The 69,926-nt window shown below is 31.1% G+C and overlaps 8 protein-coding genes across 17 annotated transcripts; 2 read left to right on the top strand and 6 right to left on the bottom strand.

Annotated features, from left to right (window-relative positions):
• Positions 1–27,542: 27,542 nt before the first annotated feature.
• On the top strand, positions 27,543–37,105 carry LOC134837681 (uncharacterized). Its single transcript, XM_063853067.1, has 9 exons — positions 27,543–27,559; positions 34,359–35,311; positions 35,582–35,710; positions 35,770–35,945; positions 36,008–36,281; positions 36,339–36,420; positions 36,476–36,688; positions 36,758–36,894; positions 36,954–37,105. Exons 1-9 carry the CDS (start codon positions 27,543–27,545, stop codon positions 37,103–37,105), a joined length of 2,133 nt encoding a protein of 710 aa, XP_063709137.1.
• Positions 37,106–37,492: 387 nt separating this feature from the next.
• On the bottom strand, positions 37,493–40,013 carry LOC134837680 (leucine-rich repeat-containing protein 70-like). Its single transcript, XM_063853065.1, has 2 exons — positions 39,173–40,013; positions 37,493–37,530 (listed from the first exon to the last, which is right to left on the bottom strand). The coding sequence occupies exons 1-2, from the start codon at positions 40,011–40,013 to the stop codon at positions 37,493–37,495; spliced, it is 879 nt and encodes a 292-aa protein (XP_063709135.1).
• A 174-nt stretch (positions 40,014–40,187) lies between these two features.
• Positions 40,188–50,090, bottom strand: LOC134827735 (CD109 antigen-like). Of its 8 annotated transcripts, none has more exons than XM_063840522.1 (8): positions 49,824–50,090; positions 48,546–48,738; positions 46,997–48,482; positions 46,746–46,931; positions 46,195–46,336; positions 42,698–43,005; positions 40,510–42,273; positions 40,188–40,451 (listed from the first exon to the last, which is right to left on the bottom strand). In XM_063840522.1, exons 1-8 carry the CDS (start codon positions 49,886–49,888, stop codon positions 40,219–40,221), a joined length of 4,377 nt encoding a protein of 1,458 aa, XP_063696592.1. In that variant the 5' UTR covers positions 49,889–50,090; the 3' UTR covers positions 40,188–40,218. The 8 variants fall into 8 exon arrangements, with proteins under 8 accessions (XP_063696592.1, XP_063696586.1, XP_063696588.1 ...); XM_063840516.1 differs by lacking the exon at positions 46,195–46,336 and adding an exon at positions 45,875–46,064; XM_063840518.1 differs by lacking the exon at positions 46,195–46,336 and adding an exon at positions 45,563–45,746.
• Positions 50,091–52,068: 1,978 nt separating this feature from the next.
• On the bottom strand, positions 52,069–57,138 carry LOC134833056 (histone-lysine N-methyltransferase EHMT2). The gene is made up of 8 exons (XM_063847227.1): positions 54,695–57,138; positions 54,240–54,454; positions 53,943–54,181; positions 53,539–53,888; positions 53,278–53,478; positions 52,699–53,218; positions 52,478–52,641; positions 52,069–52,421 (listed from the first exon to the last, which is right to left on the bottom strand). The coding sequence occupies exons 1-8, from the start codon at positions 56,983–56,985 to the stop codon at positions 52,283–52,285; spliced, it is 4,119 nt and encodes a 1,372-aa protein (XP_063703297.1). The 5' UTR covers positions 56,986–57,138; the 3' UTR covers positions 52,069–52,282.
• A 136-nt stretch (positions 57,139–57,274) lies between these two features.
• LOC134838147 (uncharacterized) lies at positions 57,275–58,896 on the bottom strand. The gene is made up of 3 exons (XM_063853617.1): positions 58,749–58,896; positions 57,972–58,682; positions 57,275–57,918 (listed from the first exon to the last, which is right to left on the bottom strand). Exons 2-3 carry the CDS (start codon positions 58,646–58,648, stop codon positions 57,375–57,377), a joined length of 1,221 nt encoding a protein of 406 aa, XP_063709687.1. The 5' UTR covers positions 58,649–58,682; positions 58,749–58,896; the 3' UTR covers positions 57,275–57,374.
• Positions 58,897–59,180: 284 nt separating this feature from the next.
• LOC134837033 (oocyte zinc finger protein XlCOF6-like) lies at positions 59,181–62,373 on the top strand. Its single transcript, XM_063852345.1, has 3 exons — positions 59,181–59,476; positions 59,544–60,918; positions 61,889–62,373. The coding sequence occupies exons 1-3, from the start codon at positions 59,471–59,473 to the stop codon at positions 62,224–62,226; spliced, it is 1,719 nt and encodes a 572-aa protein (XP_063708415.1). The 5' UTR covers positions 59,181–59,470; the 3' UTR covers positions 62,227–62,373.
• Positions 62,374–62,434: 61 nt separating this feature from the next.
• LOC134837679 (pyridoxal phosphate phosphatase PHOSPHO2-like) lies at positions 62,435–63,438 on the bottom strand. Its single transcript, XM_063853064.1, has 2 exons — positions 63,265–63,438; positions 62,435–63,139 (listed from the first exon to the last, which is right to left on the bottom strand). Exons 1-2 carry the CDS (start codon positions 63,319–63,321, stop codon positions 62,435–62,437), a joined length of 762 nt encoding a protein of 253 aa, XP_063709134.1. The 5' UTR covers positions 63,322–63,438.
• Positions 63,439–64,177: 739 nt separating this feature from the next.
• Positions 64,178–66,991, bottom strand: LOC134836771 (transcription initiation factor TFIID subunit 11-like). Of its 3 annotated transcripts, XM_063851988.1 has the most exons (5): positions 66,780–66,991; positions 66,247–66,699; positions 65,308–65,900; positions 64,734–65,243; positions 64,178–64,673 (listed from the first exon to the last, which is right to left on the bottom strand). In XM_063851988.1, exons 2-5 carry the CDS (start codon positions 66,483–66,485, stop codon positions 64,279–64,281), a joined length of 1,737 nt encoding a protein of 578 aa, XP_063708058.1. In that variant the 5' UTR covers positions 66,486–66,699; positions 66,780–66,991; the 3' UTR covers positions 64,178–64,278. The 3 variants fall into 3 exon arrangements, with proteins under 3 accessions (XP_063708058.1, XP_063708056.1, XP_063708057.1); XM_063851986.1 differs by having other exon boundaries at positions 64,178–65,243; XM_063851987.1 differs by lacking the exon at positions 66,780–66,991 and having other exon boundaries at positions 64,178–65,243; positions 66,247–66,724.
• Between the last annotated feature and the right edge of the window lie 2,935 nt (positions 66,992–69,926).

Below are 69,926 nucleotides of genomic sequence, written 5' to 3'. Positions count from 1 at the left end.
GATGAACTAAATGTTTATGATGTCAAAGATAATTATGATTATTTACCATTCATTATTGCTTGTAGTCGAGTTTATCACCCAGAAAATGTGAAGCACTTGTAGTTGCTTTTTCTTGTGTGTGAGGTGTTTATTAATTCGTCGTTTATGTCATTCTTTGCGTACATTCGTTCTTTTTCAGTTGTTCGTTTATTTAATGGTGACTGCGTTTCTGATTACCGTGCATTTTTATTTTATTTTACGACTTGAGTGTCATTTTTATGAAGCCATAGGCAGAGATGTTCCCTTAATGTTGCTTGAAAGATCTATTTGTTCATTCTGAGCGCTTTTTGTTAAAAATTCCTGAAAAAAAATTAAATTTTTTAATGAAAATGTTCTAAAATGAGAATTTTTGTTCTAAGAAATTAAAAAAATTATCGAAGTTAGGATGAAAAATTTAATAAATTTGAATATTTTTTTAAAAAATTTTTAAAAATTAGCTTTGAGATAATTTTGGTACAAAAATTTCAAAATTTTTAGAAAAAAAATTAATTTTGTAATGGATCAAATTTAAATGTAAAAATTTTTAAAACTAATGAGTGAATTTGAACAAAAAATTATTTTTTATTTTATTTTTAAAGGAATTAAATTTTAAATTAAGGATTTCATTAAAAAAGTAAAAAAAAAATGAATAATTTTTCAAATAAAAAATTCTGAAAATAAATTAAATATTTAACAATTAATGAAAAATTAAAAAAAAAAAATTGACCAAATGGCTCATCTTTTAATGAAAATAAAAAAAAATCTAAAAAAATTAAAAAATGTAAATTTTATAAAAATTTCCTTCATTAATTCACAGACAGACCCTTAAAACTCGTTTTTCCTTCTCCGAAAACTTTAATTTTCTAAAAACAATAATTATCTGTCTCTTTCTTTACGTTTATCATTACTTCGTCGTAATCAAGTGCCATAACCATCAGATCACATCGCGTTATATCATGCCAGCACCGAGCAAAATTCTTTATATTTACCATCAAATCCGAAAAATGATGCAGCAACTCTTTGTTCCATGGACCATGATAACTTGTCTCTCTTTTCTATCACTTCTCGACTAATTTCCAACCTGATAAGGACTCGATGCGTAAACTTTGTCATGAATTACTCGCAAAAAAAAGCGTTATTTTAATGACAATTACTGTAGTTGGAGTAACTTTGCTGCTAATTACATAACATATCGTGCCTGTAAGAAGACGATATGCGATGATGATGGTGTTACGTTACAATTAGAAGCCCGTTACGACTATTGTTATAATTACCATTGTTCTTAAAAAACGTAAATTGGTTCAGCCTAAATTGTGTTTTTTTTGCTCGTTCCAATAAATTCATCTGAAAACATTCATGAGAAGGGCACCAGCAGGATCGATGAGAATCATGACATTGATAATCTTCTACATCTCGTTGTTCGTTCGCCGTTTTGTAAAATTAGCGGGCAATTTTCAGATAAAATCAGCAAAACATGTTGTCGTAACCTACTTTACACGGAAAGTAGCGAACAAGAAATTTTTGGTTAAATATGGTTTGGTTCAACATCAACGATCATTAGCCATATCCCATACAATAGATCTCTAACATATGTACACCTGGCTTATAAATAAATGCACATTGTTAAATCAGTGCGCGGAGGAGCTTCTGTGTTTGTTTACGTGCTGCATTACTTGCTTCCATCATGATTTGCAACGAAAAATTGTTAATCGGGACTAACGTGTAGTTCAATGGCGAAATAAATTATCTCTAAATTGAAATCTGGAAGTACATTTTTTCGTTACCATTGACCATTTAAAGGGAGAAACGTGAACGGGAGGTCATATTGAACTTGTTTGTTTATTTTCTACGCGAAACACGAGAAAATATTCGATAAATAAGCAGGCAATTTATTTATTGCTCAAAAGTGATAAGAGATAACCGTTAATGTCATTAACGAGCATCATTAAGTCAACTTCCATAAATTTGTAATGCGCATCATCAATCATTGAAAGAAGGAAAAAGAAGAGTTAGATGCGAGTTATGACGGCTTATTGGCACCAAAAAGCACCGCGAGCGAACGCATTGCATTGATTGCGAAGGGAAAAAGTGTTAAAGAGTGTCTCCATTGAAAGGGTAGGTCATTCAAATGTTTAACGAGTCGTATTAGACTTTGAATCTGCATTTCAATTTAGAGTTAGCTTATTATGAGGGCTTACGTACTGATTTTTGAAAATTGAGCTAGATCACGGTTCTCCAGCTCAAATTGAAGGTTTTGGCATTAGAAACAACTTTTGTTTTGGACTTTTTCTAAATTTTGCGTTTCCGATGTACAGGAGCCATTTAAAGATGTTAGCAAAAAAAAATTGATGAAAAAAAATTTAAGTCAAAATCCTCTTATTATGAGGGCTCACATACCGATTTTTCAAAATTTTTTCAACTTTTGTAGATCACGGTTCTCCAGCTCAAATTGAAGGTTTTGGCATTAGAAACAACTTTTGTTTTGGACTTTTTCTAAATTTTGCGTTTTCCATGTACAGGAGCCATTTAAAGATGTTAGCAAAAAAAATTGATGAAAAAAAATTTAAGTCAAAATCCTCTTATTATGAGGGCTCACATACCGATTTTTCAAAATTTTTTCAACTTTTGTAGATCACGGTTCTCCAGCTCAAATTGAAGGTTCTGGCACTAGAAACAACTTTTGTTTTGGACTTTTTCTAAATTTTGCGTTTTCCATGTACAGGAGCCATTTAAAGATGTTAGCAAAAAAAATTGATAAAAAAAATTTAAGTCAAAATCCTCTTATTATGAGGGCTCACATACCGATTTTTCAAAATTTTTTCAACTTTTGTAGATCACGGTTCTCCATCTCAAATTGAAGGTTTTGGCATTAGAAACAACTTTTGTTTTGGACTTTTTCTAAATTTTGCGTTTCCGATGTACAGGAGCTATTTAAAGATGTTAGCGAAAAAAATTGATTAAAAAAAATTTAAGTCAAAATCCTCTTATTATGAGGGCTCACATACCGATTTTTCAAAAATTTTTCAACTTTTGTAGATCACGGTTCTCCAGCTCAAATTGAAGGTTTTGGCATTAGAAACAACTTTTGTTTTGGATTTTTTCTAAATTTTGCGTTTCCAATGTACAGGAGCCATTTAAAGATGTTGGCAAAAAAAATTGTTTTCATCAAAAATCGACGAGATTTGAATGAAAATCATCTTTAAAATGAATATTTATTCAATTTTAGCTTTTTTACAAAGGATTGAGTGAATACAACAAAATGAAGCGAGTACTAAAACCATCGACTGACCCAAGAGAATTTTTAGAGAACTTGAAAATGTATGTGAAATCCAATTTTTCATCGCATTAAGTATCACAACAAAGAACATAGAGCACCAAAACGAAAAGAAGCCTTATCGGTCAACATCATCTGTAAAAATAAGAAAAATTATTTTGTAATAATTTAACGAGTTGTCATCTAAAAAACGTGACCTACCCCTTTTAAAAATCTGAAGCAAAAGGGAAAATTCCTTAGAAATTAGAAAAAGAGAACAATGAAAGCCCTTGCACACTCGCACTTAACTTACGCCACACAATATCAATTGAAATTATTATTATTTCTATCGCTTTAGGCTACCGAATGCTTGAGCTTCCGCATAATTTGCTGCTGCTCTTGTCCCATTTTAAACATATTCGCAGCGATTTCGCGCATGTGAAATGTGAATGAATGCAAAACAATGAATATTGATGACATGCTTCTCTTCACATTATTCTCTCTTTCTATTTATTTATGTCGTGTGCGTACACATGTGGACACTGATGATGAAGACAGCCAGCGACTCGCAGAAAAGTTTTAAACTTAAAAACCCATTTAAAACGTCAAAGTTAATTACTTTTCTTCCACTAACGACCATCTCTCTTCTCTTTCTACGATTCTAAGAATCACAATAATTGAAGAATAGCAAATTTTCTTCTCTTTCATCAACTCGCAATTCCATTGAAAGTCCATTCAAAAATTATTTTTTTCCCGCTTATTACTCATATTTGTTTATTTTATCTTTATTCATGTGTTCGCGAAATAAAAATCCATCAGATATTCTAATTATTTTATGAATACTCGTTACGTTGTTGTGCGTTTCAAGAAAATTTCTTCTTTGGCCTAACTGTAAGACGACGACGTAACGACGAGAAAACTTGATTATCATACACATTAAATATAAAAAATAATAAATATTTATTAGTTTTGAATGAAAAAAAAAATATGAGTATAAAAATAGAAACATATAAGAACACTCGAGCAAGTAATAAAGGAAGTATATTCCACTAATAATAATGAAATATTGTTTGGCTGAAGGAACGGAACAAAACGAGATTTTCTGGAATGGAATCAATATTGCGAGGAATTTTGTTGCTACTGGATACCAGTTAACGAGCATCATTGCTTAGTCAAGTCAGCCATTGTATTATCTCGCATTTTGTTTGTTTGTTTATATTTTTTTTTTATCGAACGAGAAAGAAAATAATAATGTTGCAGTTCGCAGTTATGAAATATGACAAGTTTGAACCATGTTAACCTGTCATTTTTCGAGAAATTCTATTTTTCTGATGGTCGTGCTAAAAGTCCGATAAATAAATAGGCAAAAAAGAAATGTTAGAAAAGTAATTGCTTTTAAGTAACCTTCGACCAGTGTGTGATGCGATGATGATCTGGCAACATCTTACGTTCGTCGCTTCTAAAGCAAATAGAAATATCTCTCTCCAATAAAATGATTATTATTATTTTATTATATTTTTCACTATATCCATGCGAAAAAAGCAACGTGAATGCTAATAATGTCTTCGTTTCGTGCTATCTACCGATTTTTCGCGATGGTTCGCGCGTCGTGCGATGAAATTCAATTTTTATCAAAAACGTGTAAATAAAGTAATTTTTTTTCGAATGTCATTGAGGTCTTTCTAAGCATCTAGCAGTTATTATAATGAACGAAGAAGAGGAAGATTATGTTGTAAGTACATTTGTTTATTGAGACATGACAAAAGAACAAGCGCTTGACAGTGTGTTACGACGACGACAACGACGACGAGTGGCAAGTGGATAAATAAAGAAAAAAGTGTTAGAAAATTGATTTTTGTATTTATGAAAAGAATTAAATGAAGATGCTGCAAGTCGTGGAATAAGAATTTGTCTGTCAGTGATTTTGCTGAAGATATTGAAAAAGTTCATATGATAACCTCTGAAGTCTACAAAAATTTATCATGGGCTTAAAGTCTCCAAAGATTTCTAAGTCTACAAAACAAATAAAAAAAAATCAAAAAAATTTACAATATATTTTCAGAGAAGAAAGAATTTTTTTTAAAACTCATTAAATTAAAAAAGTCTACAAATATTTTTTGAAATAGTTTAAAAGTCTCCAAACAAAATTAAAAATTTTAAAAGTCTCCAAACAAAATTTTAATTTTTGTAAGTCTCTAAAGAAAAAATAAAATGTTTAAAGTCTCTAAAAGTTAATAAAATAAACAAAAAAGTCTACAAAAAATTATTTGAAGTTGCTTATGTGAAGTCTACAGTTAAAATTTTAAATTAACTAAAATTTCTACAAATTTTTATAAATAAATTTGAAAGGCTTTTGAATTAATTTAATGAATGCAAATATATTTAATATAAAAATTAATCAGAAAAAAATCTAAAGTCTCCAAAAGATGAATAAAAAATTCTAAAATCTCAAAAAAAAAATTTCAGAAATTTGAAAGTCTACAAAATTTGAAAGATGAAACCAAAAGTCTACAAAAATAATTTAAGTAACTCAATTGCAAAAAGTTTCCAAATGAAGCTTAAATTTTAAAATAATCAAAAAAAATTCTCCAGTTTTTGAATGAACGAAAAAGTCTCCAAAAAATTATCAGATGACTTGAATGTCTACAAAAATTTATTAAATAAAAAATCTACAAAAATTTTCAAAGTCTACAAAATTTAAAAAATTAATGGAAATACACTCAAATCCTTCACACGAACTCACCAATTTCCAATTTATTAACTTTTCTCGCTGAATTGATTGAATAATTATTTTCAATAAGAAACTCAACCTACACGACTGGCATATAAAAATTGGTGTCAAATCTCCCTTGTTTTTTTTACGGTTTCATTGACATTCTTTATAAATCAACTGCATTCCTGCCACACTGCCATGCCATTTAGAGGCAGAAAAACAACTGACAGAAATCTCTAAGCTAAAAATGATCCACAATAAAAAGCAACGATTGTTAATCTGACTTCCATTGTTTTGAGACTTTGTGCTTTTTTTTCTACGTCTCGAGAACAACACTGACGACGACGATGATGATGATGATGAAAAAACAATGAAAATAAAATAAAATAGCTGCTTAGCTAATCATAATATTCTCCTTCATTCCATGCTAAGCCTTACCGAGCAACTATTCCGATACATTATCATATTGTACTTCTACATTCTTCATGTTTGATTAAGTCAAGAGAGAGAAAAAAAGAGCTTCAAGCATGAATGTCTGATTATTATTAAACACAAAAAATGTATTATTGTTAACATTAACAACAGAAGCAGAAAAAAGTACGTCATTTTTTATGAAATTTCTATACAAAAAAAAAAAGCGAAGAAGATGAAGATTCTACTTTGAACTTATTGTTCTTCGTTGTGCCAATGTACAGCTAGGTCTCGCTCTCGCTAATGCAATTGATGATCATAAACTGCAGATAAGACCAGAGAATTGCAGATATGAAACAAGGAGATTGACTAAAAAAAATAAAAATAACGAGAATGTGAAACTTTGTTGCTAATTTGCCTTCGTTACGATTTAACTTTTATTGGACACACAGAACAAAACAAGGTTGAACTAGTTTTTTTTTCAGAAGTTACGAATCCGTTTGTTAGAATCCGCGAGCAGTAATTAACTGACGACCGTTTAAAATAGCATAAAGCGATCGTAAAGAGAGGAGAATCCAATCTAACATGCCATTAAAGATCATTTTTTATGCATTATTGTCGTAATAACTGCAATTTATAAGCAAATAGAGTTAAAAAGGAGTTAAAAAAACGCACAATGGCAATTATGATAACAATAGTTCATCAAAAAATTGATAGACTGACGATAATAAAAAATGACTTGTGTGTGAAAAATTTGCAGTTTGAGATGAAATAATAAGAATAAAGTTCTGTTATATTAATAAATAGACAGGGATGCAAAAACTTTTGAATTGAACTTAAGTTTAAAATTTTTTGAAACTTAAACTTAAGATCAACATCAACAGAATTTTTTGACTTTTTTTTTTTTTTTTTTTTTAATTTTTATTAAATTTTTAATTTTTATAAATTTAGGCTAATTTTAAGAATGAACGCGAATAAGTCAAAAAATATCATTTTCAGACAAAATATTAAAATTTAATTTTTTTTTCCAACTTATTATTTTTTTAATTTTTAGGAGGAATAATTAAAGAAATGAATTAAGATAAATATAAGAAAACTTTTAAAATTTGGTAAATTTTTTAATTATTTCTCGAAAATCATAAAAAAATCTATTGAAGTAAGTTTCTATTTCAATTTTTTGAAAGAAAAAAAAAATTAAAAATCAATTAAAATTTAAATTTTGTGGTACATTAAAAAAAAGTTAATTAAAAATTATTTAATTTAAAAAATAATCCTAATTAAAAAATTAAAAAAAAAAAAATTTAAAAAAGTTATTAGAATAGAATAAATAATTTTTTTTAATGACCAATATTTTTTTTAATTTTAAAAATTTTACTGAATATCGATTAGAATATTTTCGAAAAAAAAAAACTTTTATATATTCGACATTCTAAATATTTTTTTAAAATTTTAATACCAAACTTTTTTAAATATTTTCTAAAATTTTTGTAAATTCAGTCAATTGACTTGACTTTTAACTTAATAATTTTTTTCAGCCCTGCAAATAAATAACAATAAAACTACGAGAAAAATAGAACTCTTCGTCATCATTTGAATCGACAGTTCAATAGAAACCTCACACGATTTATTTATTTGTTGCATTCGCCATGGTTAGCAGGATTACGGAAATTAATTGCGAAACTGTTACTCAAACGTCCTTCAAAGAGACTTGCAAGAGATGGAATTTATTGGTGAAATCATCGTACATGCACTTTAGCTAATGATAGTGTAAAAATAGAAATGATCTTGAAGCCGAATGAACATTTTGCCACAATTTTAAGTGCTCTCTGTGGTTCATTATTTTTCCCGTGCAAGCAACATATACGGGATTCTTGCCAAAGAATTGTTGATTAGAAAGCACGTACGTCGCTCGTAGCTGAAAAACCGTACACTATGTACAACGACAAACAGTAAGCAAGTGGTTTTTTAATCAACCATCCATGTCTTTCTTCTATTTTTCTCCTCTTTCTACAGGCAACTCCATCGATGCAGCACCGTACCACACACATATTTACATGAATGTTGGACGACGACGCGCGTTCATGTAAAAGAGTGAATGAATCTCTCGCGCGTTCCGTCGACATCGTAGAAATAGAGTAAGTCCTATTCTACAGCGCGCTGCCTATATGGACAAAGCATAAAAAGACGAACGTACATTATTTCAAAGTCATTGCCCATGATGCAACCGAGGTGTTAACATCGTCATTTATAACATACATATTTTTTCAAACTCTTTTTTTTTTCATTGTTTTGTGTGTACGCGGAGAAAGAAATTTTTAAATATTTATTTTTTTTACATGTGAGCCATTCCAAGTGCATTACTGTGCGTACGAAGCAACAAAAAACAAATAAAAACGGTAAAAACGTGAAAGAATAAGAATAAAAATTATTATTCTAAAGAAATTAAAAAAAAAGAGAGAAAAAGATACAAAAAGAAATTTCTATTCTATTGTGGAAGATAACATTAAAAAAAAGTGCAGCTGAAGTGAAAGAATGATAAAATTATCATAAAATATTCTTTGCTGTGGAAATCTTGAACTCACAACTCACAAAATAGAAGAAAAAATTAATTTCCTGTTTTTTCTTCGTTAATCAGAACCACAACCAGGAGGATTTATTAGCTGTTTTTTACTGCAATTCTACAGAGGTACGTTAAAATTATTATTTTATTATTATTGCAGACTAGATTCTGTAAAAAATTCACGTAATTATTCTTGGCTCGTCGTCATTTACTGTCACACTTTACGGATTCCGCAATTATTCTAAAGCTCAAAAATTCTTTTTTAAAAAATTAATTTTTATTACACACAAAAGTACTTCAGATAATTACCTAAGTCCGTTATTAAAAGCATTTCTTTGCTAATATTTGCTGTAATTTGTTCGCAAAAGTAAAGTAAATGTTGATATAATTTTTTTTTTCTTCAAATCTAAAGTTCAAACAACATTAGAAATAATTTATTTTTTACCTTTCTACAACTTTGATTTCGCACGTACATTTTTAATCATATTTAAACTAAAATGTTTACAGACCATTTATAATTCTAGATTTGTACGAAAAAAAAAATGTTGAAAAAAAAAATACTTTCATGTTCCATTAAGTTTATTTACTATTTGAGTATTTGGGTTACGGTAAAATAAAAATTATTTTGTGTAAAAATGTTCAGATATTCCGTTCTGATATTTTTTTTATTAATAAATAAATACTAATAAAAAAGTTTGAAAAAATATTATTATTAAAAATGAACAAAAAATAACAGTATGTCACAATTTTTGTTGATTCTCTTTCGTTTTTATAGTTCTTTAAATGATACTTTTTTTCGGGAAATAATCAAAAGTAATGAGAGTAATAAATTTTATGAGGAACCGTTGGGTTTTATGGAGTTAGAAGGTTGGTCAATGATAATAATGGCAAAAGTATAAAGCTTCTGTCGTGTTTTTGTGTTTTGACGAATGTATGTTCATTAATCAAAAGAATATTTTTCAATTATTTGCCATTTTTTAGAAGTAGAGTTTTTAAATTAATTTATAAAGTGCGTGAAATTGAATTAAATTTCATACATTTTATTTTTATAAATTGATTTAATTTAAAGGTTTTTAAAAATATTATTTTAATTAATGCCAAAAATTGTCTAAATATTAAAAATTATTTTTTTTTTATAATTAAAAAGTTAATTCTGTAATTTAAAAATATATTAGAACAACTAAATAATTAAAAAAAAATCAGAAATTTTTAAATATTTTAATAATTTTCAGATGTAGAATTAAAAAAATGTTAATGATGATTTTTGAATATTCTTTGTTATCTGTGACCTGAATCAAATTAAAATATTAATAAAAAAAAATAAATATTTTGATTTTCAAACTAAAATTAAATGAAATTACAAAATATATTTTAAAACATACAAAAATGTATATTTAAGAATTTTTCAACAATTAATTAATTTTTTTTTAAATTTTCCAATTTTTTTATTATATTGAATTTTGGAAAATTTTAAAAGATTAAAAATAATTGTTAAAAAATCATTTGTATATTTAATGAAATTATCTTTTTATTTTTTTTTTAATTTTTGAGAATAAAAAAACAAATAAAATAAAATTTTTATTCTTTTTTAATAAAAAGTCAACAATCGAATAAATATGAAAATCTCTTAAAGAGCAAAAATCTCATATAATGACTTAAAATCCCAACATCACTTAACGTTTCTGAGAAATAAAATTACTCAATAAATAATAATGTTTCCTTATCAGAAGAACATCATCAAAAAACAATTAAGATATTACTGTTTTCCCGATAAAAAAATATCAGGTTCGTCACTTATCGTGGAGAGAAATCTTTCGATCACACAATGAAGTAACTGCATACTAAATAACGAACAACTTGGAACGAACGAACGATGAAAAGGTGTCTGGAATGATAATAATAAAGACATGTTTTATTTGCATTCGACCATAATATAATTTAATGTTAGAGATTACTCGACCATCAATCAGATTTTTATTTCGTTTTCTATTCTTTCACTATCAATTGAATTGATCAGCGAACAAACAACACTTGAATGACCATTTGGGAAACTTGGCTTGTTTGTTTCAATTATAATGTTTTCTGCATTCATTTTAATGATGCTTTTTTCACCCAACACTGTGGTGTCCTAACATTAATGCAGCACATGTATAATGAACTTCTTCTATTTACGTAACTCTAACTCTCTTAACAAAGCGCAGCAACGCGAAGCAGAAGAAGGAGGCGAGATGTGTGTGTGAAGATAATAACAATAATAAGAGACGGAGCTCTGTGCAGATGCGAGAATATAACGAAAGAATAGCGAAAAAAGTATATTTCCTCAATTAAATACACTTTTATTAGAATTTCTTTGGCTCGATCTGGGCATGTTGGGTGAAATGAAGAGAAAAATTGCGGGGAACACACACACATCTGGTTCCTTGATGGATAGCCAAGAACAAGGGTATCATTATTTTTATCATTCTTCGTTCACTCTCTCTGTGTAATTTTGCTTTTTTTTTCTATTTTTAATTAAATTTGCATTTCCACGCGAACAAAATGTCAGCCGACCAGTTTTGTAATAATGCACAGTAATCAGCTACCGTAATAAGAAGAGGGCTTTGACGAACGGGATTGCATATCATGCAAGTCGATCAAAATCATCGTGCAAGAGATAAACAGTTTAGCAGAATTAATTTTCATGTATTTTCTATTTCATGGTTAACCATGCCAGAAAATTTTTACCTGAATGTAATCAGATGAAATTCTTTTCTTAAGCATTTTTGCTGTAAAAATTGCTTCATTTCTTGCTTTTGTTAATAGAATTAAAATAGAGAAGATAATCAGTGCGAAGTCGACTTACCCGAAGACACGAAGAACTTTACAACAACGAAAAAAAAAGAACAAAATTAATTAATTATCTGCCGTAACGAATGGAACACGATTGAGACTTCGTTATGTTACTACTCTATCATTTACTAATAATACGCCTTTAGAACATTTTCCTCCATTTTTTTTTATTACGTGTGCGATATTTTATTCAAATTGCGAGTCATGCGGGTCGTTTTCGCAGATAAAACGCTGAACTCTCTCTGAAAAAAAAATTTTTTTTTTAGTGTCTCGGTCTTTTACGACGACTCATCAGCATGACGCGCATTTGTCCCTCGACACACAAAACGGGAATTTTTCGCGGGCGTTCACTAAAATCCCAAATTTTGACACTGACGAGCCAACGGAAGCCATCCAACGGCAGATCTGAGATCGTATTGAGATCAAGAGTGCCATTTTTGAGATGATAATTGCCGGCTTTCACGGGACATTGCATCCGGGGATGAAAGTGGGAGTAAAAGTGCTTTGCTATCGTTGACGGAGACGACCATTGCTCGCAAAAATCTTTGAAAATTAATTGGGTCCAGTTTTCGCATTGGGCACGATTTGTCTCGCAACGATCCACAATCAGCTCGAACTAAAAAAAAAATATTTTTTTTATTAAAAAAATGTTTGGAAATAAATTTTTAACTTACATGAAGTTGATCACTTAAGTTTTTAAGGACAGTTAAAATTGTGTCGATCGTAAAAACGTTCTCACTGAAGCTAAGTGACAAATTTTTAAGTTCAACTGCTTGAGTTTCATTCAAATTTTCACACAAATTGTAGTTTTCGAGCTTGAAATATCTTGCTTTTCGCCACTAAAATGAATTTCAAATAAGTTAAAATTATAAAAATTGAAGAAATATTTTACTTACCGCAGCATTTTGAGCTCGAACAGCAATCATCAAGACCGAAATTATCGAGAAAGTTACAAATAATCGCCCAAAAATAACCATCGAAAGTACTTATTGACAGTTTCTAGCAGAATTAATAATAAAATAAGTTGATTTACAAACAAAAAAAAAAGTTGAATGCTAAACAGGAAATGACTTACTTTTGCTGGATATTGGTCGCAATAAAATCTAATGACCATCCGTTGCTCGTTTGTTTATAATTTTTATTATCATGAGAGCGATTCTCTCCATCGTCGTGTGCGTCTCACATTTTTTTCCATCTCAACAACTAAATTGATTGTGTGTCGAATCGAAAATTCCTCAAAAAAAAAATTTTGTGTGTCACAATTTTCCCAATAATTTCTATCAATTACGCTTTCTTTCTCACTCGCTGCATGAAGTGTCACACGCAAGTCTTAATTACACACCGTTTACTGAAAAATATAAAACAAAATAATGATAAAAATAAATCTTTGGTTAAAATCAAAAAGAACAGACCGACAAGAAAATAATTTGAGGGGGCATTATAACAAATGAGCATTTAATTGTACGGATTAGTGACTTAATATTAATTGAGCGATCTTTGATACTTTCCCTTTGCTTTTAGGTTCTCATGTTCTTCATTAAAAGAAAAGAATGTTAGAAGGCTTAAAGCACTCAAGTGATATCTTAATAATGTTGGAAACATATGTTAAGATGATAAATTATTTTAATTTATACAAATGAAGTTAATGTTAACGCCTAGTAGAAGATTTGGAGTCATTAATTTTGTGATAGTAGAGTTCATTAAAGTGAAAGATTTTATGTTTTTATGACACGGTGGCCTGAAATTAGATAAAATATTGTGAGAATTATTCAAATTTTTAATTAATTAAAATATTATGAAAATTTATATTTTATTTATTTGTCCAATAAAAAATTTTAAAATTTATTAACTTAAAAATAATAAAATAAAATAATTATAAATTAATTAAGAAAAGTGTGAAAAACAATATTTTTAATATAAATAATTAAAATTCTTATAAATTATTTGAGATTCATAAAGAAATTGAAAAATATAAAAAAATATATATTTTTATTTGTCCAATAAAAAAAATATTTTAAAAAATTGACTTAAAAAAAAATTAAAAAAAAATTAAATCAAAATTTAATAAAAAATTTTTAAAAAAATAATAATATAATTAAAATAAATAAAATAAATAATCAAATTAAAAAAATTCAATTAATTTAGAAAAAATATTAGAAATAAAAAAATATTATTATTAATTTAGAAAAAAATTATAAATAATCATGAATAATAATAATTTTAATATTTCATTAAAAATTAATTAAAATTTTTATTTTGATAAAAATAATTAAATTTTTTATGAATTATTTAAGATACATAAAAAATTGAAAATTAAAAAAAATTGACTAAAAATTGAATTATTGAATAAAAATATTTTATTTTTTTAAATTATTAAATAAACGAAAATTATTAAATAATTAATTATTATGATACGTAAAAATAAAAAAAATGAAAGACATTATTCAAACAAATTTTTATAATAAAAATTCCAGAAAATAAAATAACAGTAAAACAGAAGCTCACATTAAAGAAATAAAACGAAAACCATTACAGAAGAAAGTTAAATATGTATAAACTCAGAATTGCGGAAGTTAAGTGACCCATGCATGCATCCATAAGAACCTCATCTACTCCACACGCGAATGGAGAAAAAGGAAGTGAACACACGCAAAAAATACAAAAAAAAATATATAGAAGAACGTTTCACATTGTTTTCTTGTAAATAATTTAAATAATATTGTTAATATTGTTACATAACAACATGCATTTTTCGTATTCTAAGCATGAAGCCGAGCAACAGTAAAAAAACACACAAAACGCATATATCTTCGTAGAAATTCTTTCTACACATTTAAATAAAATAAGTTTAATTTTTTGTTGTTGTATTCATATATGGATGAATGCAGTTAGATACTTTTACATTGTTAACGTTAGTTCTGAGCTAAGGTTACAGCACAGCGGAGGACAGCGGAGAGAGTATTTACAGACGAAAAAAAAAGTAATATGATGGTGATATATGTTTGTTTATTTTCATGCTTTGTCGTTTTTTGTCACATAAAAAAAACTCGTATGACATTAAAAGCACACTGTGTTGTATTTATATTTATTTATCAGAAAAGCGTGCACCACAGCGAAGATGTGTGTTTGTCTCCTCAGGTCGAAAAGGCACATTGTCGTCTAAATAAATAAATTTATATTTCGTGAATTCTTCTTACATGTTAAAAATACATGTACAAGAGATATGAGAAATGTTTCGCCTGCTGCAATAAATTTTATGCCAGAAATAGATTGCTTAGAAATACATTTAAACTAAACTACAAGAACCGAGAAGGAAAAAGTTTCACTTGCACATTGTCTTTTTTATTATTATTATTTTGTGTGTGTAATATATATTTCATGTAAAAACGTACGTAACAAGGTTCATCGACCGTACACGACGACGTCGCTTTTTTAGCATCATCAGTTCGTGTACGTTTATTGTAAATTTTTCTATATCTAGCTATTTAGTAGTCAAGCTTCAAGGCTTTTCTTCTTTCATTTGTTGTTTTTTTTTCGTATGTTTTGCAACAATGTTCTAAAAATTTTCCTTTTCTTCGATATTTTTTTAAATTATAAAAAAAATAAAGTTCACGCCTTAAATTCTCCTAGAAAGTGAGTCTTTCTAATCTCTTGTTTGTCTGTTTATTCTGTAAGAACAAGAATTTTTGTGTTAATAAAGATAAAAATAAAGTTCATGAAGTGAATATTAATAAGTACTTACTAAACGTTCGTGCGATGCCAAGTAACACTCTCTTCTTTCTCGATCATCTTCTTGTTTTATAGGCTGTTTTCGGTATTAAATGACTGTACTTACACATGAGAATGAATTAAATTAAAGAACGAAAGATAAACAGTATAATTAATACACAAGTCATAATTATTATTATCGAACACTTTTTTTTGTTATTTAATTTAAATTAAAACTATTTACTTGAAAAAATTTAAATATCATGTTAATAATATTTTTTCTTTTTTTTTTCATTGCAGGAACTTGAAACAGAATTTTGTAAGTATCTAAAAAAATATAAAAATCGATTTTTGATCAGATCCGATCATAAATTAAAAAAAAAATAAAAGAAGAAGTTAGAAGTAACACACCTACATTCCAACACGTGTATCTTCTTCGTCCGTCATTCAATGCGTCTCTTGCACCAAAGTTACAATGAACTGAATTCTTCGATGTATCTCAATAACACACTTAGAAACAAAACAAAAAAACCTATCTTGATCGATTCTCATATGTTACGATTATTGAACAAGATGTTACATGTTATTATTACTGTTAGATACGATTTTTTATTTTAACATTTTTTTGTTGTTACGAAGAAAAATTACTGCCGATTAAATCTTCATTCATTCAAATCGCAGCGATTCAAATCAATCATCGTTGGCCCAAATCCAGCATTATTAATAAATTATCGATAAAAATGCTTATATGTGGTTCAGTTTTGATTAAATAACAAATAAAATCGTATTAACGGCAAGTGGAAATAAATAATGAAAAAAATATGCAATCAAAAGAAAAATAGGTTGCTGCTTGATGATTGACCGATTGACCAATTCAATAAAAAAAATTGATTTTTTTCTGCCGTACGTACAGCAACCAACGTGTAATGGCGTCATGGATGAAATTCATGGTCATGACAAAATGTATTGAATTTACAAGTCAAGTTCAAGGAATACTTTCTCTTCTGTTGAATTTACAAAGTTGCAAGAACATAAAAAAATTAACAGCTAAATATACAATTATTATTGTTTGTTCGGTGAGTCTACGAGAGAAAAAAAAGATTTTTTCGTATTAGATATGCTTCGTAGTAATGAACTAATAAAGTAAGTTGGCTTGAAGTTGGCGCAGCGTCAAAAAGAATGAGAAAATTAACGTTGAGGTGTGAAGCGCATTTCATTCAATGTTCATTAAAATTGGTATTTTGTAACAAGTTCTTCGAGAATTTTAATAAAAATTATGTGAAATTAACTGTTTTTACAGATTTTGAATAAAAAATTAATGATAACCTCATAAAACATAAATAATTTGACAAAAAAATAATTTTTTATATAAAATTTTAAAGGAAAAAATTAATTTATTAAATGTTTATTAAATTTTAAATAGTTTTAATTAAAATTTTTAATAATTTTTATGAAAATTAACAATAATTGGAGAAAAAATTTATTCCTTTCTGCAATCAAAAAAAAAAAATTAAATAAATAAACTAAAATAAATTAATAATGAAAAAAAAAAATTCAAAAAAGTTCTTTTTCTTTTAAAAGTATTGAAGCATTGAAGTATTGAAAATTTTTGATCAAGAACTCTATTTTTTGACATTTTACGAACGAATCTGTGATTAAAAATCAAATTTTTAAGCAATTTTTTACTTTTTAAATGCAAAATTGTTAATTTTGAGTTCAAATTTAATTTTTGATTTCTGTAAAAAAATTAATTTTGAAAATTGAGAGCTTCAAACTTGAACTAAAGAATTTAATAAAATTTTTTAAAGAAGTAGAAAAATTTCTTAAAAAAAATTTTTTTGGTAGAAATATTAATTTTTAAATTACTCAAAAGCTGAAAATATCAGACAGACATCAAAAAATCACTTAAATTTGAAAAGAAAATGTACAAATGGCAAACAAAACGTTCCAATATCTGATTGAGTCATTCAAATTTATTAACAGCTGTAAGGAAACAGTAATAATACTAAAACTTTTTAGTTTACTTTTTCTTACCTCGCTGTGCTGCTGCTGATTTGCAGTTAATCTAGATTCGCTTGTAATCCAAATAGTAACTAATTAGCGTTGCTGGAATGAAATGGAGAAAACAGTTCAAGGTCTTTAGTGTTCCGTTTTCTTTCTTTTTTCTCTTATTTTCTCTCCGATTCCACGTCGCAGCAACAACATCGCAATGTAATAAATCGCAATAAATATAGATATTGACTAGTTTTCAATTTTTGTCTGAATATTAGCAGCTACTCTATTGTTGCCACATAGAAGTAGCAGTACATTTTCCAACTTGCGCTATCTATCTGCCTGCTGTCTGTTTCTATTCATTTAGAATGAAAATGATGGTAAAAAGTACATAAATTCCGTTATTTGGCCTACTATAATAATGGTACGTCGTCGTCATCGTCGTTGTTTGTCTCGCATTCGTGCATACAATGCCAACATGCGCTGCTGCTAGATAGATAGACAGAGAAAGAACTTCACCTTCCGTGTAGCGAAGTACTTTTTATTCATTAAAATTGTTATTACTTTTTTTCGAAACTTGCCATCAGTTCACCACAAAATTCTATGAAAGGTATTGTTGTCGTCGCAATTTATTTTTATGACATTATTAACATGCCACCTTTCATGCTACGAAGACATTTCACCCGAGCGCGATCATCGCGGAAATGTTTAAAATTTCCGATTACGCGAGAAAAAGTAATAAAATAAAAATTAATGTTGAAAAACAAGTTGTCGATCTAGCGGTTTGCTTAGATTCACCTAGTTTAGATTAAAAACTCTTCTTCTCTCCACACTCGACATTAACACAAAACGAGATCTTGTTTTGTTTTTTTTCGTTTAAATACTTTTCATCGTGTGGTCGTGATGTTGTTTGAAGATTCATCGCCTGCGATAGCTTTGGACTCACTTTGCGACAACCCACTTGTTTTCGTACTTCATCACGATTTTCATCTCCAAAGTCCACACTGCGGTTCAATAAACTTCTCCTACAAAGTAAATATTGACAAATATTTTAGAAATTCTAAAAAAAAAATCTAATTACAAAAAAAAAACTTTTCATCTCAAAACGATAAAAATATCATAAAAATTTATAATGAGCTGAGTGACAGTCATTAAGACACATTTCGCTCTAGTTAATGGAGTTTTAATTACTCGCAGAAATAATAAATGCGTACAGTGAGAATACTTACTGTTACTTTTCAATGAAGAAAAACGGGTTAATTTTTTTTTATTTAATTTTTTTTTTCTCAAAGTACTGAGCACGCATTCAACACTTCATTAACTGGAATGACAGCGAATATGGAAACGATTATCTTTTTTGTTGTTTACTCAAATTATTATTTTTTCTTATGAATGAATGAATAAGAAATTGGGACTAAACGGAATTTTGTATTGTAAAATAAAATTTTGAACTTGATTTTCTTTATCTAAAATCTAATTTTTTTGAATAAAAAAATAAACTACTTTGCAAATAAAGAAATAATAATAAAAAAAAGTTTCGTTGGAAAAGTCGTGTAAATGGTGTTAATAAGTATATGTATGTAGTATAATGTATATTATACGACGGTAATAATATTAATATAATAATAACTTAAAAACAAAGAAATGTATATGAAATGTGGAAAAAAATGTGCATTTGACCCGAATTCTATTTTTTTCTTATTTTTTAGCTACTTTTAATATATTCATATATTTAATAATAAAAAAATGTATAAATAATAATTATATATTATAATATTATATATATTTATAAAAAAAGTAGTTTCAAGTTATAGAACACCTAAATTTTTTTTTCATAAACAATAATTTAAAATTTTATTTAAAAAAAAAACTTACCTGGAAGAGTGTTTTCCGTGTCGAATCCGCGTGCAATATCTAGGTCATTATCAATATTCATTTCTATACATGTTCTAAACACCACATCATGTGTATAATTATATTTATTGTTGTATTCATTTCCTCACCAGTTATTTATCGGGCAGATAATATTTCTTTCGTGTTAGATGATTGCGGAAAAATGTATCTCGAGGCGCCATAAAACACTTTTTTATTCTGTTTTGTTTTATGAGTCGGCATGGTTTGCAATGCCCTTTCATTTAACATCAACATATATAAATATATAACATTAGAAGCTATTTTTTCATTTCATCCTCAAATCATGTTGAATTGAAGAACGTCATATCATGAGAGATATGTTCAATCATTTTATTTTAATTTTTTTTTCGTTAAATATAGTATTTTATATCATTTTGCTGGCTGGTTTTTCTATAACTTATAACATGTTATTGTTATGTTATGTTCTACAGCGAAGAAAAGTCGTGACCTGAAATAGTGAAAACCGTTTAACGTTTAGCGAAAATAATTATTAGGTATTTTTTGCGGATGGCAGGCAAGCTTTTAACATATATTATAATGAAGCGAACATGTTACTAGTTCAGTAATTCTATTATCTTCGATTATATTCGCGATTATTGAGGAAAAGCGAAACAATGGCAACTTAATAAAGAAGTTGTTGTTGTTGTTGTGATAATAACTAACGTCGTGATGCTTCCTAACATTTTTTTTCTCCGTAAGTGTTATCGCGCACATCAAATGCGAATTATTTTATAGGAAGAAAACAATTTTTGCGAAATTTCAAGGTAAACTGTGTGGTTTCGGAACGCAAAATATTTGCGCTTGATTTCATGACCCATCACCATTATTATTATCATCATGTTCATGCAAAAGAAGAAAAAAAAACAACAACAATAAAAGTTCACGACTTGAATTGCTCTATTTGGGTTTCCTCCTAGAAGACTTATTCAAATCCAAGTTCAGTGTGAACTTTCTTGCTCGAGCATGTTATGATGATAATGTGAAATGTGTGGTTTTTAATCATACAATTATTTTGCGGTGTGTACGCAATTCAGTTCAATTCAATTCAATTCATGACGAGGAAAAGTTTTCTTCTTTTCGTCTGTTTGTTTGAACGCAGAAGATCAAGTTCATGATTTTCTCATAGTGCAACAAGGTTAAGTAGTTTGATCGATGATCATGATTAGATCAATTACAGATGATGATGGGCAGTTATCATATTTCAAAAGAGAGGAAAAGAAAAAAAAAGTTATAATTGGATTGTGCCATTGTGTTTTTTTTTTGTCTGTTTGTTTGTTTGATTGTTTTTTGATAAATGGATGAAATATCATCGTTTCTAACGATAAATGGTTTGATGAGCGAAATGATTTTTTTTTATTGAGTTTCGCATGGGAAAGTGATGAGTTTGAAAGTAACAGAAGGAGTTAGAAATAAAAAAGTGTCATTTTTCATTTTAAATATTTTTTTTTAATAAAACAAATTTTTTCGGTTATACGAAGAATTATTCAAAAGAAAAACAACTTTAAATAAAATTTCAGAATAAAAAAAAAATAATTTAATTTTTTTTATTTTAAAATTCATTTAAAATATATTTTATTTTTATAATTTTTACGAGAAAAAAAATTAATTTAAATAAATAAACAAAAAAAAATAAAATTAATAAATAAAAAATATTAAATAAATTTTCAGAATATTTCAAAAATTTATTTAAAAAAAAAATTAAATGTAAATTAATACTTACAAAAAATTTAAAATTAAAAAAAAAATATTTTTAAAAATTTAATTATTTAAAAATAAAGAACTTCTAAAATATTTTTATTAAATTATAGAAATAAATTATTTTAATAAATTAAAATTACAAAAATAAATAAATAAAATAAAATAAAAAAATGGAATTTTCCTTCAACTATTTACACTCCAATAAAAAAATAACTCCAATAATTACTCAACTAATCTTGGTCAATATTTGCATTCATCATTAATTGCAAACAAATCGCACCTACGCCAAGCATATTTCTATCACATACACAGAAAAAGACACACATCTAAGATTTATGTTTACTTTTCAAGCAAAAATAGAAAAAAAAGTGAAGAACTTCACCGTTGAGTGAGAGAATTTTTCCCGTTACTTCACACTAGATCACGTTCTCGTTCGTTCGTCTTCTGCACACGATTGTTGTTTATTTACATCGACATAATTTTCAATGTCACCGAGACAAAAATGGATCTGCGCGAGAGAAATGATGATTATTAGGTACTTACTCCAGTAGCGACATTACAGTAGGTTACTGGCAATCAATTTCACTCTATTTAACATGAAATATGGTGCACTCGTTCGTTATGTAAACGAAAAGCGAGATTCATTGTTATAAATTATTTATTATAATTTTTTTTTCTTTAATAGTTTTTTATTATTATTAAACCACCTGCTTTGTGAATGAATGATGCGATGATAGCAAACCATGGCAAATTGAGACTGAACTACTTTACTTTTTCTTCTTTAATTTAAATATTTTTTTTTAAATAATGAAAAAAAGTAACAATGATGTTCAGTTATCATGCGTATTGTGTATGGTCATTCAACCTGAATTTCAACTCATATCCTGATTTTTTTAATTCTTTTTTTTTTATTTAAAAAAAATTGTTCAATGATTAATTGTCTTTAACTTTGAGACGACAAAAAACCGTTATTTGTCGTCGTTGTAATTTTTTTTTTGGCAAAAACTCGTGCCATGTGATGTCTTAATACAATAAATTAAAGAATGTCACTCGAATTACGGTCATTGTATCAAATGTCTTTCATATTCTTATCTCTTCATCAGACACATTCTTGTCGCGAACTGTACAAAAAAACTTCTGTAAGTGATATTCGTACAAATGTTAACAACATGCGAGTACATAAGTTAGCAGTAAGTTAAGTAATGCATGTTAAACATACATTTTTTATGAAATTAATATAAAAAACACGTTACACGTTGATAAAATAATTAATTGATTAAGAAAATCTCTCTTTTATGGTTATTTCGGTTTCAAAGCAAAATTTTTCTTTAGCTTACTTGAACGAACGAGTCAAACCATTAATTAATTTTTTATGTATTTTTTTTCTATTCTGGTATATTATTTAACCATCATATTAATGTCGTCCCTAATCACTTAGGTATTATTATTATTACACCATGCTTCGTCGTTCATGTGGTTTTCTTCGTTTTAAACCAACAAAGGCACTCAAGCTTTATTATAAGCATTAATATTGTTATTATATATTGATATATTTGCTAATATAATAATCGTTGCAGCCTTTTTCTTAAGATGTGCCTTTGGAAGGAAAAAAAGAAGAAAAAAATTATTATTATTATTAATGATAATAGAAAACGAAAAAAAAATTGCTCATAGTTTTATGAAGAAGTAAAGTAATTACTTTTTATTTATTTTTGCTTGTACGTCACGTGTAAACAATTGTAGACATTAGTCAATTATCTTACATATTACGTCAAATTAAAAGAACATATTTCCTTGCCAACCTACACTTTTGTGTTACTTACTTGTGTATCTCTAACAAACTGATGTTTTTCTTATTAAATTGAAACAAAATAGAAGAAAAAAGTTCTTCTTCTTCTTGATTACTTTTTTTACAAAAGCTTTCCTGTGTAAGAAATCAAATGGTTTGTTTGAGTTGTAAGAAGACAATATTTTATTTTGTGAGGAATTTGCACAAATTTCTTATAATTTTAACATTTTTTAACGAAATTTTATTTTAAAATTAAATTAAATTAAACTGACACAAAATTTTTATTTTTAATTAAAAAATAATATTTTTAAAAAATTGTTCAAAAATTAAAAAAAATCAATTATTGATTTATTGACAATTTTATTGTATTGTTAATATTAATACAATTTTATAATTCTTAAAAAATTATAAATTAATATATATTTGAAAATTAATAAAATTCTCATACATAATTGATAAGAACAATCCAAAAATTTAATTATTTATTATAGGTATATTTAAAAAAATAAAAAAAACCAAACATTTTTTTTGGACTTGCCAAAATATTTTTGAATTAGGTATTTCTTTTTTCTTCAATTCGTATAAAATTCTATATTTTAATAATTTTTCGTTTTTTAATAAAATATTAAATTATTTATTAAAATAATTTAAAATAATTTAAATAAATTTTATTTAGGATATTATTTTTTTCAATTTAGGTTTACTTCTAATTTGGATATTAAAATTATTAAAAATAAAATTGCTCAAAAATGTGCTAAATTTTCTCACAAAATAACAAATTTAATTATTTAATGTTAACAAACGACCATAAAAACTAAAATAAAACAGGCGTCATAATGATAGATTATTACCGACGTACTTTGCTAATTTTTCTAACAAATTCATAATCTGATTATTTTTCAAGCAAATTTCAATTTACTCGATATTTGCAAAAAAAAAAAAAATTTGCTCGATATTTTTTATATATAAAAAATTTACAATTGTTCTGACTGTTTGCTTGTCAGTCTTGCCAAACCAAACCGAAAAAAAAGTATTTTCACAACGCTCGGATTAAAGATTAATAAAATATTACTATTTTTGCACATACACACGTTCCCATAGTTCGAATATCGCGCAAACGATACTTAAATAGAACAAGAACTGGTTTCACGATACATTGCACTCTGTTCTGGCCACCATTACATCGCTCTTACACTCCCATTACATGGCAAGGAATTCTCGATTATTTCATAATAATAATCTTGGATGATGATTATAACTCGCACACATGTAACTCTCGCGTTCGTTCAGTGACTGGCTCGCACGGCATGATGCAAAAATAATAATAAATGTGCATCGTAATGTAAACATTGTACAATGTCCTTGAACTTGTCCTTGCCAACGTCTATTTATTTATGGGCTGTATAAATAGTAACGTTTATCGATCACATCACTTTGTATATATGGGCACAAAGATGCGATGCGCGCAAGTAGCTCATCATTGATCATCATCAGAGCAAAATTGTATTGTAGATCGAAATAATTGCAGAGGAAGTCAATTATTTTATTGCAAGCGCTTATAAAATCTCGATAAAATGTCATTATCTTGCTTTTTTGTTCTTTTATAGCGTTTGTCTATCCACAATTATTTTTTTATATTGTTCGTAGATTCAATATTTATTTATTGTAATTATATTTTGCGAGAACGATTTAAATAAAATTTTTTTGGGCCTCGGGCTTTTTTTGTCTCTAAACGGCGGCCCATTACAAGATGTATCATTATTCTAAACGTTATCTGATTACGTGCATTGTTCGGGGGATGCAACACAATGAAGTAATAAAATGATAGAAATCTCAAATCCTGAGATTCTTTCAAAGAACAAAAAAAGTTTAATTAACTTTCAGACTGTCCCTGCATGATATCCTGACATGGGCGTGTAAAATTACATAAACATGACTCTTGAACGTTGTTTATTTAGCATCGCAGACGACGTACTAATACATAAAATTAATGATCAGGTATTAAGCGGTTAAAATGCGTGTAAATATTTATATTAAACGAACGTTGTCGTCCGATCGGCACTGAACTTGTGTATGCAAAAAAAGGTGAAAATGAATGTTGCTGCGTTTTTAATCAATTTTTTATTGCTACACATTGTCAGGGATGGGATTTGAGGTGATTTAAGTTCAAAAAGTTTAAAATTTTTAAAAATTTGTTTGCTTGGTTTGAATTAATTGGAATAATTGTAAATTTTGGTTTATAAAAAAAATCAAATCTTACCTAAAGAAGCCCCATAAGGTAATTCCGCACCTGAATATCGTTACAGGCATGTTGGTTGTGCGTGAATAGACACCAGTAAATCGCGCAAAAACACAAAAGACTTTGCGTCGCGTCAAGTAACGAACATCCTCTCCTTCTATTCTTCTCTCATGCGCCCATAAGTGAATTATTTACACCATAAGCGCAACATAATATCTATTTTTAGAGCACACACCTCTCCCTGTTGCGCTACGAAGTACACTAAAAATAAATAAATCAACGGATAAACGTAAAACAGCAATTTAATTATATTGAAAAAAATCGATGCTGTGATGCTCCGACCGGTCAATGTGTATTCCTAAAAGGGACATGCGTTAAGGTACAATTCATTAATGTAGAACATAACATGATAAAGATATCGTTTCTTCTTACCCGTACTTACTAATGATATCGGTTTCATGTCTTCTTCTTCGTCTATTGTCGTCGTCTCATAGGCAATGTCGATGCTTTCTGTATCGAATTCCTCTCCAATATTAGTCATGGTATGTTGTAAATTTGTTCGATGATGTTCGAGCAGCGAAAAAAATTCCAATCCTGACTGAGCAAAAACTCTAACCAGCGAGCGAAACAAAAGGAAAATAAATTTAAATTAAAAAAAAAATAATAATAAAAAGAAACTTGCAAATAGTATAAATAAAGATATCGTTGTTTGGTCGGTCGTTACACGATTTTTTTTTGTTTTAATATAAATTGCGTTTCTGTCGATGTTCTGACATGAACTCTCAATCAGTTTCTTTTAACTGTCAAACAAACTTGGAGGATGTCAAAGTTCGTCAAAAAACTGAGAGAGAACGGTCGGAAAATAAAATAAATGATGATGTCGGTAATTATCTTTCTATTTCAAGAATATAATAGAATATTTAAAAAAGAATTCAGTAAAGCACGATTTTAGATAAAAAAAAAAATAAATAAATTTTTTTTTAGTTTCGAAAGAACAAAAAATCTTTTAATTTTTATAACCTTATTGTAATAAAATTATTATTTTTAAAAAATATTAAATATTTAATTAAATTAATTTTATAATAATTTTCTAAAAATTTATTTTTAAAATTTAAAACTTAATTCATTACCTAATTATTTTTTTTTTATTAATTAATTTAATTTAAAATAAAATTAATAAAAACATATATTTAATAATTTTTAAAAAAAATTCAGAGTAAAAATTTTTACCAAAAAAAAAACGTCAAAAAATTTAAAATTTTTTTTTAATTTATTTAAATTTTTTAATAAAAAAATTTTTAAAAAAATATTATTATATTTTTTATAATTTTTTTTAACATTTTTTTAAATTTATTTTTATAAAAATTTATAATAAATGTCCCAATAACTACAAAAATGTTTATTTTTTTTTTAAATTAAATAATTTTTATTAGGAATTTTAAGAATTTAATTCAATGCTGATTTTTTTTTAAATTCTCTCAATTAAAAAAATTATTAATTAAATCTTTCCAAACTCACCTCATTATTTCAATAAAAAAAAATTTCTTCGTGTGCTTTGAGAACCCAAATTAGTTCCATCTCTCTAACCGATAAAACAAGCGCGAAAAATCATATTTGCATATTTTAGGTCGAACAATGTCATGGAAAGTTTTCTTTTTTTTATTATATTTAACGTACAAGGAAACAATTAGTCGTGTCTGATATTTATCTCTCTCGTGCATTCACCGTATAAAATGTATGCAAATGTAGTCTTTCGCGAGAGATTTCAAAAGTCACACGAACAAAGGTAATAAATTCCATATTTATGTGTGTTGTTGCGCTGCTAACGTTTTGATGCCAAATAAAAACAAAAAAAAATGTGCTGCTAACAAAGAAAGGTCTAAAGAAAAAATATTATAATTGACGTACTTGACCTAAATTTCATTTTTTTTTCCACAATCAACTGAAATCGGGAAAGAAATTTATTTTTTTTATTATTTATTTACACAAAAAATTTTCATTTTTATATATTTTTTATGATAAATCGTTATTAAAATGTTTAAAACAAAAACTAGCTCGTCATGCAACGAGTCCTAAGGTAGAGATGTTTAAACACTAATTTATCTTTCGAAACATGCGAAACACGCAACATTACCTTTTCTGGACACTTTTTAATATCTTGGATGTTCTACTAATGAAAAATTTTCCATAAAGTCCAAAATTAAAAATTTCTTTGCCAAGTCAGCAATGATACATTAAAATTATTACCTTAAGCTGTGGGTTATGACCTCCATTATTATTTACACAAAAAGCCATTTTCAATTCCTGCTTATCATCATTTAGCGACTGACTACTAAATAAGAAAGAAAAAAAAAAATAAAAACATTCTAAGCTAGAACGAAAGTGATTGTTGTTAATGTAAGCCGCGAAGACCGGACAATGAATGCTATCAATAGGTACAATCGAATAAACAAGCACTCGAGTCTAAACAGGCAATTATAAGATGATCTTTCATTTGAATTCTCGCGTATATTGAGGTTATTACTACTTGAATATGAAAAATTTTCTACTACTTGCTTGTTGAATTATTATTGTTGTGCCATGCCACAAGTATCAAGATCATAATATTTTAGCCTATTTGCTAGTTTTTATTTCATTTTATTTATTTATTTGCAAAAGTAGTGAAAAGAATAATTTTTTCTCCGTTTCTCTCGATCTCTTGAAGTGTATCTATGGCAGAAACTCGTTTTTCTTGAGAGCTCCTCAACTACGGCATTCACCTAGAAACGACGATGCACACGCGCATTTATGCAACGTAATTGTAGAGAAATATTTCGAAAGGTATGTTGCCATCTTTGGCATGAGGCACAAAAAAAGTACAAATTTAAGACCCAACTTCGTTATCAGATTCAAATTGATTATTGTTAATTTTTTTTTTAGGCGCAATGCAAGTAAAGTATGCAACCGATGCAATCACAAGAAACTTGAGAAGAAGAATAGTAATCATAACGGCATCGTCCCCCAATTAGTGAGAGAGAAAGAGATAACTCCGTAGCGTGATTAGAATTCTTCATTTCTTCTTTCATAATCATCATTGTTAGCTTTTTTTTACAGTTTTACCTAAATTTGGGTTATTATAAGCCTAACGTGTGGTTAAAAACAAAAGAAAACTAAGAAGAATGATCGAAAGTTGGTCTAACGTTATTTATGGCTCATGCTCATATTTTTCTTTTCTTGCCGTAATTGACATGTTTTTGTGCTTTTTAAAGAATTTTTCCAGCAGAAATTATTTATTTGCTGTGCAAAGTTGAGATTATTGCAGGGAAGACTTTCTTTTTCATGCAAAAGATACGCGAAAAAGATGATAAAGAGCGAAATATTTGTAAATTATGGCTTTGGATGAGGAATTTTCGTTGCGCTTTGATTGCTTTTGTGACTTTTGGGTCGTTAATCAACGAGGAGAGTTAAATGTCACGTGACTTTTAGTAATATTTCAACCAAGATCTGGGACTTTGATCAAAGTTTGGGTTGTATGAGATGTACTTGGAGTGAAAATGAGGAAATAGCAAATTTTTTAAGATATTTTTCTATTGAATTTTAAGGTTTTGAAATTTTTTTATTGATATTGGAAACATTTTTCATAAATAATATCAAATTTCTTGTCAATTTATCAATTTTTAGATAAAATTTTTGAATTTAAATGCTTGAATGTCAAAATTTGGTTTAAAATATGCTTAAAATTATTTTTTCTCGTACAAACATTTATAATTTTCTTCTATTAGCTAAATTTTTATACAATTTTTTTTTAATTTAATTAATTTTAATGTATAAGTTTTAGTACATTTTTGCCAAATTTGAAATTTTTTAATAATTTTTGATTTTTTTTTTATAAAAATCTTTTAGTATACTTTGAGCATTATTAACAATGTACAATATTTTTCCTCCAATTAATAATAAATTTTGTTTGAATCTTACAATTTTTGCTATTTAACATTTTTTTTTTATTTTTTAAAATCAAATTTAATGAATTTCAGAAATTTTTTAGCCTAAATGACAATTTTTTGGTAAAAAATATTTTAATTTTCGAAGAACTTTTATTTTATTTTAAATTATTTTTAATTAAATTTTTAAAAAATTGATAAAAATAGCGAAAAAAACACTTAATTTTCATTAATTTTTTGAATAATTTTGTAAAAACTCATCAATTTTTAACAAATTTCCTTCAAAAAAAGTAAAATTTATTATATAAACCCATAATTGCTGACTACCTGACAGCAAATGATAAATAGTTATTACTTCGAAAGGTCATCCTAATCCATTTCATCGTTTCTCTCGATGCCAATTCTCAACACAAGTATCTCATGATTAAGCTGTTTCTCTTCGATTTCATCTTCAAAAGCATCCAGGTGGTCCATTACCATCTCATCGCGATCATTCACTTAGTTTATTTGCCAATTTCTTCAAAAGTTCTTCTAAAATACTCGAAAACAAGCGAAATTTCATTAGTTCTTCAAATTATTAACACTATCATAAATCATGTTGTACTTACCCACTTCGAAACAATGAAAAAGCATCGATCACTTTTTTTCACACACGTGTCTTACTTTTGGGCAAGCATAAAGGGTCACACGCTGTTATTCACTCATCATCATCTCGTTCGCTTTAACACCGAAAAAAAAAATTAGAAATAGACAAAAAATGGCATTTTAACGGTCTAACACGGAGGAAATAGGTCAAAATGCAATCCATACGAGATCGATGACCTGCGGTTTTTATTGTTGTTATTTATTTTATTACCGAATTAATAACGAGACGAGAAACAGTGAATCATGCCACGAATGAATTGTTACTTAATGCATAAATAAGAGTTTCAATGTCAATGCAGTGCTCTATTTGTGCTTCATTTTATGCGATTAACCGCAATTTTTTTTTTATGTAATCCAGTTGTCGTCGACTTTGTGTCGTCGTCGCTCGTTGTTCAAGTCATCATGAAAGTGTTATCAAAGAAATATTTCAAGATTAAGAGCACAAGCAGTGTCAGTGCCGTTAGTAATATTTTCTTTTTTTGCTTTTAATCTATATTTATTTCTCAATTATTATTATGATTAAACCAGTTACGAGCGAGAAATGAAGAAAAAATCTCTGACTTACTTTTTTTTTCGTAGATCTTTCTTTTATAACAATAGTTTTTATTGTTTAGTAACACAAATATTTGACGACAATCATGATGATGACGACGATTACGATGCTAAGTAAACGGTAAAGCGATGAAAACTTATGTAACGATGCGATAAATGTGACATTGAACTTGCTTGTTTAAATTATTATTACTTAAAAAAGCGTGAAATTCATCCGCCTCTAAAGCAAATAACAACAACTGACTGACATAATTCCATTTCGCTGTATCATGATGCACAATTAGCATCGCACCATCGAGCAAAAACGGTAAATAAAAAATGGGAAATTTTCAGAAAAGGGCTTATTTGCGATTCGAAACAGCGCGGACGATGCAAAACGCATAATAAATAGCAGCATTTCCCAGGTGAGAAGCTATAATGAGCGACACGTTGTGTGACATTAAAATGTCTAAATTACATATTTCAATGCGGACATTAAAGGTTTTTTATGCGCATGACGCTTTAATAATAGCACAGTAATGATTATGAATCGTCAATATATTATTCTGATTGCTCACTTGCGAATGAGTGGTGCTGATTATTATTGCCATTGCGGCAGCTACAATGACACTAATGGATGCAGGATGCGTTTTTATGCATTTCGTAACAGTGGGATGTTGCTTGGATTGTGGGAATAGGGAAAAAGGGAAATAATGCGATTTTTTATCGTTAATGAAGGTTTTTTAGCAAGAAAATGCTTGTTCTTAAGCCTTCTTAGTTGATTTTGATGTTTAGTTTTGAAAATATTTTTTCAGCTCTTCTTATTTTGTCAGAAAATCAAGTTAGCTCTTCAAAAAACATTTTCAGCTCTTATAGTTTTGTCAGAAAATCAAGTTAGCTCTTCAAAATATCTTTTCAGCTCTTCTTATTTTGTCAAAAAATCATATTAGCTCTTCAAAAAACATTTTCAGCTCTTCTTGTTTTGTCAAAAATCAAGTTAGCTCTTCAAAATATCTTTTCAGCTCTTCTTATTTTGTCAAAAAATCAAGTTAGCTCTTCAAAAAACATTTTCAGCTCTTCTTGTTTTGTCGAAAAATCAAGTTAGCTCTTCAAAATATCTTTTCAGCTCTTCTTGTTTTGTCAGAAAATCAAGTTAGCTCTTCAAAATATCTTTTCAGCTCTTATAATTTTGTCAGAAAATCAAGTTAGCTCTTCAAAATATTTTTCCAACTCTTCTTATTTTGTCAAAAAATTAAGTTAGCTCTTCTTGAAGTCACTTTAAATGAATTTTACTTCCATTCAAGTCACTTTAAATTTTTTCCAACAGATCAAGAACCTTTTAACAAGATCATTAAAGCGCTTCCGTACTTCTTTCTCGACCTTCACGAACATTTTTTGCACTAAAATGTTTAATTAAAAGTAGAAAACGTAATTTGGCTTTATTTTTTCTTATTGTTAACATTATCATTGGTTATGCTCACTCCGACTTAATGAACATCCAATACGATTAACATGGCTTTCATGGGATTCTAATCGACTCTCGGGTGTATCATAATAATAACACTAATAATTCCATCTCAAAACCCAAACATTGCAGAGAGGAAAAAAAAGATAAAAATAAAATTTAAGTACCATGTTATTTGATTGTTTATGGTAATAGATTTAAAATGCTCATCGAAACATTTAGCAAACAAAGCCATGTTTCTTTTCTCTCCCTCTCTCGTTATTATGACTATTCAACAATAAAGATATTTTATAATATATTCATGTAATTGGTTTGTCATGTAAGTGAAGAGGCAGAGCCGCGCTCAGAACAAAGAACGTAAACGAACAAACAACCGAAAAATGTTTTTTTTTTCTTTCTTTTTTCATCTCCATCATAAATTGCTTTAATAATATTTTTTTTTATTTATAAATTCCCATCAAAACCCGCTCGCTGGCTTATTAAATGAGCTGATTAGTCTATTTACCTCCGCGTATTTGCAAAAAAAAAATTACAATGTTTCGTTTTATTTATTCATCTTGTTTCTGCGGCTGGATTCATTGCCCTTTTTAATTATACAGACAACGATGCGTTCACATGATCATGCATTTTTCTCTGTTTGTTTGTTTTTTAATGATACAAAAATCCTCTAATATTTGAATAAATAGCCAAGTTGAGTGAAAAAACATGAAATGACCCTTAGAACATAGAAGAGAGAGACAAACAAGATGAGAAAAAAAAACGTGAATTTCAATAAATAAAGTAATTAATAACACACAACGTTCGATATCGATTTAAATAAAGTGAAGTCATGTCGATCATACTGTCTTGTCGTCGATCGTTCCATCGTTCGTTCAGTTGTTCTGAAAGTTGATGTAAACTGTCGATGTTTAACTAGATGATATACAAATCGTAAATTTAATTTTTTTTGTGCAATGTTATGGGAAGACGAAGCGGCTTTTTTGTCAAATCAATCGTGGAATTGTATCAAGATCGGATGTCGCTTCACTCACACACCTTTAGCTGATTTGTGGTTGATTTTGCTGCGGATTTGAAGTGTACGGTGATGATCGATTGCGGATTATGGGAGTCTATGGAGAGAAATTTGATGGCTTGGAATAGATTCTGAGATAAAATGTCATGTAAAATGTGTCAGAATTGTTGAAATTTATCTAACTGACTTCATAGAATTAAAATTTAACAAATTTAAAACTTTTTTAAAACTTAAAGTTGAATTTTACATACCTAAGTAATTAAAATTGAAATTAAAACTTAAAATTTTTAATTTTGAGCCAAAATTTTGAATAAAATGAAAAATATAAAATTTTAACCTCAAATATTTTGGCGCGAAAATGATCATGAGATCGTTTTAATACTTTTTGATTATTTAAAAATTTTTTTTTGTATAAAAAATCCCTTTTTTTAAAACATTTTTCAGATTTTTAACAAAATTTTAATTTTTTTTAAATTCAACCCGAATAAAAAAATTAAAAATGAGTCACAATCCGAAGGTCAATGCCTCCAAAAATTTCCAGACAATCCCGACATTCCCACAAAAATCCCGTTAATTTAACGCCTCATTACTTATCATTACATTTATTACTACTATTACGACTTCTTACGAATATTATGCAAGTAACTCATGCCTTTGTACAAGCAACAACAACAAAAATCCCTTGAAGCTGCATTCATTTTTCTACAAGTTGTCACACAAGCATGACAAGACTGCACTTTTGAAATTAATTGTGCAGAAAAAAATATTCCCCTTTTGCAGTTTTAAGTACTTGCGCGCCAGAGAGATCTCAATTCCGAGAAAAACTGATAAGCTAATTGAATTAATTCTAATTTGCTACAGCCACAAAGTTAGTTGAGCGTTCGCTGAGGCATGATGATGTTTTTGAATCTTGATGCTTTTTGAAAAAAAAGTTATATAAAATATAAGTAATATGCTTGTAAATGTTGATGCTCACGTTAGTTAGAAGTCACAAGCAAGAATGAGGGAACAAAAAATAGGTACAGATGTTGATCTTTGTGAATTACAAATGAGAAGGATTGCACACGTATGACAATCGTCGATCAACGACGATGACGACGACGGTAAAAACGAGTGTAGTTACTTGTGTAATTACTCTTATTAACATCCAGTCGGTATTTATGTTGACAGCTCGTCGTAAATAAAAATGAAGAGGAAAAAACGGAATTGATAAAATTTATTGTCTCTCGATGTGGATGGATGTCGCGTTGCGGCGTTGTCATGATCTTTTGTGAAATTGAAAGCATTGCCCTACCGCAAACAGTTGCAGATATGATTGCGCAATGCAAATGCAAGACAATAACTTAATTTCATTTCACTCTTCTCTTTCGCGTCGTCATCGCTGGAGGATTCATTTCTGTTTTTATTAAAGCATGAACAAATAGTTAAATATGGGCGGAATATTTGACAAAGTCTCAGACGAGAGTTATGAGGCGCCATGCAAAGGCAAATTGCCGTCGTTTTAACGATTATTATAATGAAGAGTCGTCTATCCAGTTCATTTATCACACAAAACGGTGCAAGGAAGGCTGAAAATAGAATAAAATAATAATAAATTAAATGATGATACGATCGCTATTTTCTGATTTTAGATAATTAATTTTTCTTTCCTTTTTTTGCAGACTCATCATGAAGCGCTATCGTTTGCTGTTCACGATATTTCTGTTCGCTGCCGTCAGTATAGACACGATATTCGCGAAGAAGGCCTTCGAAAAGCTGACAGATCTCGATTTTCCCGGCACCACGTACTACAGCGTCAAGAATCTCTCGTTGTACGAATGTCAGGGATGGTGTCGTGAGGAAGAGGAATGCGTTGCTGCGGCATTTTCCTTTGTCGTTAACCCTTTGACGCCATCGCAGGAGACCTTGTGCCAATTGCAGAACAAAACGGAAGCAACAAATCCACAAGCAGCTGCTCCGCAAAAGGCAACGAGCATGTATTACATGACGAAACTCAATATTCCAAGTGAAAATGTCTGCATGCGCCCATGGCAGTTCGAACGTGTGCCCAATAAAGTCATTCGTGGCTTGGACAATGCCTTGATCTACACAAGTACGAAGGAGGCATGTCTCAGTGCTTGTTTGAAGGAAAAACGATTCATTTGTCGTTCCGTTGAATATGACTATGCCAACATGAAATGCGTGCTCAGCGACAGTGATCGACGATCGGCAGGAACTATCATTCAACTTAATGACGCTCCGGGTACGGATTACTTTGAGAATTTGTGTTTGAAGCCCGCGCAAGCTTGTAGATACGATCGTACCTTCAATGTGCCACGAACTGGAGTGCCCGAAGACAAAGTCTCGCAATACGTTGGCTTGCATTATTACACAGACAAGGAGTTGCAAGTGACTTCGGAAGCTGCGTGTCGTTTGGCTTGCGAAATTGAGACGGAATTCTTGTGTCGTTCGATGTTGTATATGGGACAACCTCAAGGCGCTCAATATAACTGCCGATTGTATCATTTGGATCACAAGACATTACCTGATGGACCATCGACGTTCTTGAATGCTGAAAGACCTTTGTTGGATATTGGCGAACCAACTGGAAAATATATGGAAAATAATTGTGACAGTAAGTCTTTTTGCATTTTTTTTCTTAAAAAAATTAAAAAATAATTATAAAAAATTTTTAATTAAAAAAAAAAAATTCTTAAAAAATTAGAAATAATTATTTTTTTCCTTAAAAAATAAAAAAAAAATTCAAAAAATTTTTTTTCCTTAAAAATATCAAAGATATTTTTTTCTTAAAAAATTAAAATAAAATATTTTTTATTAATTAATTTTTTTTTTCAATTTAAATTTATTTTTTATTTAATTCATTTTTTTCTATTTTTTTTTATAGAAACTCCTTCTCAACAATCATCCAATGACAATACATTACCTGTCGATATCGAGACCAAAAACGATCCTTCAGTGAATAATTTGACCCGAACTGATGTCAATTGCGACAAAACTGGAACCTGTTATGATGGTAAGAGCAATTTTCTTGCGATTTTTGAACAAATTTTCACAAATTCAATTTTTCCATAGTCTCCGTTCACTGCAAAGACACTCGCATCGCTGTTCAAGTGCGCACCAACAAGCCATTCAACGGAAGAATTTACGCCTTGGGACGTTCGGAAACGTGCAACATCGACGTCATCAACTCTGATTTGTTCAGATTGGATTTGACGATGGGCGGACAAGATTGTAACACACAAAGTGTCGTAAGTTTCTTCAAATCTTTTAATTTTTTGTCATTTCTTACGATTTTAATCGATTTTTTTAGACTGGTGTGTATTCGAATACCGTTGTTTTGCAACATCATAGCGTCGTGATGACCAAAGCCGATAAAATCTACAAAGTCAAGTGTACGTATGACATGAGTCCCAAGAACATTACCTTCGGAATGATGCCAATTCGCGATCCTGAGATGATTCACATTAATTCGTCACCGGAAGCGCCGCCTCCAAGAATTCGCATTCTCGATACAAGAGCTCGTGAAGTCGAAACTGTCCGAATTGGAGATCGTCTTACCTTCCGTATTGAAATTCCAGAAGATAGTAAGTTGAAATTTTAATAGAAAATGAACTTTTACTGATTTTTTATTCAATTTTTAGCTCCTTATGGAATATTTGCACGATCATGTGTTGCCATGGCTAAAGATTCGCGAAGCACCTTCCAAATTATCGATGATGATGGGTGAGTTTTAATTTTTTTTTAAATTTTTGATCAGATTTTAATGTTTTTTTCGTAGATGTCCCGTTGATCCAACCATTTTCCCTGCCTTCTCGACCGATGGAAATGCCCTGCAATCGTTATATGAAGCCTTCCGATTCACCGAAAGTTATGGAGTCATCTTCCAATGTAACGTCAAGTATTGCTTGGGACCATGCGAGCCAGTTGTGTGCGACATGGGACGTGATAGTGTCGATTCATGGGGCAGAAGGCGTCGTCGTTCGATTGGAAGGTAAGATTTTTTGATTTTAAAATTTTTTTTTAACAATTTTTAACATTTTTTTTTTAAATTTAAAAACAGCAACGAAACAGCGACAGTTGAAGAAGAAGAAGAAATGAACATCTCGCAAGAAATTCTCGTTCTTGACTTTGGAGATGAGAACAAAAATTCGAATGATTTCCTCAAGAGTGCTGATCCCAGTGCCGATTTCGGAAAAGGTAACTTCAAATTTTGACATTTTTTTTAAAAAAAAATTTATAAAATATTTTTTTTATAGATAAAACGGTAACAATCATCGAACCTTGTCCCACCAAGACGTCAGTATTTGCCTTAGCCGTTACATGTGCTCTTATGGTGCTCGTTTACCTCTCAACTTTACTCTTCTACTGCATGAAGCGATACATGAATCCACACAAAATGATGGCATAAGGATTTTCTTGGATTTTTTTTTGCGTTAACATTAGCCAACAATTTCATCATTTGTCAATTAATTCATTGAACCAACCATCGAAATTCCTTAAAGAAACGATTTTTTTTTGATATTTTCACTTAATTTTTTTTGGCAAGTATTAATTTTATTTATTGTCCATCTGATGCCTTTAATGCAAATTAGGAGGAAAAACAGGGGACTAGCGAATAAATTCCTAGATAATAACTAAATTTTAATTAGGAAAATATTTTTTTACTAAATTAAAACGTAAAATATTTATAAAAAAAAATCTTAAATAAGTAATTAACCTTAAAGTTAAAGAAAAATAACATTTTAGCATGAACAAGCATTTAAAAAAAAAGAAAAATATTAATCGAAGACACTTTCTATTGTGTTGCTGATCGTCCGAATTCTGGAGGAATGTCTGAGAAAAAAAAATTACCGGAAAAAAATTAGCAAAAAATATGGAAAGGGGTCAAATTTTATTCCCGATTTCAGGGATGCATCAACAACATAGATAGAGACTGTCGAAAAAATTAGGATAAATTAAACATTTTTTTATTTTATAATTATTATTTAACTATAAAATTATTAATTATTACTTTTAGTAAGTAAGGGATATACGATAAATCTCAAAAAAATCAAGTATTTAAAATAAAATTAAAGTACGTCGAAATTTTTTTGTCTTTTTTCTTCACAATTTTAATAATAGAACAAACGTGAGTATGAAAATTGCCCAAAATTCTAATTTTTTATGAGTTAAAGCTCCAGTTGAAACGTAAAATTCTTGCTTTTCAACTTTTTCGACTTTGACAGCACTTGAAAACTCGTCAGTAGCAACGCAAGTGAATCCATCCTTAAAATCCATGAAAAAGCTTCGTTTTTTAAAGTCCGATAAAACTGATGTTCGTACTCCATTGTCTCTGAAAGGCTTCAAAATTTTTCTAATTTCCGCACATTTCAGTGGATTATCGTTGAAATAAACAATTTCCAAGTTTGGTAAGTGACTGACGATCGAATTTCCATCCAAACGGACCAAATTGTTGGAATAAAGTGACAAAAGTCGTAATTTTGTGAGTCCAGCAACCAATTCAGGAGGAAAATATTGTATTGAATTTCCCCCCAAATTTAGTAGAACTAAATTTTTTAAATGATTAAATGTTCCAACAGCTAATTTCGTGATGTTATTATATTCCATCCAGAGTTCCTCGAGATTTTTGTTGTGCCTGAACGTTTCTTTGTCGAGTCGATTTTCAAAGTTATTCTTAAAAAGCTTCAAAACTTTTAAATTTTCACAATTTTTGAAGGTCTCATGAGGATTTTTCAATGAATTTTCTATCCATAACATCTCAATGCTTGGTTGACAAAAATTAATGGGAAATTTCGAGTCTTCTAAAATTCGTAAGTTTCGAGTTTCCTTTGAAATTTCTCTTAAATTAGTCCATGATTGGCGTTCGTGACAGTAAAATGACCAAATTGTGTTACAAACTGACTCCACAGAGATTGTTAATGCAAAAATTATAGAAATAATGAGAATTGTAGGTCTCATTTTTAGGATTTTTTTTCAATTAAGACCTTAATTGATTGAAATTCCGACAGAGACTGATTAGAAGACAACAGAAAATAGTTTAAAAATTTAGTTTTGAGACAAAAATTATTGAGTTAGGTTACAATTTCGTCAAAAATAGGGCAAAATATGGTGCAATTTGTACTTGAAACATTTTGAAGAGATAAGAAAAAAATTGAAACGAAAAAAAAATATTTTTATGAGTTTACTTTATTGAATTTTTGTCACTTATTTTATAGATTGAGTAAAATTTAATAAAAAATCTGTCATAAAAAGTGACATAAATTGAAAAAAATGCGATTTTATGAGAAATTATCCCAATATTTTCAAGTTTAATTTTTAAAAAATTGAAAAAAAAAATTTTTTTTTCATAAATTTTTACAAATTTTTGAACGAAAATTGAAAAATTTTCTCATAAAATCGCAATTGAAGTATGAAATTTATTAACGAAAACTCACTAAAAACAATGATCCAACAAAAATTACATAAAATTGCAAACTTTGTTGATTTGAACTTTCAGAAGTTACATATCGAACACTTTCTGTAGTTGTTTCCTTAATTATTTCAGTGGTTGTTTCTTCCAATCTTTCAATTTCTTCCTTTCGACATACAAATCCTCTATGATACCCAACTTTATAACCTCTTTCAATGACAAAATCGGCATGAGTTGAAACCACAACGTATCCAAAAGAGTCAATTAATTTGTCCAAATCGCCACATTTTAGCGGATTATCGTTGAAATAAACATAACCCAAAGCTGGCAAATTTTTATAGATTTTTGCGCCATCCAACTCCAAAATATTATTCGAATACAATGCCAAAAGCTTCAAATTTTTCAATCCCTCAACCAAATCAGGCGTAAAATATTGCAATTCATTTACCCCTAAATCCAAAACTTGCAAATTACTCAAATGATTAAAAGTTCCTTCCTGCAAACTCGAAATTTTGTTATATTGGAGCCAAATTTCTTCAAGTCCTGAATTTTGTTTGAACGTATCTCGATGAATTCCGGCTCGCAGGACATTTTCCACGACTTTAAAAACTTTCAAGTTGGTACATTTCGCAAGAGCAGTTGCTGTCGTCGATTGCAAACCCACATTTTCGATCCAAAGTTTCTCGATGCTCGAATATTTGCATAAATCTCGCTCCAAAGAGATGATTGGAAGGGATCCACGAGTGATATGAACATTTTTTAAGACATTTTTGTGTGGCAAGTCATCCTTTAATTCAGTCCAATTTTCGTTTTTATGACAATTGAAGGACCAAATTGGCTCACAATGGGCTTGCGTTTGATAAATTAAGACAAAAATTGAAAATATTACGAGAAATTCGCGTTTCATTCTTACTTTTTTGATTGTTAGATGATGACTAAAGGCGAAGAATGCGGATTATTAGAGAAAAAAATAAGAAAAAATAAAACCGCGATAAGAATGGCCTTTGTCAAGTTCACTGATAAGCAAGATTTTAATAAAAATACGAATTTAATTTATTAAAATTTTATTTTTTTTATCAAGTCTTGTTAAAATCTGTTAAAATATCGTTTTTTTAGAACAATCGTACACACAGGAATGTTAAAATTAGTGTAACGACACTTTCGATCAATTGTGAAGATCCACCTTTTCCTGCTTTGAACAAAATTTCGGGTTCCTTGCTTTGTGATTCCTTCTCGGCTTGTTGTTTCAGGGCTTGGGGTGAACATTTTTCAGCACATTCTTCGCCTTCGCAGATGTCACAAGTGGTTGCTGCTTCAGTTTGGTAGAACATGCGAGCTTGACGAGCTAAAATCGAAAAAAAAAATTAATTTTTTTAAATTAAAATCTGATTTTTTAGACTTACAATTGTCATAATAATCATAAACAACGACGGCAGCTGGCTTCTGTTTCGCAACTTTGTGTGTGCGGAAGGCCCGAATTGTAGGACAAGTCTCTTTTCGCTCCAAATTATCAAAGTACAATACGACATTTGTGTCACCGTCCTTTGTTTCAACACGTTTTACGTTCTCATAGTTCTCCAACGACGGCAAACTATCAAGATCTGCAGTGAAACCGGATGGGAATTCAACTTCCATGACTGCCATATTCGAAACTTCGTTCTCTTCAGCAGGCACAAAGCTCGTACAAACGGTCAAATGTAAGTGATCTTTCGTCGAATCGCGACTAACTTGCGGATCCAATGTGAAACGAGGCCATTCACCGGTGACGTTCGTGTTGTAACGATAAGCAAGTTGAGCGACAGCCACTCCGGAGCCCGTTGCAGTGAAATTTACTTCACGAATTGTGTCAGGTAAGAGATATGACTGCAAAAGAAGAGCATTTCCGGGGTTGACATTGATATTTGCTTCCTTTCCATCGCCATAATGCACGCTAAGTTGAACATTACTACTGCCTGAAGCGAGTTTCGAACCGATTGCAGCAAGAGCTTGGATGCCAACGACTGTATCTTGTGTGGATTGGAAGCCGCCGTTCTCGTTTCTCTGTCCCACGAGCCATTTTAGGATGGGGAATGCAGCAGCTTCTTGTCCAGCAGCGATATAAGCAAGTAAAGCATATGAAGTCATCTCAACATTGACGGAATTTGGTTTGTTGTACCATGGATTTTTGTTGTCAGTTGCGGGAATGGGCTTCGACCAGTGTTTGGTGTCTCCGTCGTTGGTAGCACGAGCATCCAAACGAGTAAGAACGAAATCCTTAGCATTGTGATTCGCTAATTGAAGAGCATAAGCTGTCAAAGCAATCGCATAAAGGTCATCCAAGTTCTCGATATTCTTTACCATATAGTCAATGGCGCGATTAATGTTGTTTTGGAACTGTGGATGCTCATTTTTGTTCTCCAAAAAGGTAATTAACGTATAAGCAGTTAATGCGAGTCCATCTCCGGATCCTCCTTGCATGTCTTTGTGCGACACAACTCCCGGCTCGGGGAAACTTCCGTTTGGCGCCTGAGTATTTGCCAAAAATTGCAATGCGTTTTGGATGACACTTTCTTCCACGGAAATATATTTCGAGGCATGTCTAAAGGATTTTGCAACGAACGCCGTCAACCAGGTACTTCCCGATTTGTCACTTTCCCCAAATGCACTGAAGGAGCCATCCTTATGTTTGTACGTCAATTCACGCTGATACCCGTCTTCCATGAATTTTTTCGCCTTACCCTCAATTTCGGGCGTTATTTGATTAATTTTCGTCAAATAATCCAAAACGACGATATTTGGCACGAAATTCAACATATTTTGCTCTCCGCATCCGTATGGCATGCGAATTAATTTATCCAAATTTTTAATTGTTGGGCCAAGAACGTCGCCGACAACGGTGACTTCGATGTGCGTCGAGTCAGGAACAGCATTTTTGGGAATGTTTACCGTGAGATTTTGGAAAAAGTTGGGGCTGTTGCGTAAATCAACGAAAACTGCTTCGTTTACGTATTGCGTGACACCTTCGGGCTTTACGAGTAATTGACGTTCCTCGCCGTCTCCAGCGGAGTTGGATTGAGCTGTTACTTTGATGGTGATGTGACCTGCTTTCTTCGGGCGAATGATGAAGGCGACGCTACTTCCGCTGTTTGCGCTAATTTTTACGCTCTTTTTGCGGGAAAGTTCAACTTCTGGAAGTGAAAAAAGTAGAAAATTTGTTTAAAAAATTTTGCTTTAAAAAAAATTAAAATTTAAAAAAATTTAAATTTAAAAAAAAAAATTAAAATTAAAAAAAATTGCAATAGGTACATAAAAAACTCATGCGAAATAATTTAAAAGATTTAAATAATCTTCAAAAAAAAAAAAAAAAAAAATTTTAAACATAAATAAATTTAAAAAATAATTCAAAACTTAAAAAAAATAATTTAAAATTTGAAACTAAAATTTAAAATTTTTTAAAAAATAATTTAAAATTTTTTAAACGAAAATATTTTTTTATTTTTAATAATAATTCGAAATAGTATTTAATTTTTTTTTTTTTTGAAAAATATTAAAAGTTTTGAAAAAAAATTCATATTTTTGAAAAAATTAAAATTTCTTAGAAAAAAATCTTACTCGAATCATCAGGAATCTCATTATCCAATTCAACAAACTCAAATTCGTTCTCGGCATTATGCAACGTGACTTCAGCTGTTTGATCTCGTTCCATGTAGTTAAAGACGACAACAGGAATCGACACAATTTCACCTCGTTTCACGGAATAAGGCAAATTCAAGGAAACGAAGAACGGTTGGAAGACATTCAACATCTTTGGGCGTTCAGTTAATCCCAATCCGCTGACAGGATCAACAGCAAATCCAGTAATAACCCAAGATGTAATTGTATCGGGAACTTTTTTGTTCAACGTGGCAATGCCATCCAAGCTGTTTTTTGAGGAAAAAAAGATAAAAATTAATTTTTTTGCTTAAAAAATAATAATTTTCAAAAACATTTTAGTTAGTGACATGTTAATTGGCAAACGAATCACAAATGGATAGTTAGTTTGTTAGTGACAAATCCCCTAAAGTAAGTACGATAAGTAAGAAAAATCTATTTTTCTGTACAAAGCATTAGTTTTTTTTTTGTTGGTAGTGTCCTTCTCCATTAAAAAAAACAGTTTCAAGCGGCATGGAGAGAATATTTACCCCGCTTGTGTACTTAAAAATAGCCAGGTTTTTTCGATTTCATGCGGTACATTAATGCGCGGCCTATTCCAATGTGGTTTGGGGATACGACTAAAGGCGTAAGGTCCTGCCAACGGAGGTCTCGTAAAGGTTTTCAACACTTTTGGCGGACCCAAATCCGTCTTTACTGTCGTCAATTTGTACTTTTGTTGTTCTAACGCTTTATAACGTCTACTACTTGGCGTATCTTTATAATACTGATAGTTCGTGCCTTTTGGCGCGCTATTGTCGTCGGAAGCTGCAAAAACATTTAAAGTGATCGCCAAATTAACTTTTTTTTTGTGAATGAACTGTTAGTAAATTTTTTTGTTCGTCATTTTTGGTCAATTTTTCAAAAAAAAAAAAAAATCTACCGAAAGATCGAAAAATTTTGGAATGTTCAATTCAGTCAGTCAATAAAATTTCCGAAATCTACTTTTAGGACACTAAATGCATTACAAGAAACCAGATGATCCCGAAGAAAAGTGACATCCAATTACCCAAAAGTTGCATTGAAGTCAAAAGAATCCCAGAGAAAAGTTTCAGGAAAAGCTTTTCTAACATTCAGAGATGGAGTTGTGAGAAATTCTTCAGCATCGTAATTAACAGGTTTCAAATCAATCATTTCTAAACCATCTCCGGCATCAATTCGATCGATACTACTTAAGGCAGATACACTCCAAACATCATCTAAACATAGAAAGACAGTTGATTACTTCTAAAATTACTGCTACAAGGTACTTCGGATATTCAAGGTTCAAATTTCTACTAAAATCCAATTAAAATTTACTTCAAATCGTTCCAGATAAAAGTTTCGGGAAAGTTTTTTCTGATTTCCATTAAATTTTTACTACTTTCAGTTGATGATTCTCTATTTTCAGCTAAAGCCAATGCATTTGCTACCAAATCTCCGTCGTCAAAAACGAATTTTTTATAATCCAGTGCTGGAAAAAGTGTGACATGCATGAGAAAAAAGGTGAAAAGTGATTTACACAGAAAGCCCAAACCAGAGATTCGACAAAATTTAGAGAAAAAAGTGCCAAATAAATCAATAAAATTTTTACTTTGTGCCATTTTCGAATTCATCCCATAGGAAAGTCTCGGGAAATTCCTTTCGAATGGTGATTTGTTTAGAATTTGACACGCCAATTCGATCAGAAGGTCCTTCATCTACTACTGCGGCATCGTAAAATGCCATTTCCGGTGCAGGAGCCGAATTTAGAACAACCGGATAGATAAGTGCTACAGAGAGAGAGAAAGAAATTTCGTGTTAACATGCATTGCGGTATGATGATGAGATGTATGAAAGCGACGAAAAATTTTCCCAAACACACGAAAAAAAAGTTTTGAACATTTTTTTTACTTCAATTCGTCACGTAAGTCGTCCCAAATGAAGGTCTCTGGAAATTCTTTCCGTATTTTCAGAGTAGGAGTTTCTGTAGATGCGGGTGCAAAGCCTCCTGACGCTGCCATTGGGGGAGGTGCGTCTTCAATAACAGCTGATTCGAAGGCAACGGCGGAATAGAGAACCGGATGCTCAAGATCTAGAATATTTTTAGAATTTAGAATCATGCCAAATTTTTTTTTTTTTTGATGAAATGATTTGATGATGAAAACATTCAATTAAAGCATCCCTCCAACAGTTGTAATTTTGAAAATTTTTCTAACCTAGTTTCGTTAAATGTTTCGAAAATCCAAGTTTCAGGGAAATTTTTGCGAATTTCGAAAGTTTTTTCAGGTGTATCGACTGTATCCGCTTTAGGAGCCGTTTGAGCTTTTTTTCGTATAAAAACGCCGCTTGCAGCTACAGGTCTCGGAAAACCACCCTTTCGACGAAGAATTTGAGGTCCTGTAAATTTTATTTAATTTTAGATGAATTTTTGCATGACTCGTCAAATTAAAATTGGTAAGTCACTCTGAAACTCTTTTTTCTCATATTTACACCTGCTCCTCCTGAAAACCTAATTTTTTGATCCACAGACATTTTTTCCTTGAGAATTTTTCAAAAATTTTTTAACATGATTGGAGAAAAATTTGACAAATTTATTCTTTCGACCTGAAAATTCCTTCTAAGTTTTTAAACAACCAAATTTTTGTGAAAATCATTCAAATTTTCAAGCAATTCTTATAAATAAAATCTTTAGAAATTAATTAAAAAATAAATCAAATGAGTCCCATTTTTTTACAAGTGAAATTGAAAATGAAAAATGATAATTAAAACATTTAAAACAAACGTTTGGACATTCATCGAATTTATGTCGAAAAAAAGTTTTCAAACCTCAAATTTTCATCTAAAGTATCAAAAATCCAAGTTTCAGGAAAACTTTTGCGCACTTTTATCGAAGGCATTGCTTTCATCGCAGGTTCCCCCCTTCTTGAAAAAGGAGCATCAGCTGTGTCCGCAATAGCAAATGATACTCCTGGCAATCCCATTCGATTTATGAGAAAATAACTTGGGTAATCTAGAAATATTTTTTATCATGAAATTTGTCACTTTGATGATTTTTAGACAAAAAATGATGAAAAGCAACACAAAATTTAACATTTTTGATGAAAATCCCACAAAAAATTCAAAAAACGTTCTCCTGACCTAAAATTTTCTACAGTTTCAAACATCCAAGTTTCCGGGAAACTTTTTCGAACTTTAATTGATGCAGCAGCTTTTTTTGCGGGAGCGAAACTTCTCGTCGTTGCAGGAGTACTGATGTATTCGGGAACCGCATCAAACTTAACTAAAGGACGAATACCTCCAGCACGTGAGTAGTAGACTGGATATTGATCTACAAAATTTTTTTTTATCGTTTTCGTTTAGTGCGTTTTTTTAAAGGATTAGTGAGAAAAATCCCCGTAAAATTTACAAAAACAACAAAAAAGCAAAACAAAGCCCGTTTATGATGAAACTTGACTAACCCTTCAAAGATCCAAGTTTCGGGAAATTCGGTTCGAATGCGTGGAGACGTGGATTTGGGATGGCTTCCGAAAGAAGAAGCACTAAAGAAGGAAGCGGCACAGATTGTTATCCCGTTAGAGTCGCGAATGCACCCATTGTCGTCTGAAAGTGTGTCGAAAGTTGATAAATTTCGAATTTTTACGAGAAATTTCTACGTTTGAGGAAAAGTTTTGTAATTTTTGGTAGGAAGCAAAGTCTGCCGTAACCAAATTTCTGAATGCAATCCATCACGTTTACCATATTCCGGCTTCAAAATCAAACCAGATCCATGTTTCGACAAAATTCTTGCGAACAACGATTTCCGCGGATGAACTTTCGCCAGCGCCGCCCATTGCGGGACGATTTGTGGATACTACTTCGGCAACAGGAACGGGAAATGGTCCTGTGACTCCATACACGGGTAATGGATAGTACCAATCGGCTTAAGAATTTTCAAAAACGATCCTCATTCATAATCGCTCAAAAATTGCTGAAAATTTCAAAGAAATGACGATAAAAAATTTGTACTTACGAGTTTTTTCTCCTTTTGTGTTCGTTAAAATGACCATTCCGGCACTTTCGAAGTGTTCATAACGTTCTCTTTCCCACGGATATAAAATGTCACGCTTGAATCTTCCCCATGGGCCGCCCCAACGGTTGTTATTGCTGTCGTATTTGCTGAGTTCATCGAAAACTGCATCTTTGCTTAAGTCATTACCTAAAAAAAATTTTTTTTTTTTTTATTTTTTTATCAAAATTTTTCTAATTTTTAATTTTTCATACCTTTTTTCAGTAACAAAACACTTTGATCGACTCCCAACAATCCAACGAAGGAATTTGGCTTTGTGCTTACTGTAATTTGTACTTCGTCTCCGGGACGGGTTTCTGCTTTCGAGACATCTAATCTCACAAAGTTGGCGAGATCCGAGCTAAAAACGATTTCAACGCGATCACTGACCATTTCTCCGTCTTCAGGTCGAATGTAATAAACAACCAACTGAGCTTTTGGTACCATTGCAAAAGTTGCGAGGAATTTAAATGTTGCTGTCTTGGCATTTGGGACAGTTACAGCGCCTGAAGCGATAATATCTCCCCTTCCAAGTACTTGGTAGAAACATTCTCGAATGACTTCCGTTGTTTGAACTTCAACATTGACGTCGGAGTTGATTTGAGGTGTTTCTGTCAAAAGTTTCGCACTTAAATATGATCCGCTTTCGGATTTCGCTTGTTTTACGTATCCCATGTATGATGTAACTCCCAAATATGTCGCACTAACACTCAAAGTATCAGCATCTTTGGGTACAACGAGATCAATGCGAGCCATTCCGTTGCCGTCGAGCGTGACAAGTTTCTCCTGTGACGAGTTATCGCGCCAAAAGTATTGAATACTGACGTTAACGGGATTGGAAGTGTCTTGTACAGGAGCTCCATCATGGAAATTTACTTTCACATATGTGGTGAATGGCAATCCGGGACGATATTCGTCGGTATCTTTCACGAAATCGATCTTGTGACGACTTTTGTGGAGTGTCGCTTTGCCAGTTCCGTTTTGACGACGTCCCGTGAGCTCTTCTTCGACAATTGCTTCGATAATGACATCTCGTTCGTACTCATTGTCGGAATCAACTTTCAATTCTTCCTTGATATCGAACTCAACGACAGTCTTTCCATCAATTGGCACAACTTTTCGAGCAATGGCGTCTTGGATGAAGGGCTGAACACTTCCGATGTACAACGTGGGGAAGGCAGAAATTGTCGCTTCGCCTTTCACGGGTTTGCCGTAGGTGTATTTCGAGCGAATTGTGACGCGAATCTTGCCATCTTTGAAAACGGCATGCGGAGGCGTATCAACTGTCACTTCAAATTTAGGCAAAACATACTCGGCAACTTCGACAGTTTTTGATTCCTTTTCGCCATCAACTTCAACTTCGATTTTCCAATCGCCCAAGACAGTAACAGCCGACAGTTGGAATTCGCCGCTGTAAACGCCTTTCGTTGTCTTCACATCCAACCATTGTTTCACGCGATTTCCGCTTCCGTCGATCATGAAGACGTTCATGGGCCCATTGAAGGCATACGGCTTCGTATTGGCATCCAAAACAAGCGTACGGAACCGAATCAAGTCACCCGGCTTGTAAATCGCCTTATCAGTTTGCACCAATACCGAGAAACTTTTCGCGTTGAAATCCAAATCGGTCGAATTTTGAAATACCAAACCAGATAACCCCTCGGCATTTAGTTTATAACTGCCAGACTTCAAAGCACCGAGCTGTAAATCAACAAAAAACATTGAAAATTTCTCAGAAATTGTCATTTCATCAAGAGATCATACCTCAAACTTGACAGTTTTGAAGGAACTTGGTTCTAAAACGACATCTTGACTTCTGTAGAAGGTACCGCCACTCTCTTCTGTGCCATTGAGGAACACTTTTACTTGCAAAGCGTCTGTTATTCCATGCGCCGACAACGAAACATGATACTCGGAATTAGGTCTTAACGACTTTGGAGCAACGATTGTGTAATAACTGCGAAAAAACCCAAATAATTAGAGTCAGGAAGTACTTTTTTTGTTCTATTGTGACAAAATTATAGCTGAGGCGAGAGAAACTCATGTCATTAATGCAATGATTTTAATCTTGATCATCAACAAGAACCGTGAAATGCAAAAAATGCAGAAATTTTATGACTTTTCAAGTGATAAAACGCGCAAAAAACAATTTAAACAGGTTCTCAAAGGTTAACGACCAAGTATTTTTGTTAAATTTCATTATTGACTCTCAAATAATTATCAAATTTCTTTCCATGCGATATGTTTAATGGATCAGAACCTGTTTTTTGTCTTTCCTTAAACAAATTATTTTGCGACATGAAGGTGCGTGCGGCTTATCTCGCACAAAAAATAAATATTCAACGAAAAAACATGAATTATATAATTACAAAGTGCGACCCCGATGTGAGAAAATTTTTTTTTTTTTAATAAAAATTCGACTTGAGCGCATTTTAGAATTTTTCTTGTTTTTGAAAATTTTCATAAAATTAAGAATTTTCCAAAAATTAAGTTTTTTGGTCAAAATATTTAATTTTTTCAATAAATTTTTAACTTGTTAACACCTGTTTCCGCCTTTTGTTACAAAATTACGATAAATTTCGGTGTTAATTGTGATTTTCTTGTATCGCGCCAATGAAACAAGTTCAAGGCAACTGAAATCCCACAACAATTCCGAGTCTTTGTTCACACCAACATTAGAATAACATTTGTCGCATCGAAATTCCTCATATTTCTTCGTGTTAATCGATTTGTTTTGCAACCTTTGCTACACTTTACTTCAGTTTCACACTGAAAAATGAGTCTTAAACTATTTTTGAATATCACGTAAGTAGTTGGTTGTAAAGATATTCAGGTGTAGGCGGCATAACTATTGAATAGGTAATGCGAATGACTCGTATGCGTCATTTAATTTCATAAAAATACGAATTTTTTTTGTTCTTTTGTTTCACTCTTTGACCGTTCGTCACTTAATTTTGCCACAAGTCTCTTATAATTTCGCGAAATAATTAATTTTAGAACTTTATTGTTAATTTTTCGCAATCTTGCATAACATTTACTAACCCAGTTGACGTAACTCCGCTGATAACCCCGAGAATCGTCGCAAAAATCACAATTTTTTGTGACATATTGTACGCGAAATTTTTGTCACTTCTTTATTTTTTTGTTATTATTAATTTTTCATGTATATTGTTCGCACAACACAACTCAACAAATGTCTTTGAGACAAGCAAATAAAACACCTTGTGTGACCATATATTGCTATATCGCTACTTCACGTATCTCTGTTTAGTTTTTTTTTGCGGAGAGATGTTTACGGAACAAAAATGAACGAACGACTGACTCAATTTTGTCCAGTGTAGGTCTTGTTATAATTGTTGAGGCTTTGAGTGTGTGTGACAACAACGATTTTTGATAGGTATAGTACTCCTGTTGTGAACTAAAGTAGCTTTGACGTATCAACTGAGGTGACAAATTCAACAAAAGGTCTTTGATTTATTGATTTTCGAACATTCTCAAGTATTTTGTATCATTTTCTTCAAGAAAAATTCAAAGTTTTTCCGTAAATCTTCCAATAAAATAGTTTTGAGGAAAATTTTCCGGCATCAGTAGGTCGTAACGACACTACTACAGTCAAATCTCGCAATCAGCATTAACGATATGTTTTTATTTTGCATCATATATGACCATAATAACAACATAACAGCTACAGAATTCACACCAATACAACGAAATGTTCCGATGAAGTGATGATCTCATGTATTCGCAACGATCTGATTAATGACTACCTTTAAAAAAAATCACCTTTTCTGTTCTGAACGTGATAATTTCCCATTTCATTTGTGTTGTTATTATTGTTTTGATGTGAAATTGATAACCGACATGATGATACGTAACTCAAAACAACAAAAAATCGGAATTTTTGAAGATTAGTAGCTTACAAGAATCAGTTCGGTCACTGATATGAACATCAAACAACAACATGAATATGGTAATAATATATTCTATTATAATAAAATCTCCATTTACAACATGAGCCGTGTTGGAAATACCCGAACAGAATTTCAGAGAAATCGTAACGTGTTTTTGTTTACAGTTGATAACATTGAGATGAATTGTAAATAATCAGTTAGAACTGTATTGTGATGAAATTTCATCAAATTAGTTGAATTAACATGACAATGTAAGCATACGTAATTGATTGTTCGTAATTGATGAACCAGATGTCTCCTTTGTGAAATCAATTTTCTCCGTTGTTGTTATTAAAAATATTTTCCCATATTGTCTAGTGGTAGGATATACCAACTATTAAAAAAATTAAGGATACTTACCATTGGATTCTGATTCTGAATAGTACCTCCTTTCCATTTTACGTCTCTGAAATTTTAATAGGGTGTTCTTTATTAAATCTTTTGGTATTGAATTCTCTTAAATTTACATGAATATGTTATTTTAAATCATATTTTAATATAATTTTAAATAAAAAAGAGCAAATTCTACATTTTTTTATCATCAATATATTATTATTATTTTTATATTAATATTTATTTATTTTTTTTCTAGCTTTTTTTTTGTCTACTGAAAAATAGTGATACACTGTTTTTTATTATTATTTTTTTTTATAAATTTTAAAATGGTGCATTTTCAATTCCTAAAAAAACCTATTCTATGAAAAAAAATTTGTTGGTTTGCGGTAAAAAGTGTGAAATGTGTGTTGTTTGAATAAATATGTTTGTTTTTTGGTCGACCGCTTGGAAAATTCATACACTAACTATTTTTTTGAGTGTGTTCTTAAAAATATTTACTTAAAATTATTGTTTATTTTATATATGAATAGGAAAGATTTTTCTTCAGTATTGTGAGAGGTTATTGGAACATGTTTTTTTTGGTTGGTTTTTTGGTAAAACTCTTGACGATTTGTATGAGCAAAAGTCAAGGTGTACTTAAATTTAATTTTTGTTGGGGGGATTTTTTTTTCAAAGGCAATCAAAAAATAGGAGATAAATATATTATATTAGATTATGTTAATATAATTAATTATTTTTTTTAGAATTAATTTAGTTTTTTTATAGTGCTAAATGATATAATTGTTCATTTGATATATTTTTTTTTTGTTAAAATTTTGATTTTTTTTTGATGATTTTTCCCAAAGAAATATTAAGCCTAAATTTTGTTATCCTAAATTTTATCAAAATTATAGGTTCAATCTCTATCATTGCTTCGTATTTTATATATAATTTTTCTAATTTATTTATTTTATTAAATATTCATTCGAATAAAAACAAAAACATTTAAAAAAAAGCAAACAAATCATAATTCAAGTAAATAAATGTGGGCTATAATTTTTTTTTTCTATTTTGTGTAAATAGTTTCAAACTTTAAAATGAAGTCAATTCAAGTAAAATCCTTATTTTTGGTATTTGTTTGATTAGAAAATTTAAAAATAATATTGCATGTTGTTGTCTTTAGTACTTTTTTATACAGTAGTAGTTGTATGTACGATTCTACATTTTTTTATTTGACTAATTGTTAGGGTTTCTTTGGTTGTATTCTTCTAATGTCTTCATTATTGTTGCCGACGAGTAGTGGCATTTTGAAGAGTTACAATGGCAAGTAAATTGTTTGTATTTGGCCAACCAGAATTTTGTGCCGTAATCGAAACTGTAAGAAAAAAAAGTTAAATTTTTGATTTTTTTTTAATAAAAAATTAAACTTACGTTAATTCCTCTTCAGGTTCAATGTCTCGACTGGCAAAGAAGGCAATTTTGGGGAATCTGGTATCTTGATGGCCATAATAAACGCGTATCGGTGCGATATTTGCGTCGCATGAATGATTGAAGAAACGACTGACGTTCCCGTAGAACTTAGCGTCGAGGCAGTGCTAAAAAAATTTTGATTTAAAAAATATTTTTTAATGAAAAATCGTAAAATTTCTCACCTCAGAAGCGTAAAAGAAGAAACTGTCGTCAGTACGTCGATCCGCCTCCGCATCTGTCAGTATCTCGCCGATATATTCCGTGATAAATGTTCCTTTTGGTATTTTAACGAGCGTTCGAACGCCAAATCCGCGCACCGGATCATCACATTCGAACACTTGCATCGGGATTTTAGTGCCTTGTTGCACAACACGATTCTTGCACAACGACAAATTGCATCCGCACACATCGCTACACTCGAAAATCATCGCGGGATCGTCATAATTGAACTCGTTGATCAACTGCCCTTGCGAATTGTACCAATTTTGAATGGAAATTTGCCCGCATTGGCAGTTTTCGTTGATGCACGAGTCGCTGCACGAACAAACGCGCATCTGACTGATTCGCGTGTCGATTTGTACGGCACTTTGGATGATGATGTTCTTTGTGATGTATTTGAAATCGGACATTATCAATGTTTCGGCATTGCTCAAGCGTTGAACCATTTGAACGGGATACAGTTCTCGACCATTGGAGATGTCACTAAAAAGAGTTTTTGAATAAAAATCTATTTTTTGATGAAAATTTGAAAGAAAACTTACTGGCACAAGACTTTACGTTCCCTATAATTGCCCAAATTTCGCATTTCCATGTTAAATTGCAGCACGCGAGCACATTGACTTGTCTCGTCGGGGATACAATCGAAGGGAATCTCCCCAGCATCGTTCCTTGTGTACAAATTAGCACCGTTTGCGACGAGAACGAGACAAATTCGAGTGTTTGATTGACGACAAGCGATATGTCTGTAACAAAAATTCACGTGAAACTCAAAAATCATCAATTTTTTTACAAAAAAATCTTACAAAGCGGTATCTCCATTGATATTTTGTGTATTGTACAAAGTATTCGGCAGCATTAACGGATAAATTGTCTCAATTTTGCCACTCAGAGCAGCCCAATGTAACACCGTGTTGTTATGATGATCGCAAATATTCACATCCGCACCCAAACTAATGAAGTAACTAACAATTTCGGCATATCCATTCTCCGCTGCCCACACCAAAGCTGTCCATTTTCCGTTATCTGTCATATTCAGATACTCCTCTGTGCGACTCTGAGACGCACTTTGACGGAAATAATCTAAAATAATTTGAGCAGCTGGAAAATTGCCCGTTTTTGCAGCTAAATGCAAGGCTGTCATGCCATCAGGTCCCTTGAAAAAAATTAAAATTTCAATTTTTGATAATTTTAAGAGCAAAAAACTCACTTTTAATGTCAAATCAGCTCCAAATTGCACTAAAACTTTGAGAATTTCATTTTTGCGACCCACAACGGCACACATAACGGCAGTACGACGCTCTTTGTCGAGCACATTGATGAAATCTTTTGATGCAATGCGACACAAAACCATGTAGAGGATGGTAACATTGCCGAAATTTGAAACCAGATGAAGGCAAGTTCCGTTTTGGAATTCCTTGAAAGGCTTTGTTAGCTCGAATCCCGAAGCTAAAATGGAAATTTGGTAAGAAAATTGGTTTTTTAATGATTTTTAAGGGAAATTTACCTATAATTTCTGCTACTTTTTCGATATTGACGCTATTGTAGATGGCATTACAGAAATCACGCGGCGTAAAAACCTTTGGAGGATGCGTTTTGAGTTTTGTACTTGCTCTTTGTAATGCTTCTAAAACGGATTCGGGCACAAGGCGTTCGATATTTAGTGCAAAGCTGTTCGACGAGACTGAGGGTTTGTTCGTGATCGTCATTTTTGCTCGATGGCTGTAATAAAAAAAAATAATTAATTTTATTTTAGTTTAAATTTAATTCAAATTTAATTTAATTTAATTTTTTTAATTATTTTTTTATAATTTCATTTTATTATTTTTTTAATTTATTTTTTTTAAATTTTTTTCTAAATTTATTTTTAATTTTTTTATACCTATTTTTATATTTTTTTCGATTTTTTTTTTATTTTCTCATTTTAGATTCGAAATTTTTGTTGAAAAAAAAAATACTCACATGTGATGCTTTTGATTTGTGAAGAATACTGGAACATTTTCCGACTTCATTGTGACGCGGAAACTGCTATCGGGCACATCGACGCCGCAATGAGGACATTGAAATGCAAGAGTTGGTAGTGTAAAGTGCGGGCTATTCGGATCGTGAGGCGCATTCAAGACACACTTTACCGTGCAATCTCGATGGAAAAAGTGTTTATTCGGACAAAGACTAAAAATGCCTTGTGTGAGGAAAACTCCACAGCCTGCACAGCAATTATGCGATACAAGACGCTTTTTGTGACTTTCGCACAAAACCATATAACTCGTACGAAGACTCGGTCTAAGTAATTGCAACAAATCCCCATGTAGCTCATTCGTGCATCCAATTTTCTGTCCTTCGACATCGTCAATGGCGCAACAATGTCGCATCGCATCCGTACGTTGCAGAAAATAATTGCTCGTCTGAAGGCAGAGACAAATGAGGTTCATTTCATCCACGTCGATAATTTCTTGTGGTTGCTCCATTGCCGGTAGCGACATTTGACGATGATTCGACGTTGGGTTCGTTATCGAAGCAGGCACTAAATTTGGTTGATTCGATGACACAACGGCATCTTGCGGCGTCGCTTGATGTCTCTTTCGCTGTTCCATCTCGTGTTCCTTCACTCTTCGCTTGCGTCCCGGCACTTGCAACGGCGATCCACGTCTTTTTGCTGCTTGTTCATGCTCCTTCCGGAAATTCCGCAAACGTAAAGTCACACCTGGCTTCCCAACTGACATCACTTTTCGCGTTGGAACAAATTCGTCGCATTCATCAGAGCCATCTTCCGAATCTGACACCTTGTGCCCTCGATTTTTCTTCAAACCCAACAAGAAAAAGTGCTTTTCCTTCATTTTCATCAGTCGCTTGACCTGTTTTTTGTTCAACTTTTTATTATCTTCCGGCGATTTCGGCAGCGCAAGTTTAGCATTTCTAATTTCTCGCAGGAAATCCGCCGGATCGGGACAAATTTTGGGCGCCGGCGGTGCTTGAATCGACGAATACGAAATTTTGCTTGAACTTGAAGTGTCGGAAAACGAAAGACTTCGTTTGATATCTGTCGAATCGACGGAATCCTGTGGACTCGTACTTTGTTTGACATTTTCTGACTTTTCATCTTTCGTTGCACCGCGTCTTTTAACGATTTCTCGTGTTTGTCTTTGTTTGCCAGCCTCTTCGGTCTGTTCCATGTGCTGAATTTCCTCGTCGGTGATATTGAGACGAGCGCAATTTTGTTGTACGAAACCTTCGCGCAGCTCGTCGCTCGCTAAAATCTTTGCTGTAGGTCGAATTCGTCGCAAAGGGCGTTTCGTGGCGCCCGAATCGTCTTTATGAGCGCTTCGTGTGAGGATTTGAGGAGTTGTTTGATCGGGATTTAGTAATTTTTCCGCTTGTAAAGATTGCTTGCTGCGACGCCCCCGTTTTTTCACAACAATTACAGGCTCGACTTTTTTCGGGGGTTCGAGCGATGAGGGGATCACGACGGGATTCGTTGAGCGATTTTGTCGGATTGTTAGTGTGATACGAGGTTTAGCTTCAGTCGACTCTGTTTCAATTTTTGTTTCCGTTTGCGGCGATTCTGTGTCAATTTTTTTCTTTCGACCACGTCCTCGTTTCGCAGCAAGCGGCGTGCCCTCATTTTTGGGTTCTTCAGATTTTTCCGCTTCATCGGTTTTCTTCGAGGGCGTTTCAGAGCTTTCGGACCGCGGAGTGCCCTTGCTCCGTAAACTTCGGTCTGAACGCACATCCAGCACGTTTCTCGTCGCCTTACTTCCCTTGCTCGATTTCTTATCTTGCGGAGAAGTTGCTGGCGTTTTATCATTGTTTGTCTTATCAGTAGTCGTTGATGGCTTTGAAGTCATCTCATGCTGCGTGCTGCTCGCTAAATCATGGTTTTCCGTGTGATTTTCCGCGGTTTCGGCGTCCGCACGGAGCGTTTTTTCGGAATTTTCACAAATATTTTCTTGTTTTTGCTCCGCCTTACTTTCCGTTTCTGTGGCAACATCAACTTTTGTGCTGCTACAAATGTCGGCTGCTGCTGCTACTGCTGTTGTTGTGTCGACAGACGACGACGAAGACGAATTTTCGCCCGCAGATTTGGGGTTCTCGTTGCGATTCCGCATGTGTTTGGCGTCCTTTGAGGCGTACGTGTTGTTCAAAAGTCCTCGCCATTTCAGCGTAGAATCCTGCTCCAAACTTACCACTTTAGTTTTTTCGCTATTGTTGAATGCAGAGGACATCGAAGATAAGATGGTTGATAAATTGGACATTTTTTGTGGGTGAATTTCATGCACTTTTCCCGAAATATCTGCGACGCTACCGGATTTTGCACTTCGACAAGGACTTTATCGCGCGATTTACAGACTTTTCATCCTTTAAATTTCCCTTTAAATCACTGTAAATTTATTTTTATTTCCGTCGCTCACACACACGGCTCCATATTATCGTACAATTATTTTTTTTTGGTTGGTTGGTGAGAGAATGTCAAAGTAAGTGAGCGAACGACAAAGTGAGAGAACCCTCGTTCAAACAAAACAACCGTTTAAATATTTACTTCCTCGTTTTTTTATCATCAAAATTTTAATTTAAATCATTTTACTTTAAGAAATTATCAAAAAATCTGAAAAAACACCTCCAGCGGTTTCAAAATTTCACTTTTTCATTGAACTTTCATGGAAAAGTTCTTTATTTCGTTGTTGCGGAACAACACTTTGAGACTCCAAAGGCAAATTGTGACATTCCGAATTGCCTTGATCAAGTCATTTGTTGCCTCCGTGATACGCGAAAGCTCTTCTGGTTGCTCATTGACGTCGAAAACGCGATCGCACATGATGTTCAAAGTGCCTAATTTGTTAAAAGCTTCCGTTTTTCGGTGCAATTCGTCAACTAATGCACTTCCCATTTTGTTAATGTTGAATTTTCCGTTCTTTTTTCCCTTGCAGTTGTCAATAAAATGGGCATGGAGACTCTTGAAGACGACTTTAGCGTTGATTTGTTCAAGTTTGGCGTGACTTACGATGCATCGCAAGTAATGAGAGAACTGATATCCGGTAACATCTTTCGTAAAATCGAGATTTGTTGAGCGTTCGAGGGCATTGAGGATGGAACTTTCGATTTCGATACATTCGTTTGCCAGATTTGAAAGAAATTGTAAGGCGGCGGTGAAGTTGTTCATGAGTTTCGTTTGATTTGATTCGTATAATCTGTAAAAAAGGAGGTTTTAGACAGAATTTTTATGAAAATTTTAAAAATTTACTCTGGAGGTCCAATATTGAGTTCCCGCAAATTGATAACGACATCATCCAAGTTCTCAAATTTCTTTTCTGGTTCTTTTTTAGGCACAACTGTGAATCCTTTCTGACTGCGACGCGGATATTTCTTGCTAAAATTCCGTCCTGTGAAGTTCATATGATGCGATTGCACGAAATTAGCTTGTTGTGGCATCAAAAGAGGCGATGGCGGTACCATTGGGATATGAATCGGAGTGAAATACGGATTTGCCTGAATTTGTGGAACAATTAAAACGTTTCCGTATGTTGGATGCCACGACGGAATCATCGGTAAAGTCATTTGAGGCACTTGCGAAGGCATTTGAGGAACCATTTCAGGCACAAAAGTTGATGTTTTTGGCTGTTCCGGAACAAAATTGGACACAACTTCGGGCATATAGTCGGAAAAATTATTTGAAGCACTCAAAAATCCCGAATCTTCGGTTCGTTGATCTTTCGGTTTGTAATTTTTCGGATAGAATTCCGGGAAATCCGCTTCCGGATAGATTTGGCGACAATATTCGTCCAACGAATGACTTAGCTCCGAACTGAATGTAGGACTCTCGAGGTCGTTCAAGCTATTGTCTACCATTTGGCATAAATCGTTACTCAAAAACTTGAGATTTAGCTCCAAATCGAGGGATGGATCGCTTTTTGGGTCCATTTTGTGTCTTTTTGCGTATCAGAATCTTGAGGAACTGCAAAAAATGATAAGATACATCACGTGAAATAACCGTTATTTAATTAAAAATTGGATTTCTCACCTAATTTGGGATTAATTTTAAGATTCTTGAGTGATTTCGAGCCTTATTCGTACAAAAATTCAGTTAACGTGTAAAATCTAACACTTTTTAGGAGCAAATACTAATTAAATTCACTAAAAATACAAGAAACGAGCAACCAGTACTCAAACAAACGACGAACTGAGCAAGAGAGTTGATCAAACGGGACTTTTTGAGGACTTATTTAACCTGTTAACGACTTTTCATTCATTTTTTCATCTAAAAATTTAGATTTTTTGTCTTTAAATTTTATCAAATCACATAAAAATTCAAAAATTTTAGAAAATTTATTAAAAATTAACACAAAAATTGAAAATGAACAATTTCATACATAAAAATTTTTGTCTCGGGCAACAATGGGTTAACATTTTGACAGGCGGCAATGTTTGTTTACGTTTTGCGGATGCAGTTTCAGTAAAGAATCAAGACAATTTGGCATAAAATTACTTGAAAAACGAGGCTCGCTGCTCAAATGGCGACGATAACTACTTATTGCATCGCGCCTGGATGCAAAAACAACTCAAAAGTCACACAGGGCATTCATTATCATCGCATAAAGGACGACTTGAGATGGCACAACTTTTGCAGTCTGAACCGAGCAAACAAATTTTCCTTCATTTTGTGTGAAAGACCCGAGATTTCATTGTGTTCCGCTCATTTTCGCAATTCAGACTACGAAAATCGCGAAACTGGAGTGCTTAAAGATGCTGGTAAGTGTAAAATTTCTCATTAAAAATTAAATTTTAACCAAAAATTATTTTTTGTTTACATTTTTAGCTTCTCCAAGCATTTCAACTGATTTTGAAGAGACCCAAGAAATGTGTTATCTTGTGCTTCAGTTCATCTGCTGAAACGACTTTGACGCCAATTGATCCTGAAACGCTAAAAGAGCTTGAATCCATGAATGTCGGATTTGTTCAAGTACAAAAAATTCCTTCTAAACTCTGCGATTCTTGTTCCATTGAAGTTACGAAAATTTCGACGTTCATTGCTCGTGTTAAAAGTGCGAATGATTTTTGGCGCAGATTTGGATTGAATATCGGAGTTGTAATTTCAAGAACAGCGAATGAAGGAGCAACTAATGTTGTAGGAAGTTACGGGTGTCCCCATTGTGAAATGAAGTTAAACGACAAGGACTTGCTTTTTCGGCATGTTTGGAAATTTCATGCGATTAATGCTGAAGACCCAAGTACATGTTCTGTCTGTAAGAAAACCCTAAAATCCGAGAATTACTGCCGAAACCATTATTTAGTGTCACATTACGAAGGAATTTCGTATGAACAACTAATTTGCAGCGAATGTGGATATATTGGAAAAACTTCGAAGCACATGGATTTCCATATGAAATACTCTCATGACATCGTCAATGATGAAAAAATCCGTTGTGAATGGTGCACTGTTACAGTTACGTCGATGGAACGACTCGTTAACCACATGCAGTTACAGCATCCGGAAAAAGTAATTCCTGAGCCGGAACCTCATCAAAAATTGGAAGAATCAAAACCAACCACTGCTGTATTTAACGACGATTCAATGGATGTCGATCGCGGTTGGAGTGACGACGATGACGAACCATTACAGCTGAAGCAAGAAAAACAACCTGAAGCAAGTACAAGTCTCCCATTGGTCCTGCAAGAAAAGAAAAAGGAAAAAAAGAAATATTATTACAAACGAAATACTTCGACTCTCGACGATGTCACGCACAAATGCCCCGAATGTGAAGTCGAAATCACGGGAAAACCTCAAATGGCGCTCGGAGGTCTTCGACGTCATTATTGGGTTCGTCACGGAAGACTACCAGACACACCGAATGTTTGTCGTGATTGCGAAAAATCCTACAACACCGAGCATTTGTGTCGCATGCATTACTTCAACCATCATTTTGATCAAACCGCTTCGTGTGAAATATGCGGAAAATCAGGAATGACCAAATCGCAACTTCACATTCACAAAATTCATAAACATATGCCGCAAGAACCCAAAGTACCACTCATCGCATGTCGTTTTTGCAGTCGAAAATTTAAAACAGAAGAACTGAGAAATGATCATGAGAGAGAACACGCGCACGAAAATCGACCGTTCGTGTGTCAGGAATGTGGAAAATTTTACGCCAATGAAAATTTGTTGAAGCAACACATGGAAAAACATTTAGGTAATTATCTCATTAAAGCTTAAAATTAACAAAAATGTTTAAGATTTTCTTTTATTGAATTTTTTAAGTGAGTTTTAAGGAAGAATTTTTATTTTTGAACACTTTAGCAAAAATTTTTAAAAATTTAAAAAATAAAAAATTTTTAAATTTAAATTTTTAGTGAAAAATCAATAATTTTGATGAATTATGTTAAAAAAATATCAGTTTTAAAAATTTTTTGTTCAAAATAATTTTTTTACATTTTTTATAGTTTTTTATTTTTGTATTTTTTGTCAAAGAGAAACATAGCAAATTAATTTATTTATTTATTTTTTTTTATCAATTTACAATAATTTTAAATTTTTTATAATTAATATTACTTTTTTTAGTTTATATTAATTTTAAAATTTTGAAATTAAATTAAATAAAAATTCAAAAAAAAAAATAAAAAAATTCAATTTTAAAAATAATTAAATTAAAATTATTTTCTTTTTCAATAGAAAATTCTTTAAAAAAAATTTTTTAAAAATTTTTTAAAAATTTTAAAAAAATTCATTTTTAATATAAAAATCCATCCATGCACTTGATTATTTTGCTACTTCAATTTTTATTCTTCCCCTGAATTTTTTTTTGTGTGCTCTTTGGCAGAGAAAAAAATTAGGAAATCTAAAAACATCTTAGCAAATTTTTTATTTTTCTAATTTTTTTCTTGCCCAAGAGAAACATAGCAAATTAATTAATTAATTTTTTTTTATCAATTTACAAAAATTTTAAATTTTTTATAATTAATATTACTTTAAAAATTAAATTAATTAAAATTTTAATTAAATTAATAAAAATTAAAAAAAAAATAAATATAAATTCAATTTAATAAAAATAATTAAATTAAAATTATTCAAAATCATTTTATAGAAAATCCCACTTTTTAAAAATATTTTTAAAAATTTCCAAAAAATTAAACAATATTTTAATTAAAAATTCATTTTTTTAGGTATTACATATCCATGCACTGAATGCGGATTGAATTTTGCTACTTCAAGTGTCCTGAGACAACATTCTTTTACACATTTTGAAATACCGCCCTACGGATGTGCTATTTGTAAGAGAAATTTTAACCAATTGGGAAATCTCAAAGGACACATCTTAAAGGTTCACGGCTCGTTCGACAAAGATGTGATCGATAACGAGCTCGTTGTGCGAAATTCAACTGCACCGCCAAGGGGGAAAGGTTCAGCATTCAGAAAAAAGCGAAAACGTAGAGAAGAAGTAATCGTTGATGATGATTATTACCAAGAATATGAAGCCTCGACTTCGCAATCATCGCATTAAAATCTCAAAATTTCAACGATAGATGTTTATTTAAGCACTTTAAAGCAAGCAAAACTACTTAAAAATTTCATAAATTTTCATCATAAGGAACAGTTTCTTATTGCTTTTTGACACTCTGTAACATGTATTCGAGTAAATCCTTGCCGTCATTCCTTTTTATTTTTTTAATTTTTGATTTTTTTAAGATATTTTAATAATTTTTTATTTTTTAAAGCAAGCATCGATAAATCTCAAAATCAATTTCTTTTCCGACTTTTCGTGCAACTTGTTCAATTTCTCGTTCGCATGCGTATCCAACTCGCGGACAAGCAAAGTCATTACTTCCTAATCTGAGCATGGGGCAAATGTCGTTTCTTCCGTCACCAACATAAAACACAGATTCAAACGTTATTCCTTCATTTTTTCGTTTTTCAATGAATTCTTGCATAACTTGCCCTTTGCACAAGTTTTCCGAACTTAAAGTACATGCCGTTTGATGATGATATCCCTGAATTAGTAATTTCCCGGCATCGTCAAATCTCGCAGGATTCGTAAAAATATCACAAATGCTCTCGGCAATTCGATTTTTGTTCCATGTATCGATAAAAACGGAATTTGAGTCGCTTATAACAATCACTTCGAACGCGTTGCGTCGCAATTCCTGAAAACATTTTACCATTCCCGGCGTTTCGGGTATCTCGCGAATGGCTTTTTCGATTTGGTCCCGTGTCACGTGGTTCGTGTGGAGTAAATTGAAAATTTCTTGCATGTAATCGATCCATCCGCTGCTTTTGTACAAATTTTTCACCGTATCCGGAATGAGGGAAGCGTCGATGAGGTCTCGTGCCACTAAATCGGTGTTCTTGTCGACAACAGTGTGATCGTAGTCGAAGACAGCCAGGTACTGAGACATTTTCCGGAGCAGTGACGAGACCTTTTTATGGAAGAAAAACTTACAATTTCCGTAAAAAATTTGAATTTTTTGATGGTTTTGTTAGTTTGCGGTTGGATGTCGTGTGTCAGGATGTTGATTATGTAAAAGTACTCAAAAATTCATACCGATTTTCGGAGGATACCTGGATTTTTAGCGCATTGTTTTGTGATCAGAGAAGACATTGGACTACGAGAGGTGTGGATTTGAGATCATTTGTTGGCTACGAGAAGTAAAGACAACCTTTGAGAGTGTGACTACGAGTAAAAAAAATCAAAACGTAAACAACTTTTAGTTGATAAGAACCGTCAAAAAAGTGAAAGTGATTTGATTGTTCTGAGAAAAATGTGCGCTGGAACGAAAATCTTAAAATAACAAGGTGTTTCAGTTGATTTTTTAGCAAATTTCTTGTCGTTTTTGAAAGTTTTTTACCATTTTTATTTTTTTAATTTTTGATTTTTTTAAGATATTTTAATAATTTTTTATTTTTTCTACTCGAAAAAAATTTTTTTCTTTTTATTTTTAACAAACTTTGAATTTTTAAAAAATTTTTTAATTTTTTTATGATTTTCAAAATTTTTTAAAAAATTTTGTTAAAATATTAAAAATTTTAATTAAATTAAAATATTAAATTTTGTTCAAAAAATATCAAAAATTAAAAGTAAATTTCTTATCGTTTAAAAAAATAAATTTTACTAAATTTTTTCATGATTTTTGATATGTTTATAAAATTTTTGAATTTGGTTCAAAAAAAAATAAAATAAAATAAATAAAATAAAATTAAACAAAAATTGAGCAAATTAATTTGATTTTTGAACAATTTATTATCATTTTGAATTTTTTAATATTTCTAATTTTTTTTCAATATTTTTAATTTTTTTTATAATTTTGTCGAAAAAAATATTAGAAAAATATATTAAAAAAAATAAAAAAAATTAATTAAAAAAAGATGGAAAAATTTTTTAACGAACATTTATAGATGAAACACCCTGTGCCTTAAAAAAATCTCAAACACGTTGTTTTTCATAATATTTAACGGCAATACATTTATTTCCACTTTAATATACTTTTTCATTTTTATTGTAAAACAGATATTAAAATATTATTTTCTTTGTTAATTCAATTGTGTTTCCTTAACTTGTTTACTTAGATCTTTCTTTTGACGTGTCATGCTCTCGCGATCGAAGCAATTCTCGTTCCAGATTACGTTCAATGTACCAATTGCTGTCTTTTTCGCGACTTTCTCTGTGCTTTTCGCGATTCTTCTTCCGTTCGACATACCAATTTTCTTCACTATTATCACGATCGCGGTGCTTCTCACGATTTTTCATGCGATCATCGTGCCAAGAACTCTTTTCGCGAGAATCTCCGTGCTTTTCTCGCTTATATTTTTCGCCACTCGAGTCTTTACGGGACTCATTTCGATCATTTGAGCGACGTTTCTGGTAGGATTTCTCGTGACTTTGCTTCCAAAAGTCATTTTCCTCGTCGGAATTATCACGTTTGTGCTTGTCATGGTGATTGTCGTCGTCGTTATCTTTTTTGTAGTGAGGTTTTTCATTATTTTTCTTTGATTTGTTGTCGTAATCTTTCTTACCTTTTGATTTTTCTACTTTGTAGCTGTTGTCACCGCTTCCGTGTTCATCGTATTTCTTCCATTTTTGTTCTTGTTTGTATTCTCCAGCGCCGGATGCCTCTTTGGAACGTTTCTTTTGATCTTTATTGTGCTTTTCTTGGTATTTTTCGTCGCGTTTTGGCTTTTCATCGAACTTTTGTGCCTTTTTATTCTCAAATTTCTTGTCATTTTGCTCATTTTTCTGTTTCCAACTCGATTTTTTGTCGAATTTTTTCTCATTTGGTTCAGGAATTGGGGATTTTTCGTCCTCGGGTAGCTCGTTCAACGTTGGATTCGTTTCCGTATCAACGTCGACGGGTTCATAATTCGTTTCAACTTCATCTTCGACGATAATTTCATCATTCGGGGCTCCTTCAGTCCATAAATTTTGCAAGGGTTCGATGAAATCGGTCCATGTTGTGAGTGGCGGTTCATCTTCGTCAACAAGAAGTGGCTTGTCAACATGAATAAATGTCTCTTCTTCACCGCCAGCTGTTAAAAATAATAAATAAAAGTTAAAAATAGACATTTTATTGTTGGAATTTCGGTTACTTACCCGCGACAGGAGGTCTTTTAAACGCATCGTACTTTGTTTTGACCCGTTTTCCCTTGTATTGTCCATTAATTGCTTTTGTTCTAACCGGAACCGTGTCTTCTTTCGCATTTTCTTCCTTCGCAGCAACGCATTTTCCTCGAATATCCTCTATCTCTTTCTGCAAGATGGAGATTTCGATGCGTAAATTGGCGTTATCTCGTTCAAATTCCTTCAATTTGTTCTCGCAAATCAACAAATTAACGTCACTCGGGCATGTTGAGGGCTCCGTTGTCGCTGAAGAACTAAAAATCATCGCAATTTGACAGAAAAGTCCCCCGACAACGGCTACAAGAAGTGCTAAAATTGCCATCGACGCAAGTTGATTGTTCATAAAATATTGTTGCAAGTACTCCAATAAAGGCATTTGCTCGTCACGTACGGGACAGACCATCATCGGTGACTTGAGCATCAATTCTTTCTTCGCCGGAGCCTCTGGTTCGTCTTCCAACGTCGTATCGACATCATGATGGCACTCCATTTCGCTTTCACTTATCACAGAAATGCCATCGGAAAAGTCGTCATACGAGATTTTGCCATCTTTGACCTCTTCAACTCTGAAAAAATCAAAAAAAAAATTATTAAACAAAAATTACGCAAAAAATCTACCTGCGAGATAGGGAAATCTCAGCTTTGATTTTTTTTCTTCGACAATTAAAGTTAGTTTATTGACTTTAGATTGTGAAATAAAATCTTATCGCTCGAGTGGCATGCATTGCAGATAAAGTTCGTGCCTTCTTTCTGCATTAAATATTAAATATTATTTCATTATCAAGGTAATGCGGTGCAGTTTATTGACTCAAAACGATTTTTTCTCAAAATTTTTCTAAAAATCTTTGTTTTGATGCCCAAGTTGTTTGTAAACGAAGCACGACACACGTGAAAAACATGCCGCTTGCCTACCTGCTTGAACTCCCGACACTCAGCGAGCTGCTTTTCTCTTTCTTTTTGCCGTCAGCATCGCCTTCGTCATCGTTATCCGTTGACTCGGCTTTGTCAATGGTTATTTTTGGATTTTGCTGCGATTTTTGTTCTTTGTCGTCGTCTTTGTCTTCAACGACTTCCCATGTCTCCGTCTCTGAATCTGTGGTAACTGTCGAGATTGACGGCGAGGATGGCGGATTATCACTTTTTTCTTCCATTTTTATTTTTTAAATAAGTTAACTAGATTTTTTCTCTTAAGTATTTGTTACTTTTTCATCTTTGTCTTTAGAAGACTGGGTTAAAAATTCATCACACGCGTTTTTTTCGTACGTACAACTTTTTACGTATTTAGTTGGAGAAGAACTTCCTTGTTCTTCGTGGGTGATTTTTTTTTGGTTCTCTTAACTTTCCAGCTTACGGATGAGGAGAAATCTGAAAAATTTCACACAACGTTTCAGGTAAGCGCTCAGAGTTGAACTGATGATGGGTTAAAAAATAAAAGTTAATTTTACCTCTTGTGTGTGTCGTTGATGACAACAACGTAGATGCGACGTAAAAAAAATTTCTCTGCAATTTTGTGTCTCTTTCTGCTGTTTGTCACACGCTTTTTCGTCTTATTAGATCTTAAATTTGTGTGAAATTCTCGTGATTTTCCGCACTGGCATGTAGAGAGTCTAAAAATATCATAATTTAATGGTGACTTTTCCTTTTTACTGGCAAAAAATTTTTGTTAGCGTAAATAACAACTAGGTAGAGAGCAGCTGAACGTACACTGAATTGTATGCATGAAAAATATAAACAAAATATTGGCGAATGAATTGAATGAATGAATTGCGTTTCAATTTTTATCGCTTTTGCGTCTGTGGAATGGAATGGAAAAAGCGTTGTAGCGCGAAGAATTGCACTTGAGGGGCTTTGAAATGTACTTGAAGCAATATTTTTATTAAAAATTCAAGAAAAATTTGCTTTTTTCTTGATTTTTAACTGATTTTGATTAAAAACGGGTCAAACTTGAACAAAAATTAAAATAAAAATAATTCTAATAGAGAGAAATTCCATATTCCAATAGATGTTTACGGAAATTCCATTCATTGATGGATGGATTTTCTCAATGAATGTTTCATTTTTCATGGATTTCATTCAAAAATAACGTCGACATCTAGTTTTGAATGGATTAAGAAGCAATAGTGATCGTTTGAGTAGCATTCAGGATTTATTTTTGGGTTTTTCAAGCAATTTTTCGCAATTCAAGGTACTTTTTGTTTGGATTTTCCACTTTACGGATCTAAAAATTAGACAAAAAATTAAGAATTAATATTTTTATTAATTTTTTGGGGAATTCTAAAGACAAAAAAGTTAATATGAGAAGTCAATAAGGCAAAATTTAAATAAAAATTAAAAAATAATTTTTTTTCAAAGAAAATTTTTAATATTTTTGTAATTAAATAAAATGATAATTCAAATAAATAATTTAAATTAAATAAAAAAAATATATTAAAAATTTTCAGATTGATTTTTAAAATTATTTTATAAATTTACTTTCTTTTTTTTAAATTTTTTTATTTTATTTTATTTATTTAAATTATTTTTATCAAAATTAATTCAAAATATTTTTTTTGAAAAAAATTTCAATAATTTTCTAAAAATTCTAATATTCTGAAAATTATTTTATAAATTTATTTATTTTTTAATTTATTTAGTGCTTTTATTTTTTAATATATTTATTTTATTTTATTTATTAATTTAATTTTTTCTAAAATTTAATTCAATATATTTTTTTTTACAAAATTTCACTCGAAAATTCTCGATAAATTCTTATATTTTTCAATTTATTTTTGTTTATTTTTATTTTATTATTTCATTTATTTTAGAAAAAATGTAAAAAACAAAAAAATTAAATAAAAATCTGAATAAAATCTCATAAAATTCCCAAAACAGTTCTCAAATGACCCAAATTCTTACCTCATTATTCACTCAGTTGACTTCAAGTAAATCTACATGTCACTGTCCCTCGAAAAATCACACAAAAAAATCTTCCCCAAATGATGTCTCTTATGTCCAAACTCCAAAATTTGTAATCTTTCTCACAATAACTCTTTTGCAGGTCAAATCGATCACCCCTTTTTATTTAAAATATTCTTCTTCGCATCGTCTTCGTGCTACGGAGCAACTTTGGACATGTCAATGGATGTATCGACGTCAATTGGACAAGGGTTGAAGGATTTATTATGTTCCATTGGTCATAAGTTATGCATGAAAAACGGCAGAAATAGAACGAAAAATTAACTCAAAATAAAAAATAGGGACCACTTTATCGAAAAAAAAGAAAGTTACAAGAGATCACACCTTAATTTTTTTTTGTTGATAAATTTTTGATGCGCTAGACATCGGATTATTAATCAAAATAATCAAAAAAGCAACATTAAGTAGTTCTTTTTACAAGTTTTTAATGTGCCTAATCATCGCGCACTTTTCCCTCGAAAAAAGTTCGGAGCATCATTTGTCGTCTCCTTGTTAAGTCCCCTTAATTTGGTCGTAAGTGCATCATCCTATTTTGGGATGAATGACGAGAATAGCTTCCGCTTTTTAGTGATGACACAAAAAAAAAAGATGAATAAAAATCTAACATCGATGATTATGTCTAAATCACACGATTGTCTGCGTTCGAGCGAGACGACGACGACGTCGATTTATGTTTAGAGAAAGATGTGTAAGTTGCTTGTATTTGTTGTGTTAGAGCCGAGATCCTTAAAAGCATCTTGAGAACGTTTTTGTTGATGCTGCTACAGTTGCCGGGGGACAAAACAGCAAGTCACGCCACACAATTTAACAATTGAAATAAAAATAACATCATCGATGAATGAACGGAGCTGTACATATAGGAAGTCAGTGTGGATGAATAGAGAAAAGAGCTTCTGATTATGACATAATTAATTTGCATTTAACGTGGTTAGACGTCTCTTTCTCTCTCTTTTTCTCCTTCCTTCCATCAATGTTTGTGTATGACTTACCAGTTTTTTTTTGTCGATTTAATTTTATTAATGACATTTCTCTCTGATTTGATGTGAAATGACAGAATTTCCATTGTACGATTTATTTATCTATTTCTATTTGGAACAGACACACAAAAAAAAATCAAAAAGTCATTGCACAAAATTTGATGACAGTTCAAAAGACTCGTGATCGTTACTGTAGCATGTTATGTTTGTTATTAGTTGGATCAATATTTTGAGATTGAAGTGAAGTGGTTAGGGAAAAAAATATCAGTTGAAGGAATTTGTTTGAAAGAGATGACAAAAAGTGATGGATGAAAGCGCCTTTTTGAGAAATTTCAATGAAGAATTTTTTATTAGAAGTTTTTGATAAGAATTAAGAGTTTAAAAATTACTCACCAGATGTCTCTGTTAAAATTTAGAAATTAAAAATATACAATAGAGGGCGTTATTGATAGTTTACAGCTTTGAAAAATACTCTTCAGAGGGCTCTTGTATACGTTCATACTTCAAAAGAGGGTTTTTCGAATATTAAGAGTTTAAAAATTATCCAATAGATGTCTCTTTAAGACTTTTAAAGCTTATAAAATATTCACTAGATGACTCTGTTTGTCTCTTATATTTCAAAAATTTTGCTTAGAAGTCAATCTTAAGAACCCAGAACGC

The sequence above is a fragment of the Culicoides brevitarsis genome, chromosome 1 (genome assembly GCF_036172545.1).
Source record: "Culicoides brevitarsis isolate CSIRO-B50_1 chromosome 1, AGI_CSIRO_Cbre_v1, whole genome shotgun sequence".
Classification (NCBI taxonomy): domain Eukaryota; kingdom Metazoa; phylum Arthropoda; class Insecta; order Diptera; family Ceratopogonidae; genus Culicoides; species Culicoides brevitarsis.
The sequence above is the reverse complement of the archived record's forward strand: the minus strand, read 5'-3'. Positions and strand labels throughout refer to the sequence as shown.

What these genes read in the sequence shown, in the direction of transcription:
- LOC134837033 (XM_063852345.1), top strand. An exon ending in ACACATGGAAAAACATTTAG is followed by an intron (nt 60,919 to 61,888) that starts GTAATTATCTCA and finishes TCATTTTTTTAG; the next exon opens with GTATTACATATCCATGCACT.
- LOC134837680 (XM_063853065.1), bottom strand. Translation starts at nt 40,013, where the DNA reads ATGAAACGCGAATTTCTCGTAATATTTTCAATTTTTGTCTTAATTTAT. An exon ending in TGAAAGTTCAAATCAACAAA is followed by an intron (nt 37,531 to 39,172) that starts GTTTGCAATTTT and finishes TTTTTTTCTCAG; the next exon opens with ACATTCCTCCAGAATTCGGA.
- LOC134837681 (XM_063853067.1), top strand. An exon ending in AACTGGAACCTGTTATGATG is followed by an intron (nt 35,711 to 35,769) that starts GTAAGAGCAATT and finishes ATTTTTCCATAG; the next exon opens with TCTCCGTTCACTGCAAAGAC. An exon ending in CAAATTATCGATGATGATGG is followed by an intron (nt 36,421 to 36,475) that starts GTGAGTTTTAAT and finishes TTTTTTTCGTAG; the next exon opens with ATGTCCCGTTGATCCAACCA.
- LOC134827735 (XM_063840515.1), bottom strand. Translation starts at nt 49,888, where the DNA reads ATGTCACAAAAAATTGTGATTTTTGCGACGATTCTCGGGGTTATCAGC. An exon ending in TGTTTTGTTACTGAAAAAAG is followed by an intron (nt 46,932 to 46,996) that starts GTATGAAAAATT and finishes AATTTTTTTTAG; the next exon opens with GTAATGACTTAAGCAAAGAT. An exon ending in TTATGATTATTATGACAATT is followed by an intron (nt 40,452 to 40,509) that starts GTAAGTCTAAAA and finishes TTTCGATTTTAG; the next exon opens with CTCGTCAAGCTCGCATGTTC.
- LOC134838147 (XM_063853617.1), bottom strand. Translation starts at nt 58,648, where the DNA reads ATGGACCCAAAAAGCGATCCATCCCTCGATTTGGAGCTAAATCTCAAG. An exon ending in CTCAATATTGGACCTCCAGA is followed by an intron (nt 57,919 to 57,971) that starts GTAAATTTTTAA and finishes CCTTTTTTACAG; the next exon opens with ATTATACGAATCAAATCAAA.
- LOC134833056 (XM_063847227.1), bottom strand. Translation starts at nt 56,985, where the DNA reads ATGTCCAATTTATCAACCATCTTATCTTCGATGTCCTCTGCATTCAAC. An exon ending in ACAAATCAAAAGCATCACAT is followed by an intron (nt 54,455 to 54,694) that starts GTGAGTATTTTT and finishes TTTTTATTACAG; the next exon opens with CCATCGAGCAAAAATGACGA. An exon ending in ATCAATGGAGATACCGCTTT is followed by an intron (nt 53,479 to 53,538) that starts GTAAGATTTTTT and finishes TTTTTGTTACAG; the next exon opens with ACATATCGCTTGTCGTCAAT.
- LOC134836771 (XM_063851986.1), bottom strand. Translation starts at nt 66,485, where the DNA reads ATGGAAGAAAAAAGTGATAATCCGCCATCCTCGCCGTCAATCTCGACA. An exon ending in AGTGTCGGGAGTTCAAGCAG is followed by an intron (nt 65,901 to 66,246) that starts GTAGGCAAGCGG and finishes TGATTTTTTCAG; the next exon opens with AGTTGAAGAGGTCAAAGATG. An exon ending in TAAAAGACCTCCTGTCGCGG is followed by an intron (nt 65,244 to 65,307) that starts GTAAGTAACCGA and finishes TATTTTTAACAG; the next exon opens with CTGGCGGTGAAGAAGAGACA.
- LOC134837679 (XM_063853064.1), bottom strand. Translation starts at nt 63,321, where the DNA reads ATGTCTTCTCTGATCACAAAACAATGCGCTAAAAATCCAGGTATCCTC. An exon ending in CAGGTATCCTCCGAAAATCG is followed by an intron (nt 63,140 to 63,264) that starts GTATGAATTTTT and finishes TTCCATAAAAAG; the next exon opens with GTCTCGTCACTGCTCCGGAA.